The sequence below is a fragment of the Thrips palmi genome, unplaced genomic scaffold, assembly GCF_012932325.1.
Source record: "Thrips palmi isolate BJ-2018 unplaced genomic scaffold, TpBJ-2018v1 HiC_scaffold_19, whole genome shotgun sequence".
In the NCBI taxonomy this organism is placed as follows: Eukaryota; Metazoa; Arthropoda; class Insecta; order Thysanoptera; family Thripidae; genus Thrips; species Thrips palmi.
The window spans coordinates 5644119-5702869 of NW_023144628.1; the positions used below are offsets into that span (position 1 = coordinate 5644119).

Here is a 58751-nt window from a genome sequence, read left to right on the forward strand (position 1 = left end):
GTCCCCCTGTCTCTCGGTCTCTCCCCGCCCATGCAGGCCCCCATTATCCGCCTCACCCCGCCCCGCCTCACCCCGCCCCGCCCCGCCCCGCCCCGCCCCTTCGGCCGATGTTTCGCCGTGCTCTACGATTCACGCGCCGCTGGCCGAGATAAGCATTTTCTTTTTCATTCGCCTGCCGTTCGCTGGTTCTGCCGTTGGCCGGGCCGCCGCTCTGGGCCTCTCAGCCCCCGCCCCGCCCCGCCCCGCCCCGCCCGCCCCGCCCCGCCCGCCCCCCCCGCCCCGCCCTTTGATACAGGCCCGCGATACGGACCAAATCGGCACGTCAAGTGCTTTGTAGCCGCGCGCGCAGCAGCCGCACCGCACGCCCAGAAATTCGCGCTCCATTGTTGTTGTTTGCTTTACTTTTCAAAAACAAAAACAAAAGAGCAACCGAAAGTTGAATTTTTTCGTACGTGAATAGAGAGCAGTGCCCGGCCGGCTGAACCACCCTTTCCCTTTCTCTCAGGTGACCCTTCCTCTCCTCCGATGCGATAATTTATTCCTCACTGGCGGGGGCGGCGGGGCGGTGTGGGCGTCCCAAAAAGTCATATTTACTGCGTCGCCTTCAATAAGGCCCTGCCGCCGGCCCGCCGCCCCCGGTGTGGTTTATGGCGCCATCCCGTGTGAAGCTGCACGCCGTCCGTCATGTCCGCCAAGACACCCTCCCCGCCGGCCGGCCGGCCGCACTCCGCACCGGAGCACCCCGACGAGCACCTGGACGACACAGCTCATTTCGCGACGACGAGCAGGCCGTCGAGCACGCCGTCAAGGAAGCCGTCGAGCACGCCGTCGAGGACGCCGTCAAGCACAACGACGAGGACGGCAATGGAATAAACAGGGAGGCGCGGCGCGACTAATGAATCCTGATGAAAGTTGCTTGTTCGCCGCTAACCAGATGAAATGGGGTGTTGTTGTCCTGGCGCCTCCGCCGCTCGCTCGGCCTCGACGACACGTTTTTTTTTAATTTTTAATTAATTTCTTGTTCTTTACAGTGTAGCTTGACGCGGCGCGTTCGCTCTTGTTGCAGGTCGTCGCGCTGTGTCCGGCATGCTGCCTTCGCTGCCCACTGGCTGCTCGAGGTGAGTCACTCTCTGCGAGTGCGAATCGCGGCGTCCCCGCGGTCAAAATCCTCGCGATTCAACGAAAACAACAACAAAATGGTGGAAAAGAGGAAACGATTAAACCACTGGCTCTGCACTGCTCTCCTCGGCTCTGCTCTCTGCGCCGCAAAAGCCCTAGAGCAGCTCGCTCGCCCCCGAAAAAAAAAACAAAGAAGAAAGGGTCCCGGCGATAATCAGAGCGAGAGAGACAAAACGGGGAGGGCGAAAGGCGTGCCGCATGTTGTCATGACAACGGAGTGGCGCAGCGCAGCGCGCAGCCTCCACGGCCCCACGGCCAGACGGCTGTAATTGGTCCAATCTCGCGTCTTCTCCGGAGACGGCACAAGGAAAGCAGCTCGCGTCCGATCGATGCGGACACGTCGCGGAACGTTATATTCTCGCAGTTTTCCGCTTTTCCGCTGCGCCGCGTGACCCTCCGCCTCAATAAGTTGGCCCGATTGACGTCCTGAGAGAGACAGAGAAAGCGCCCCGCCCCTCGCTGCAGTGTCCCCCGCCGTTAGAGCTAAGTGCTCTGTAAACTCAAAATCGCCACTCTGGAAAGTTTTGGCGCCCGCCCCGCGCCTCGCCGGTCCCTCGCCGGCCGTGGTCTCCGCAGTGCTTCGCAGCTTCGCGGCGCGGCAGCAGGCTCCTGTTTTCGACGTCGGCGAGACGGGGCCTGCAGACTGAGAGTCGTTTTCGTCGCTCTGTCTCTCTCGCACCTGCACCGGACGCCCCATGAGAGCGAGAGAGACGGAGCGAAGCAACGACGCTCGGAATCAGGCTGCTGGAACGACGGCCGCCTCTGGAGTGGACGCCCTATTACCACACGCTCATCATTACCGGCACAGCGAGGCACGGCGAGGCACAGCGAGCCGAACAAACAGTCGACAGAGTCGCGACCTGCTCCGCCCGCTCCGCCTCCCCACCCCTCCCTGCCGCCGCCGTCAAGTCCCTCCCGGTCGCCGTCGCCGAGACGGGGAGCCCGACGTCCTCCACGGTCGCGGCGCATCGCGTTTGTCGTCTGACGGGGCGAAATTTCCGCCTAATCCTCTTAGTCGTTGACGGCGACGTCGGGGCGCCCCAACAGACAAAGCGCCGAACCCGCCATTTTCACTTGGCGGCGCGGCTGCCTTTCGAGCTTCCAGCGCCTCCAGCTCCCGACGGAACATCGCCATGGCGAGGCCTCTGGAGCGTTCCTGGAGGCCGCTGGAGTGTTCCTGGAGGCCACTGGAGTGTTCCTGGAGGCTGCTAGAGTGTTCCTGGAGGCCACTGAAGTGTTCCTGAAGGCCACTGGAGTGTTCCTGGAGGCTGCTGGAGTGTTCCTGGAGGCCGCTAGAGTGTTCCTGGAGGCCACTGGAGTGTTCGTGGAGGCCACTGGAGTGTCCCTGGAGGCCGCTGGAGCGCGGTGGCCGCGGCGAGTGCGAAAAAAGGCCTCGGAAACAATGGGCGCGTTGGCGAGCGGCGTGCGGAGCGGCTTGGTTGAAGAGAGCGTTAATCTCCTCGGTCCAAGGAAACCAAGGCAACCGGCACTTGCGACGCGCGCCGTTTCGACAAAAGCCCGGCTCCGGCCCTGCGTCGATGTAGCCGTTACGATTTCGTTGCCGCTGCCAGTGGGGGCGGCGCGGGGGCGGCGCGGGGGCGGTGTGGGGGCGGCCGGGACTAATGATGCCAATTTATAGCAGAATGGCTCCTTCTCGCCCTAGTTGGGCTGATTTCATCATTTGGGACTGATTTCCCTGCCCGGCCTGGCCCGGCCCCTCCTGCTGCTGTGCTGCTGCTGCGACTCCCGCGCCATTGACTCCGGCGGGAAGCACGGCACGGAGGCGTCTCATTCTCGCTTCGTCGCTCTGTCTCTCTCGCACCCCGACGGCACGGCCCACGAGTGCGAGGGAGGCAGCACCCCGACGACGCACCGCGGCCCCCATTCCCCATTCGCCATTATGGACTCCCTCCTTCTGCCCCGACTGTGCGCGACTTGGCGCGCTCGGGCTTAGCGGTCAGTGAGGGCCCCCGGGCCCGGGCCCCGGGGTTTAGCGTCCAGAGAGCCAACCAACCCCCTCTCTCTATCACACAGGCAGACGCACACGCGCACACTCACACACACACATGCACACACACACATGCACACACACAGCGTTAATCGGCCGAGCAGACCGCACCGGCCCACCGAAATGAACTCTTGTAAAGGGGAAAAAAGTTAAACAAAGCCCAAGGGTAGGGCGTCGCCGCGTCGCTCTGTCGAGTCTGCTTGCTGTGCGTTCTCCAACGTTCCCCGCGCGGTTTTGCTGAGGGCGCCTGCACTTTAGGCAGCCACCCAGGGACCGTCACGTCCGCGCGCGAAGGGTGGCCTACCCCGCGACCCGCAGGCGGCGCAGAGCAGCGCAGAGCACGGAGGACTCGCCTCGCCGCCGGCCTGTTCATGTCGCCAGTGTCGTCGCCTGCCGTCCGCCGAGGTCCGCGTCGCTCGCCGGGCCGCAACCACGGCCGAAGCCCAGCCGAACCCCAGCCGAGCCGCGTTGCCCGCGTTGCCCGCGTTCCGACGAGTCGTGTAACAAACACCTCTCTGAGCCGCGGCGGACAAACACAAACAAAAGTGGTGTGCCCTCCAGGCACGGGGCTGTGTGTGTGTGTGTGTGTGTGTAGGTGTACGAAGGTGTGTGTAAGTGTGTGTCTGTGTGAGTGTGGTGTAGAGAAACACCGCATCAACTCCAATATCACTTTCCGCCTACACAGCGCAGGGAGAGGCACGATCCCATCTCCCTTCCCCCTTGGGCGCCCGCGTGTGTGTGCGGGTCAGTGTGTGCGTGCGTACGTATGTGTGTGCGCGTGTGTGTGTCTGCCGGGAGATGGGAAATTCGCTGGCGTGAGTGCTCATAAGTATTGATGGTATACGTGTAGGTAGTTGGATGGAGGAAGTCATCGCCGAGGCGGCGGTTGGCAGGCAGGCAGGCAGGGGGTAGGGAGTCTTGGTGAATCCGTCTATCCGTCCGTCCAGCCACCCTTGTCTGCCGCCGTGCCGTGCCGTGCCGTGCCGTGCCGCGCCGTGCCACTCTCCGATGACGAGACTTGCTCTGCTGCTCAAATTCAACTTGCGGCCGCCGCGCCTGTGGCGGCCTGGCAGCCTGGCAGCCTGGCCCGCTCTCGCGCCCTCTTTTTGTCGCCTCTGGCATGGCGGCCCCCTCCACGACCCGCTCTCCCCCTCTCCCTGGACCCCTTTATGCTGAGCCCCCTTCCTCTCTGTGTGTGTGTGTGTGTCCCCAACGGGCTGCAGCCAGAGACGCGTTATCATCAGCGATAGATAAGCAGTTTCCTCCTGCCTGCCGACAAGCCCACACGCACGCACTCACACTCTTTACCCACTGTGCACTGCCATGGCACTGCACTGGGAGCCTCTCGCTGCATCGCCTGTCATGTGGGGAACTCGTTGGCGCAGCGGCGGCGCGGCGGCCCAGCGCAGTGCGGTCCCGCTGTCGTCACAAAAATTGTGTGTGTGTGCGGGTGTGTGTTTTTTGCCCGCGCGAGGATGTGTATCAAAAGTCACGAGAATGCGTTTGTGGGCGCGGAGCGACGCAGAGCACTGCGGAGAGGCATCTGTTTGAGGAATTAACCCTTTTGCCCCGGCCGGCAATTGGACGGCCGTATGCATGACGATCCACTGAGAAGGGGGAGGGGGGGCACTGGAGCGACTGGCGTGGCCCTCGCGCTCGCGGCATGTGTGTCGTTTGGCGTTTTGTTTTCATGACCCGCTTTTTTTACGCGGCCTGTGTGTTTCCCTCCATAACGCGGCGGGGCGGGACATTCCCCACACGTGTGTGTGTGTGTGTGTGTGTGTGTGTGTGTGTGTGTGTGTGTGAGTTTGAGTCTGTGAGTGTGAGTGTGTGGATGGGCAGGCCAGGCGCGTATGCGGGTCGACCGCGTGAAGCGCGTCGCGGTCGCCTGTGCCGCGGCTCCCGCTTGGCTGGGCCAGTCAGGTGACTACTGCGGGCTGCCTATGGCAGCATATACCATTACCATTACTGACTAGACCACCATCGGGCGAACGGACGGCCAGACAGACAGACAGACAGACAGAAGGCGCTGCTAACAAGCGGGGCACGCAAAACGGCACTGCAGGCTGCAGCATAAGGAGCTAGGCCAAGCCAAGGGACCAAACGCAACACCCGGTGGCGGCGCGGGGGGCGGCGCGCGGGGGCGGAGGCAGGGTGTCAACCCCGGTCTGTAATGAACACAGGGGGCTCATTACCGACGTCGTGTTCCTGCCCCGCGCCGTTGCCCCGCACAAGGCCCCGCCCCCGCCGCCCGCCGCGCCACTCCGGTGCAAGCAAGGGCGCCGGGCCTTATGACGGCTCGCGGCGTCCGCGTCGCAGGGCAGCCATCCGTTCACTCGGCCCGACTAGCCTGACCCCGGGGACCCTTTTCAGGGAGAGGGTTTGAAGGCCCGCGCCGAGCGGCGGGGACTCGGCGGAGGGCGCGTTGACGGTGAGAGGGGCGCCACCCCCGCCCGCCACCCCCGGACTCATCGGCGCGAACCCTTCACCAGCCCTCTTCTCCGCCGAGTCCCTTCAGACGGCTAGGGCCCCGCTAGGGCGCCGCTAGGGCAGCAAGAGTGAAAGACGCCAACAGAAAAGGGAGGGAGGGCTCGGAGAGGGAGGACTTGCTTTTATGTCAAGCCGCCGCGCGGAGGGGGGAGGGGAGGGGCAGTGCGTCCTGTCCGCTGCGAATCTAGAGAAATCCCCCTCGGCCGCCACTAGAGCCCCACCTGCCACGGGCCGGTGGGGCCGGCGGGGCGATATTGAAAACGGCGCCTGTTTGCGCCAGGTTTAGGGAGGACCCCGGCTTGGCGGCTCTGCCGGCAGGGCAGGGCCCCGCGGGGTGTGGACGGGTATTGACGCGGGGCCCGTCCCTGAACGCGGAGCGGGGAGCGGCAAGGGCGTGGCCGGGGTGGCCAAGGCGGGGTGCCCCCTGGGGATTACAGGGGCTGCGGGGCGGGGCGCGGCGGGGCGCGGGGCTGAGCCCACGTACGCAACGTCATCGTGTGTGATCTGGGCCGCGTTACACAGTGGAGGGCACGGCCCTGCAAGAGGGAGGCCACCACGACGACGATCACGACCACGATTGGCCGCTCGATTGCGGCGCGGTGACGTCCTTCTTGTCCTCCACGCCGTGGTGACACCACGTGCGACCCTTCGGTCTTGGCCTCCACGACGGTGACGCCAGTCGGTCGTTTTGTTCCACTCCAAACCGCCATCCCGATCCAGATCTACGGGATCGCCGCAGGGACAGGAGGCGCTCGACAGAAGGCGCTCGGCGCGCCAGTGAGCACACGGAGTAGTGCCCTGCCCGTCCTGCTATCTCCGTCACTATCGCGCGCCCCTCCACGTCGGCGGTCCCCTCCACCTCCTCCACCTCCTCCACCGTGGGCCGCCAAGCCGCCCGTTCCAGTGTGGCCGCCGTGGCCGGCGCGGCCCCGTCCTGCAGGCCGCGGGCCAGGCCGTCCGCCCCGCACCGCCAGTATTCCGCTTCCGTCGCCCACGCGCGCGCGGACCCGGGGCGCCATCAGGCCGCGGGCGCCGTCGGGCCGGCCGCTTGCTGTCGCCCACGTGTGTGCAACGCGCAACAGGTCGCCCGCGTGTCACCCGCGTGTCACCCTCGCGTTGCTAGCGTGTCGCCCACGTGTCTCCTTCGTGTCGCTGCCGTGTCGCCGAGTCACCACGGACGACGTCGATGTCGTCACCGCAGCGAGCAGGTGTGCTTGCGCGCAGTAAATCCCTTTCGGCCAAGTCCAAGGGGGCCTTCACGTCCGCCGGCACGCCGCCGGCACGCCGCCGCAGTCTACAATGTAGCTGCTGCTATATCTCGTTGCCGCAGGGCGGGGCGGGGCGGGGCAGGGTGGCGCTGGCTGGCGCAACGTATGATAACGGATTCTCTGCATCAGCAGTATCAGCCAGCTCGACGGCCTCGACGGCCTCGACGGCCACCAGGACGACGGGGACCGCGACGGGAACATCCCCAGGACGCACGGCCGTTGACGTGACGGGACTGGGGGCCCGCAATCGGGTCTGCGATCTGGCCCGTCTCCCGGACGGCTGTTTTCATTCATACCGACAGAGTAATCGGTACTCGCACGCCGAAAACAACCAGATTAGGCCGTTTCTTGAATGGGGCGGCGGTCCCCGTTCCTCGGAAAGTGAGAGTGAAAGGAAAATAGCAGGACAAAACCAGCTTGTGGAAGGGGGGAAAGAAACCAGGGCGGAAAATGGAGGGGCCGGGACGGAGGGGCGTTGCGCACGCCGCTTGTCCTTTCAGTGTCCGGGCCATCGAGGCCATCGAGGCCGAGACGCCAGTCAGCAGATCCCCGGCGAAGGCTGGACCCGTGTGAGGCAATAAGGGGCCCCGTTGAGCGCCAGTGTGCGTGCGCGGGTTGTTGCGCGGAGAAAGGCACCCGCTGCCCCAGTGGCTGCCCCAGTGGCTGCCCGGTGGAGGCGGCGGAGGCAATGACACACTGCACTGTAAGGACATCGCTCTATTATATGGCGTCGACTGCACTGCACGCCCTCGTCCTCCACTATCCTCCGCCCCCTTCCCTCCAGGGCGCCACTCTCTACCCCTTCTTCCTCCTTCACACGATGCACCCCCTCGAGCACACCCTTGCGGTTTTGCACACGGGCCCTTGTCTCACCACTAGTGTGTGTGTGTGTGTGTGTGTGTGTGTGTGTGTGTGAGAGAGAGAGAGAGGGGGGGGGAGGGGGGATGCACCCCCACCCGCAATGCTGCGGCCATCATTTATAGCCACAGGCTGGCCAAAAATTTATTATGCTTTTCCCGGAATTTTATTGCCAGTCCCTGCCGCCGCCATCGCCATGCTGCCATGCCGCCATGCTGGCGTACGCTCTGCACGCACGGCGCGCGGGGCGTTGGGGGCGTTGGGGCGTTCGGCGAGACAGACGGCGCGGCGCGGTGCGGCAACTACTTGTAGCGTGGGCGGCAGGGCGGCAGGGCGGCGGCGTCTTGGCTTGGCGCGGACCTCGGCGGCTCGGCGGCCGCGGCCAACCCTCGGCCACCCCCCACCCCCTCTCGGGGCAGCGGCCTCCTGGCGGGGCGGCCCGCAGTGTAGCAGTGAGTGGCCGCCGCGGACCTACGGCGCTGCGCCGGCACGCCGGCACTCACGTAGATTAGCTTTGCGATCCCTTGCGGAGCACTGGGAGCACTGGCGGAGCGTGAGGCCGTCCCATGCCGTCCCCGCACGCACACACACGCCCACACACACACACACACAAGCACACAGCGCCGCGCTCACTTCACTTCGCTCGGTTTTGATTTCGGATGTAGCGTAGAGCCCGTGTGCACTCACAATCCCGCGTGCCGACTCCGCTCCTGTCCCTTCGCCCCCTCGCCCTCGGCGCTACCCCGCCCCGCCCCGCCCCGCCCCGCCCCACTCTGCGCGCGACCGGGGAGTGTAAGTGAAATAGCAAAAAGAAAGTAGTCGGGGCGCCCGGTCGGCCTTGGAACGCTAAGGGGATTCGCCTTCGCCTTCTTCTCGCGAGCGAAAATGCCGCGGCACAGCGGCAGCGGCGCACAGTGGGCCAGAAGACCGGTGGAGGCGGCCAAAATTCTAGACGCGTTTTGAGCTCCAGAGTCGCTTAGCAGGACCCAAACGGAACGTGTGACACCACCAATGGATTCCTCTTTCGGAGAGCAATCCATTGGTGGGGTCACACGTTCAGTTCGAGTGCCATTCAGCGACTCTGGAGCTCATAAAACGCGTCTTGAGTTCTGGCCGCCTCCACCGGTCTTCTGGCCCACTGCGCGGCGGCAGCCCGGAGCGGTTTCCGCGCTGAAAAATGGATTAAAACACAGCGGGGAAAGGGAGAGGGCAACGGGGGAAGGAATCTGTGTCTCCTCGCCGTCCGCGTGGCTGGCGTGGCCCGGGCCGCGCGGCCATATATTTCCATTCATCGGCGGAATAACAAGACCGCCGCGATTAGCAAGCCCCCTCCCCCCTTTTTCCTCGGAAAGTAATCAGGGCCGCCAACCCGAGTGTCAGCCTGCTGATAGCGTGGAGCGGAGGCGGTGGCGGCGAGGCGCGGCGAGGCGCGGCGAGGCGGGCCGGGGGAGCGGCTTGACGTTTTTACCAAGTTGGCCGGCCCGTCTTTTCAAAAAGTTGGCCCAGCAGACTGATTCCGAGAGTCCTTCTCGTCGATCTGCGTCTCTCGCACTCATGGGGCGCCCCGCAAGGTGCGGAAGGGACAGAGCGACGAAAACGACTTTCGGAATCAGTCTGCTGGCTGGATTACGCCCCCCAGAGAACACGGTCAGCGCTCTGTAAAGCACACTCACACTGTAAAGCGTGGTTTTTGCGTAGCCCGGCATGATTCTTGCGTCTTTTCAGCTCGTACAGGATCTAGTTTCTAGAAACTCCCCTCTAGCAGTCGGGTTTGACCATGTGGACGCGGAGCAGACAGCGAGGTGAACCCCCTTAGTGCGGCGACCTCGACTCGCCCCCTCCCCCTGCTCCTCCCCCGCCGCCTGCCCGTCTGTATCGCGCCATTAAGTCCCGGAGTGTGCCCCTGGGAGTCTGCGAGGCGGGCAACACGGTGTGCACTGGAAAAGTGGGCTTAAGGGGGCGGGGCGGGGTGCGGCGCCGGGGCAGGTGGCAAGCGTCCCGGCCAAAGCCAGTTACGGCCCAATGTGTACCAACTTCCCCTTTCGTTATTCGGTTATGGAGGCGGCCGACGTGGGGAGTGGGGACCGAGGTGGGGACTCCGCGGCGCCGCGGCGGCGGCAGGACCTAGACTAGGGGGAACACTTAGGCCTTTCCCCGGGTTGCCATTTATTAACCTCAAATTGCTGGGAGTTGCGCTGCATATTTGGGGGAAGCTTGTTCCCGGCCGCCGCCAAGCCGCCACGCCGCCGTCGCTGTTGTCCGTCCAGGGAGGTTTATAAACTTGGGCTGGCCTAACAGTGTAAATTCCCCGGCATTAATATTCATTTGAACGACTGTGCGTCGTCTTCCGGCGGTGCTCCTCGACCTCCACGGCCTCCACGGCCTCCACGGCCAACACCCCCCTCGGCCAGCATCCTCGAGCCATATTACGTGCGCTTGCCTCTCCCAATGATGACTTCGGCCCGCCGTGCAAAATGGGAACGGAGGGCCATTGCGTCGGACGCGGACTGCGCTTGGTCGCTCTGTCTCTCTGGCGCCCTTGCGGACCACCCCATAAGTGCGAGGGAGACCCGAGATAGCGCTATTCGGAGGCAGCCCGGACCCTGGACCCGCTGGACGGCAGAGCGGCGCCACCCTCTGGTCATTAATAGTTTGAAAGGGTCGCGCCGAAAGCCGAAAGGCGGCAGCGCGGCAACGCGGCAACGCGGCCAAAGGGGTTTTCGTTTTCATCACAGCGCCGCTGCTTTAGACTCGGAAACCGGAGAGTGCGGCGAGTAGCACCACGAGCAGGGGGTAATTACGGACCGGGTTCGCTCCTTTGCACCCGGAGGCAGCGGCAGCAGCAGCTCCAAGTCCAAAAAGTGTCGCGTCTAGAGTTTTGGCCACCTCCACCGGTCTTCTGGCCCACTGTGCGGTGTACGGCCGCGTCGGTCGAGATTAACCGGCATCTTGGCGCCGCGCTGCCGCACCGCGCCGCGCACCTGTGCGAGGCCAGACTGCCAGCTCCGCCGGGGCTCAGGTGGGCCGCGGTAATGCGGTGCCGCCCGGCAGGCAGGCAGGCAGGCAGCCCGCATTAGCTGATTACTTAGCCGGAATGAGGGTGGGCCGCGGGCCGTGGAGCCGCGCAGCCAGCCGCGGAAAATAATATTGGAACTCGCCCCGTCGGCCGCAATGTCGCCGAGCAGCCAGTGTGGTGCAAAGTGGGGGGCATTGCGGTGCGTCCTCCAGGACGCGCGTTTTGGCAAGTTCCGCAGGGGGTGTGCAGGGAGGGCCCCCAGCGCGGCCTGTCCGTCTCCTGGCCGCAGTTCGCACCTCGGCAGTGGCGTGGCGTGCCGGAATGCAGGACGACCGCCTGGAGTAATGCCTGACATTTGTATGAAGCGCTGCTGGGCCGCCAGCGGGGCGCGGCGGGGCGTTGGCGGGGCGTTGGCGGGGCGTTGGCGGGGCGTTGGCGGGGTGGGGCGCGGCGAGGCGCGGTCGCTCCCCAGCTCCCCGAAGCTCGCCGCCGTCCTGCAGCGTGATTAAATTGCACTGGAATCGCAGCGCCTAGACAGACGTGTTGGCTGCCGAATCAAAGCACCACTTGAGTTTGTTATCATTTGGCGCCGGCGGGGCGGGGCGGGGCAGGGCGGGGCGGGGTGGGGCGGGTGGGGCGCTCCGGGGCGGGGTGGGAGAGTTCTAAATGGCAGCATGTGCCCGACCCTCCCGCTGCCGTTGTAATGCACAGCGAAAATGTCAGCCCTTGGCAATTAGAAGAGCCTCCGCCGGAGCCCACCCACCGCCGCCACCGCCGCCGCCACCACCCCCGCCAGGCAGGACTCGGTCGCGCCGGAGGAGGGATGGAAAAATAGAAGAAAATAGTCGGGCGTCTCGTCTCAAGAACTGGAGAGAAGCATTGGTTCGGATAAAAAGCGGCGACTGCGGCAAAAGTTAATTGGTGGCCGAGTCTGGTCCGGACAGCGCCTTCTCGGTTCGGTGGCCAACATCCAGTCAACGTCCAGTCAACATCCAATCAACATCCAGTCAACATTCTCACGTCGCGCCGTTTCTGCTTGCAGGCTTGCTGAAGGCTAGCTGACGACGACGACGGCCTTCCTGGGGATCGACCGGCCGATGACGTCACGGTGAGTGCCGCAGTCGTGCCAACTGTCGAGGAAGAATTTCGGCAGAGCCCTACACTCTCGGAAGAAAGGCAGGGCATTCCGATTTCAGTCAAACTGACCAGAAATCTAGGTGCCCGAACTTTTAATTAAAATTGAAATCTTACAGGAAAATTACAGTAAAATGTACTTAATTCAAATCGAAATCATCCTATTTTTCTGGCTGTGTGGTCGGCAAGGCATAATTTTCGCTTGGTTTTTCCAGCCTGTTATACTTTTTTTTGACGATTTTTTTTTAAGCGGCATATAAAAGACATTGGATTGGAAACCACGCAGGTCATAAAGAAGCATTTACTGTTCGACCGACGGCGCGATTCGTTTTTATTTGTACTGTCGTTTTCGTTTTTTCGTTTGAAGTTGGTGGTGTAGCGGATGGGGTTGGGGAGAACATTGGCTGGGGGAGGAATGCTGGCCGGGCGGCGAAATGGTGCTTGCTGAGGTTTGGCGGAAGGGACACCACAGCCCTGCGAGCCCTGCCGACTCCGCCTATATTGTTTTTCAATACCTACATCCGCTGTTTCGCCCCCGGCACCCCTTTGCGGGCTGTACTGCTACACTCCGCGGGAGAAAGCAGATGACGGCGGGGCGGGGCGGGGCGGGGCGGGGCGGGGCGGGGCGGGGCGGGGTGGCTATCGGCCAAATGTTTTCGGAAAGGCGCGGTGGCGCTGCTCGCAGACTTGTCCCATCGCACTGCGCGCGGAATGAGAGGTTTCCGAGAGTAGTTCTCCAACGTTCCTCCAGCTAGAGCGTCGAGCGAGTCTCCGTATGAAGTGGCCCTTTCTTGCCCTTTTCATTACTTTCTGACTGGCCTATTTTTCATTTGCGCCGAGAGTGAGGCCGAACAGAGATGAGGAATGTCTCCCCCCCCCCCCTCCGCCAATCCGAGTGCGGAATGGCAGATGCGCCCGCCTCCTATTTAACACGGCGGCTGCTTGAGGACTCGAGGCCCCAGGCTGAAGCGCTTTCGTCGCTCTGTCTCTCTCGCTCTGCAGGGGACAGATAGGGGTGCGAGAGAGAGCGAGAGAGCGACGAGGGCACCGTTCAGCCCGCCCGGCGGCGGGGCGCGAGCGGCGCGCGCGGAGAGTGCTGGAAAATTTGCAGACGAGGAAATATGCCAAGTAGCTACACATTTGAGGGGCCGTGCGCGCCGAGCGCCGCGCCGGGGCGCCGAGGGTGCGGCTTGGCAGAGAGGCTGCTCGATGAGGCGGCCCTTGTAGGACAGGGGGCGGGGCGGGGCGGACGATTCGCGTGCTCCGAATGCCCGATGGGTGAAAATCCCGGGCGTCTTTGCTCGATCCGCAAGCATAGAGCGTTGGAGTCATCTCGCCGGCTTACTTGGCCTCCTCCAGTGCCAGCCCCAGTGCCTTCGGCCCCGCTGCCTCGCCACCGCCGTTTCTCATCCGAGCGGCCTGTCGCGCAAACGCCGTGCCGCCGGCCCTGCCATCGGCCATGCCGTGCCGACCCCCAAATATATTCCTCTCCCCCGGGCAGCCTCGCCCCGCCACCGCCCCGCGGCCGCCCCGCCGGATCCAGGCCCGCTCGGATATTCCTGATGAGGCCCCGAAGAAGTGGAAAACCACCGCGAAATTCCGCTCTTCCCCGTTCTGCCCGTTCGTGCGTGCGACTTGAGCTTTACTTCCTCTCCGCTAGGTAGCGCTCTGAGCGCACGAGCGCACCCATGCCGCGCGGTGCGGTGTAGCGGCAGCAGCGGCGGGGGCGGCTTCCCTCGTGTTTCCCGCATGCCAAGGGATCTGCGTGCGTCACCACAGTGGGCCGCAGGCGGCCCGAATTCTAGACGCGTTTGAGCTCCAGAGTCGCTAGACGGGTCTGGAACCGAACGTGGGGTGGGGTGGGGTGGGGTGGGGTCACACGTCGAAGTGGAAACAGTGAAAAATCTGTAGCACCGCTGCTAAAAATTAGCATAGCAGAGCATCTGATTACTTTTGTTGCGTGTACAGTCGGCCAACGGTGCTCAGGTCTTGTATCAGTTTACTGCAGTCCTCGGCGGTATCCGATAACCAATTAGATTCCTCGTTTGCCGGGTGATTCCCCGCAGTGAGTGAGGCTCGGCGTGTCCGGCGAGGCAGGGTGCCAGACGCGTTCCGAGCGTGTTCATCGAGTAGGTCGCCCTCCCGGACCGCATTCCCTTCCCCCAGGAAGAAGAGATGATTGTTGACGAGCGCGGGGCTCAAGTTGACTGGCGCTGCGTTTGGGGCGGTGCTGGCCGTGCTCGTGGACAAACGGGCGGCCATCCAGGGCCGCCGCCACCGCCGCCCATCCTTTATGTTTATGGCGTCGCGTGAGCGTCCGTGCCGTCCGTCCGCTGTGTCGCTTTCGCATATTTCACTTTTTTCGAAACTTTTTTTTCCCTTTTCCGCCGGCCTTTTGATGGCTGTGTCGGCCGCGCCTTGGGGGTGGCTTGACGCTTGGCAGCTTTGCGGCCATGACGGCGTCCTGGCGGCCCGGCGGACTCGGGGCAGGTGCGCGGGGTTGCGGGGCCATGCGGGCCGCGCGCCGGGCAGGGCGGCCGCGCAGCGCTCGAAAGCCAACACCGGCCGGAAAACGGCGCCGAGAAGGGCGAGGGGAGGGGAGCGCCCGGCGGCGGCGGGGGTAGGCAACCCTTCGTGCGCGTGCGTCGCGCGGGCGGCAGCGGGCAGCGAGTCGGGGGCTCCACAGTCCGCTCCGCAGTCCGCTCCGCAGTCCTCGAAGCAGGGCGAGAAGAAGAGAGAAGCGAGGGCAGTGCCGGGGTTCTCGTTTCCACCAGTAGGGGGCGATTGAGGTATATCGGCTCTGCCGGATCGTTTTCTTCCGCTGGACCTAATGGCTCACCCCTTGCCGGCTGGCTGCCTGGCTGGCTGGGGGGCTGGCTGGCTGCTCGGTCTGGCCGGGCGACGATATTCCCGTCCCTGGAGCCCCGCCACGCCCTGCCCTGGCTCTGCCCGCTCTGCCCCACGGCGTGCTGGCCGCCCCCTCTCGAATATCGCATTTCCACTCGCTCTTCTACATGGCCGGCTCCACGCTCCGCGCCGCTCCGCGCGCCACGCCGGCAACGCGAGACGCCGAGGTGGCGTGTTACTTTCAAAACGGCCTCCAAGTGGTCCTCGTCGCGGTCCTGAGGCGGCGTGGCGGGCCGTGGCGGGCCGTGGCGGGTCGGGGCGTTGAGTCAGAGATAAGGACTCGGGCTGAGCGACTGGAGAGCGACGAATAAGAAAACTGGAATCAGTGTGACGCCTTCGCCTTCCTCCATTGCGTTGTATGCATAAGTCTGACTGCATCCAGACGAGCTGCCCGCCCCGCCCCGCCGCACCGCTCGGGGCGCCCCGTTCAGGAGGAGCACCTCCGCGGCGAGGGCGCGGCTCAGCCGGGGAGGAAATGGGGGCCTGGGGCACGACGGGCAGGACGGGGACGGCGCGCGTAAAGAGGCTGCTGCTGCACAGGATGCACCCAGGGGTACACCGCGGTGCGCAGGGGAGGCTTCGGTCGATCCAGGTCGCTCCAGGTACGCGGCGATGCGAATTAGTTCGAAGTGCGTTCGGCAGTTCGGCGACATGCAGCCGGCTGGCTGTGGCTGGCGGGCAGCTGGCCGCGCCGCCGCGTCGGCAGTGTAGGGCGAGCAGTGAGCAGCGCGCGGAGTGCGTTGACCCACTCGATCATGCGGCCCAGGCCCAGGCGGCCCGGGAGGAGAGGACGCGAACGCGAATCAGCGTCCCCTCGGCGCTCTGTTCGTCGCGCTGGGCCGCGCTGGGCCGCGCCGCGCTCCCTGCTGGGCTCGGCCAGCTCGACCTCGCCCCGCGCCACATTCTTGGCCTCTTTATCAGCCCAGTATCGTACGACTCGCTGCTACACTCTCAAATTTCCACCAAAACGAAATCACTTTGGCAGGAAATGGCGCCGCGTGGTCACCCTATGATTCGGGCGTCGTCGGTATATCCTCGTCGTCGGCGACCTCCCTGAACGGGAAGAGAGCGCTGCGTGCCGCCGCCATGGACGCAGCGCTGCCGCAAGCGAGAGAGAGAGAGAGAGAGAGAGAGAGAGAGAGAGAGAGAGAGAGAGAGAGAGAGAGAGAGAGAGGAGGAGGAGGAGAGCGGCGGAGACGCGGAGACCGGAGGGGCGCCGAGGGGGCACCCCTTGCTCTCCGAGCCGCGAGCTCCCTGCTTGCTCGGCTCCAGCTCCAGCTGTCCCTGCTCGGAGAGGAGGGGGAGAGGGGCGATTCTCGCATTGTTTTGCTTTGCCCCACAATGGGGAAGAGGGCCACGCAACGAAGCGGGGGTTGGACAGAGAGACGGAGGTGGAGAGAGAGGAGAGAGAGTGTAAGGCCCGCGAGGAAGGGGGTGGGGGAGCGCGCGGAGAAGATGGAGAGCGCGGCGGCGTCGGGACGGCACGGCCGCGGGAATGACGGCCGGCTCGACAATGCAGGGATGCTGGGGGATTTCGGGGGGCGGCGGGGTGGTAATACCTGGAGGACACAAAGAAGGCGCGCGAGGCCAGCCCGCGCAGCCCGCGCAGCCCGCACAGTGGGCCAGAAGACCGGTGGAGGCGGCCAAACCTCTGGACGCGTTTTGAGCTCCAGAGTCGCCTCACAGGACTCGAACCGAGCGCGTGACCCCACCAACAGATTCCGACAAACCCCTTGCAGTGGCGCAGAGGGCTCGGCAAAAAGCGCGCCCCCGGAACCAAATTGGCAACCGGCGGAAAGAACAGCACGTGTGAAGCGCGGCGCGCATCGCCACGGCCCGGCCCGGCCGGCGTAATTAGCAAGCAAATAGCGAAAAAGGGAAAAAATCAAGGCGGGGTGGCGCGGCCGGGGGGAAGGCGGGGTGGGGGTGAAAAGTGTTTGTGCGCCACACTTGTGTGTGCGCGTGTGTGCGACGAGTCAATAATGAGGGTGCAGCGGGAGGGGGGAGGGGGAGGAGGGCGGCGCCCAGGGCGTTAACGATCTCTGCCTGACTGACTGCTGCGCGCTGTGCTCCTCCTCGCCGTGGTGCCGCGCACCGAGGAAGCGGAAACCGAATAAAATAATCAGCGGCGCTCCTGCAGTGATTTGCCGCTCCATCGGGCTGCTGCTGCGTCGCTGCCGCGCTCGGCGTTTCCTATTCCGGCCCGGCGGAGGCGAAGCAGTCGAAGCAGGCCTGCAGTTTGCCGAGCAGGGCTGCAGGCGCTGCAGGCATGGCGGGGCAGGCGGGGCAGGCGGGGCATGGCGGGGCGACCCTCGGCCGCTGCACCGCGCCGCGCGGGGCTGCAGAACAAACAAGGAACACGGGGCGGGGCGGGGCGCGGCGGGGGGCGGCGGGGTGGTTGGATAGGTGCAGCTGCGGAGGCCTACATCCCTGCGGCCGCCCCGCCGCCCCGCCGCCCCGGGTCAGATCCATCTCGCAGCGCGCTTGTGCCTCCCCCTGCCCCGGAGGAAGAGGAAGGTACTCGATCCGATCTGCCTGCAGAATGCCCGGGGACTGGCTGCCGCTGGCTCGGCGACGGAACTGCACTGCAGAGTGGAACTGGCTCGCGGTTCCGCAGTTCGGTACCCTACCGTAGGGGGTGGGGGCGCGCGGCGGGGTGGCGGCTGAGCTGGCGTGTGGACCGGGAGTCTGCGGCCCGTGCGCCGGGACAATGCCTGCCGAGCTAGGCCGAGCACACCTGGCCGGCCAGGCACGCCGGCCCCAGGGTCCCAGAGTCCCTGGCCCTGCCCTGGCCCTGGCCCTGGCCATGCAGACCGCCACTGCCGAGCACCTGGGCCGCCCGGCTCGGGCCGTAGTCTCGTCGACCACACAAAGCATTGCAGCACCGGTCGGCACCGGTCGGCACGCGACCAACGACCGACGCGACCAACGGCCAGCCCCTTGGCCAGCCCGACGCACTACACGCACCACCCGCATCGCGCCGCCCGCCCGAAAAACAAACGAAATGGGTCGCCGGCGGTGGGATTCGAACCCGCGACCCTTGCCCTCGCGCGATCGTTTGATGGCGGACATTGGGCGGATGTTGTCGCGAGGACACGTGCACGGCGGCCGCCGCGGGCCGCCAGGGCCGCGCAGGTGTGGCGTCGCGTAACCCCCACGTGGAGACACGTGTGTCTGTGTGTGTAGGTGTCCGTGTGTGTGAGAGTGAGTGTGTGCACGGCCGTAGGCCGTAGGCGGGCGGGCTTGATTTGTGTGTCATTTGCGTTTCAATATCCTGCGGCATAACGGCCTGCCCGGCTCGCCACGGCCCGGGCCCCGGGACGCCCCGGGCACGACTCCCATCGGGCCATCGGGCCATCGGGCACGGCGCATGCTAAGCGGCCCATCCGGTGGCCGAGCCAGAACTCTAGCCGGGCGAGGAAGTGGAGGCAGACACCCCGAACACAAACGAGTATTAACCGAGAAGTTTGAAAGGGAAAATAAAAAATTTGAGCTCTACACCCCCTCCCCAGTCTTAATGGGGAGGCCTCCTGCTTTACTTCGGTGTTCGGGATGGGAACCGGTGCTATCAGGTACCTGGGGTTAATCCCGTCAGCGACTCTAAGCGTTCGCCGGGGGACCCAGTAGGACCCCAAAGCTCAGGCAGCTGGGTGAGAGCACCCAGTACGAAGCTCTTTGAGGGGCGGGACGTAGAGTGAGACGACAGAGAGACAGAGAGAGACTCAGACAGAGAAGAGGTTTGGTGGGAGCTTCTTGTTTTCGTAGGGTTGGTTGTGTACCCCATGGTACCCCCACTGTCCGGCGCTCCCGTACCGAACATACAGCGTTTTAGGCCAGCTTCAAAGGACTTATCATCGCCTCCCCGACAAGTCAAGGAGGCACCACCCGCAACCACACACCGGGTGGTCTGGATTGATGGATCAAATACGCCATCGCTCCAGTGCCGAGGCCAACCCGCCGAAGCGGATTGCTTTTTAGACACCCACAGCGGAGTGGCCAGGTGAATGTGACTCTGACCACTACGCTATCACGCTTGTACGTCTGGCAGCGTGTTGGACGACGGGTTTGAGTTGCACTGGGAGGAAGGCGGTCGAAAAATGTAATGAAATGATGGGATTCGATCCCCGGACCCCGCCATCGGGAACACACGACTTTACGCTCTCGGCCACCACGGCCCATGATGAAGGGATCGGCGTGAGGTGGGTTCTTGAAGCAACAGGACTCGACCGACCCGGTCAAAATTTCGCAAGAAGTTGGGGGAGTCGAACCGCCGACCCTGGCACTGAGAACCGACGCCTCTACTCCCTAGACCACCACGTCCCATGCTCAGAGTGGGCTCACGTTTACGGGTTTGAACCGCACTGGGTGAGGCAGTAAAATAAAATGGAAATATTTGTTAGGAGTCGAACCTCCGTCATGTGGGCCTGTTGCACACGGCTCCGCTCTCATGGCCTCGAACCACCACCCTTAGGATAGCAAGTCGAAAAAAACTCTTGTGACGCTGGTATTCGAACGCCGGCCTGCGGTAACTCGACCCCACGTCTCTAACCTCTCGGCTATCACAGCAGTTGTGAAACGCGATGGATCATCTGCTTTCATTAACGTTCGTTGAATGAGATTTTTCGTCTGTTTTAGTGTTTCCCTCGCTGCCTTTTAGCCCCACCTCTCGAGCACCCCGACGACTGGCGTAGGGCCTAGAGGACGTCGACACGGCGTGTTTCCCGTCCGGCCACCGCGAGCACGGCGATGACCGCCCTCCGCGTCCCCGTCCCCGCAGGCCATTCACACGTCGCGCTGCGTCGCGCTGCGTAGGTGTGCCCAGTGTGCCCCCACCAGGACGGTGGCCTGCTCGGCCTGCTTGGCCGCGCGGGGCGCCCCGACCGGGAGACTGACGCACTCCTTGCAGGAGGTCGCGCACGCCGCGCTTACGTCCTTCCCTGTCTGTCTGTCTGTCCGTCCGTCCGCCCGGCGGTGCGCGTACACTGCCCACGTACGGCGGAAACGGCACGTCTTCGCAGCGCAGCACCGCGCTACGCGGCAACAAGTGACCGGAAACGAAGGAGGCGGCAATGAAGGGTCGTGGGTGGCGACCAAGTCCCGGCCTTCTTTCGCTTTTGATGTCCTTTTTGGCACCTGGCCGTCGACGGCCTAGCGCGCTCGTGTGTGCTCGGAGTGAAGCCCTTGGCCGAGCCGGCCGAGCCCCTGCCTGCCGCCCTTCGCCCTTCGCTCCAGCAGGCTGCTTCCGACACTGCTTTCGTCGCTCTTTCTCGCTCGCACTCGTCGGCCGTCCCCCTAAGGGCGTCCCTTAGGGGCGCGAGAAGGACAGCGACGGGGCTCTGTTCGCAACCCGCCTGCAGGCCTATCCCTAATCCGGCAGCCCTTCAATTACGGCCCCGCTGCTTGCGGACGGCCTCTGCCTCTCTCGCACCGACACGAGGCGCCCCGGGCGTGCGAGGGAGACAGAGCGACGAAAACGACTCGGAATCAGTCTGCGAGCGGAGCAGCGGAGCGCCGGGGATACTATTATAGGGCGTTGGCTGTCCGCTGGGCCTCTATTCCAGACTAGACGTCCCCCCCCCCTTTCAGCCGGCTAATTCGGCACTGCCATTCAAGCCATCTTAGGGCATTCGCTAATCTCGCACTAAAGAGTTTTAATTACAAACGGCCGAGGCTGGCCGGCGACGTCAGCGTGGACTCCCGCAGGACGGCCCACTAATTGGCAAAGCCGCTGTGCGACATCCGACATCCCCCGCCTCAAAAAAATAAATGTATGAGTCAAAATAAACCATGAATTTTATTGGTGTTTTCTCTTTACAGGTGGCGGTGCGTGCTGAGCGCGGTGTGACGAGGTAAGGAGGGCGATTAGAACCCTCGCCTCCCCGGCCCGTTTGAGGAGCCCGCCGCGCCGACGCGATGTATGTGACAGCGACCCCGCGACGCGGCCGCCGCGCCGCCGCCACGGAGTGGCCGACGGGCCTGCGAACTGGTTCCGAGGGTCGTCGCTCTGTCTCTCTCGCACCCACACGGAGCGCCCCACGAGTGCGAGAGAGACAGAGCGACGACTCTGGGAATGAGTCTGCTGCAAACGGCCGGGCCGTGTCCCCGGCCGCCCTGTCCGCCCTCGCGGGGGACCTGTTGCTCGGCATGCATTCGGGCGAGGCCGCCGCGCGCCTCGCCGTCCAGGATGGCGTGCCGCGTGCAGCGTGCAGCGAATGCAGCACCCCTCCGAGCGTGGCTCTGGGTCCGGGTTCGAATACCGGCCCCGTTTTCCATTTGCCTCCAATTCTGCCCCCGGGACTCGGAATGTGGAGCGTGCGTTCCGCCAGCTCGTCCTCCGTCTTCGAGTCCGTCTTCCTCTAAGGCGGTGGATCAGCCCAACCGCCTTTTTCGGGCGGCTGGCCTGCGCCGCAGACTGACTCCGAGAGTCGCTTTCGTCGCGCTGTCTCTCCCGCACTCACAGGGCGCGAGAGAGACAGAGCGACGAAAACGGCTCTCGGAATCAGTCTGGCGGGTCGCACGGCTCCGCGGGTCAGCGTGCGGATCCATCCTCCGGTCGACAGAGGGTGCGGGGTACACGCCGCGCGGGGCGGGCCGTGCCGCCGTGCCGGGTAGGGGTCACGGCGTCGGCCTCAAGCGGCCTCCCCTCGCCGTGTACCGAACGTCGCAACCCGAATTTAAAGCGTCCTTTGTCCCCCCTCCCCCCTTTTCTCCGTCTTGCCTCGGTCTTGCCGCCCCTCCTTATCCTCCCCTTCCACGCCTTTCATGCCGTCTTGCGGAGCGCGGGGTCTTTGTGTGCATGTGTGTGTGTGTGTGTGTGTGTGTGTGTGTGTGTGTGTGTGAATGTGTGCGCGGCGCTGCTACTCGGTCGGGTAGTGCCGCGCCTCGGCCGCGCGTAGACCCGATTTCCAAAGTTAGGCGGGACGAGCTTCACACTCGCCGCCAACCTGCCGCACGCCCCGCGCTGCCCCGCACTGCCCCGCACGCATTGTTGCTATACCCCATTTGGTTTATGCATGCGCCGCGCCGCCGCGCCGATGGCTTCGGGAGAGCGGAACTCGCGACCCCGCGGTGGCCCGGGTCTCGGGTCACCCCCGCGGCCCCCGCCTGTCGCGTCGCCGCGGAGCCGCGGAGCTACGCGGAGCCCCTCTTGGGGACGGCCGTCGTTCCGTCGCCCTGTCTCCGTCGCACCCACGGGGCGTGCCCTGCAGGGCTGAGAGAGACAGCGACGACGCGATCCTTCGGCATCGCCCGGTTGTCGGCCCGGTCGCGCACGCGGTGGTCAACCCGAAAGCCGAGCGCGGACACCGCGATGAACCTTCCGAACCGCGCGCCGCCGTCGCCGTCCTGCTCGCACGCAGGGCGCTCCGCAGGGGCGCGACAGAGACAGCGCGACGACACAGCCCGCGCCGCCCGCGGCCATCGGCGACCCCGTCGTAGTATCTCATCTCGCGGTGGCGTGGAGACGTGGCCACGCGTGGTGCGAGTTAAGTCGCACTCGATCCTGACCTTCCCTTCTCGTGAGCCAACAGCAAGGCGGCGGTTGCGTCACGCGGTCACGCTCCGCGTCTCTCCGCGTCGCTCGCCGAGTTTCGGCGTTCGGCGAGGCCTTCGAGATGGGACGCAGCGCGATGCCGATAACTGTTCGTTCGGCCGCGCCGAGCCCTGCCGTGCCCTGCCCTGCCCTGCCTGGTGGTGCCGAACAAGGGCGCGGGCCCAGATAAGGGTGTGTGTGTGAGTCTGTCTGTCCGTGCGCGCGCGCGTGTGTGTGCACGTCCAATATGGAGGAATGAGAGGGAAAAAGTAAACCTCGAGGGGATGGAAGGAGCCGAGGGTCTGCTTTGCCTGCTTGCTGCACACAGGACGGCGGCGGCGCGCGGGGAGGTGCGGGGAGGGGAGGAAAGAGGAGGGAGGGGAGGGGGGGGCGGGGCGGCCGGCTGCAGCGGTGGCGGGCGGCGTGCATTGCCATTGCCGGTTGCCGTTGCCGGCTCGGCTCGACTCGCTCGGCTCGACTCAGCTCAGTCCTCATTCAGTCGCCGTCGCCGCGGGCCGCGTCCGCGTTTACTTCAACTTCGGTTCAGTCGCGCTCCACAGCTCAGGGACAACGCACCACGCCGTCGCGTCCTGCCCCGCGGCTCCCGCGGCCTGAGTGGCCCACGCGTTTCAAACCGCCCTGCCCTGCCGCGCTGGACCCAAGGGGCGCTGTTGGGAAAGTGACGGGCCGGGTTCAGGGCCATCATGGTGCCGGGCAGCACGGCCACACCGAAAAGTAGCCCCCGTTCCCCCTCCGCGGAGGGACCGCGCGGCTCGCGGGAGGGGACGGCGGCGGTGGCAGAGTTCGCGCCTCGCCGCCACGCCACGCCCGGCCGCCAGTCAACTGTTGCAGTGGCGGCTAGTTTAGTTGCTCGTGGCTGGCGGCACGGCCGCGCTCCGTGTGCCCGCGAGGCCCTCGTCGACGGCGTGCTCGAGCAGTGACAGTGTCCGGGACTTGTTCGGAGTGCCCCGCCACGCGGCGAGCACATGGCGGGCTCCAGCTACGCCCCTCGTCCCCGGCAAGGCGGCCAAGGCTCCCAGGGCAGCGCAGCGGCGCAGCGCTCCCAGAACGGATAGTCCTGCTATTTTGGGCCCGGGTGGCTGGAAGACCGACGTTCCCGCCGTTGCCGATGGTAAGTCGAGCCACGCCGCCGCGCTCTCGCCTCCTTCGGATCGGCCCATCAACCATCTCGTCCTTATCTTATCTGCATGGCTTTCTTTGGCTGCGTCGCGTACCTCGTCGCGTACCGTGCGGCCTGCGGGGACCAACGGGCAGGACTGCCGAGTGATTCCGCCGCCCGCACTCCTCGCTCGTCTCTCTCGCACTCATGGGGGGTGTCGGAGCAGTGCGAGGGAGACAGAGCAAAGGAATGCGGACGGCGGAATACAGGCGTCTAGCGTGTCCTCGCGGCCACGGCCCACGTGGGGGCCGAGGCTCTGCCGAGCCCGCAAAGTCCCTGGAGGACGAAGGGCAGGCCACGCTCACCACGTGGTTGTCCATCGCCGTGCCCGTGTCCCTGCTCGTGAATCTTCGCGCGGGAAACGTCCTGGCTGGCGGTGCTGGCGGTGCTGGCGGTGCGGCGTGCGGTGCGGGCCCCAGGCCCCACGTGTTGGCCCGCCTAGCCACTCGCACGCAGCCCGCCACGCCGGGGCCCGGGCTGGGGCTGCGGGGGCCTCCGGCCTCCGCCATTCAGTACGCAGCCCAGAAGGCCCAGAAGGCCCAGATGTCCCCGGCAGCCCCGGGCCGCCCGAGCCCGCCACAAGAGAGACCCAGATGTTTGGCCCGACGAGGACGAGCCGAACACAACGAACCGAACGCCGAACCACGCGTAGCGTAGCGTTCCGAACAAGAGCTGTGAGGACGCCGTCGTGCCCCCCACCACCGCGACGGCCGCCCGCCCCGCCCCGCCCTGCCCCGCCACCGCCTGCACCAGCACAATGCGTCCACGATTCGCACTGATTTGTTTCTGAAAGGGTCTCCAAGACCAGAAAATGAGAGAGGGAGAATGGGGAGAGTGTAGTGTAAGGAAAACAAAGCCGCGCCGGAGATCAACTTGGGGGAGGGGGCGAGGCGCGCGGGGCGGCGCGGGGCGGCGCGGGGCGAGGACCTGAGGAGGGCTCGGCGACACAAGTTTTACTTTTATTTGGAAGTGAACCGGAGAGGGCCAAGTTGGGGGCGCTTCGCGCTCCGCCCCGGCGACGCTTGCTCCGCCTGCTAGGCTGCGCGATGAGGGATGAGCCAGATGAACCTTGCTGCGGAGATTACACTTGCAAAGCGCGGCCTAAATCGCAATTCATTTGCTTTCTTTCTCCTACTTCTGCGACGCCGCGCGCTAACGCCGTGCTCAGTTGGTTTCGTCGCTGTCTCTCTCGCACTCGGCAGAGAGAGAGCGAAGCAGTCTGCCGAAGGAGGGGGAGGATCACCGCGCGGGGCGGGTGGTTGAGGAGGGTGTGGTTGATGGCCCTCGAAGCCCTCCTCCTCCTCCTCCTCGCGGCCTTTGCCAATCAAATCAAGAAGTGGCTCTATATCGCGTGGCGTCGTCGCGGAACGCCACTTGACCGGGCCGGGACGGCCGACTCCATTCCCCGAGTGTGGCTGGCGGGGCTGGCGTGGCCGGGGACCGCTCGGGGGACTCGGCGCGGTCCAGTGGACTTTGTGGCGGTGTAGAGGGGCACGAGGAGAGCGGGCCGCATGGGGACGCGACACAAGTGCCTCTTCCTCTCGTGACGCTGTGCGCGGCTACGCGGCGGGCCAGGCCCTAGGCCAGGCGGCGAGGCTCAGCGGCCAAAAGGCGGCCAGGCCAGAAAGGCTCATTGCGAGCAGTGCTTTCGTCGCTCCGTCCCTCTCGCTCTCGCGGGCCGGTCTGGAGGGGTGCGAGGGAGACAGCGTCGAACGCGCTGCAGGCAGCGGCAGCCAACGGGCACAGCGGCGGCGGTTCGAACCGACCGGCCGGCCGACCGGGCGGGGGGCGGCGCTCGCATAGGGGCGTTCTTAGTCATACGGGCGCGGCGCTCTCGTTCTCGTTTTTGAAGCCGCTGCCCCTTTGCCGCCCTCGGCGCGAAGGCGCGACCCAGGTGGCCGGGGAGGGCGGGCAGGCCGAGCAGGGCTTTGTCACGGTCGGCTTCGATTGGAATTGCTGCAGTGCAGCTGTCCCGGCCTGGCTGTGGCCTGGCCGCCCCGCCATGTGCATGTGGACTGTGACTGTGGAGTGGAGTGGCTTTGATGGCGCTGCGCCCGCTGCGGTGCCGGCATCTGCATCCTGCTGATGACCGCGGTGGCCCAAATGGTGCAGCACCGCCGCTAGTTAGGCAGCCCGCCGTCGTGGGTAGAGCCACTAGCGCCGCCCCTCCCGTTCCAGAGGTTCCAGAACGAGGGGGCGGCGTTTTGGCAAGAATGTCGGTATAATCGCCAAACTCGTCTACAATGCGCATCGCTCTGCATACACTTGGAACCTTTTAGATTTACATAACAATGTGCCTGGCCGTGGCCCGCCGTTCGCGCGCTCAATTTCGAAGAATTTCGCGCGGGAAAACAAAACGGCCAAAGCTGCCACAGGGATGTTTTTTTTTAAATCCGACCAGCGGCGTTTGGGAATCGAACCCGGGGAAGGGCGGCGACCTTATTTGTCCCCGGCCCCTCGACGCGCACGGTCCACGACAGCCCCCCGGGCGTCGCGCCGGCACGCCGGGCACGCCACTGTAGGCACGCCCCCACGCCCCCTCCTTCCCGACTCTGTCCGGCAGCCGCAGGCTCGTTGCGTCCTCACGGTCCAAATGCATTTTGTGTTAATAAAGGAGCGGATAATGCAACACTTCCTGCATGCCATGGGCCGTGCATGGCTGTGCCCCCCCCCCCCTCCCCCAGCCCAGCTTCACCCTCCTTTCGCTGGCTGGAGCTTTAGCTGGAGCGAGAGCGAGCGAGCCTTTGCTCTGTGAGGATTGGCCGAGCCTGTCCGTGGCTGGAACAGCGAAGTAGCGTGGCGTTGTAGCGTGCCGCCATCGTCGCGGTTCGCTCGTTGCGTTCGGCAATGACCCTCCGCAAGTCTTTCGGCGGGCAAACTTTCCGCTGGCGCGCCGCCGCGCTGCCGCCGCCCGTCCCGGCGGCCCGGACAGACTTCGAAAAATCGGGGAAATCTGCTTGCAGGAGATAAGCGAGGCCGTCACGCCCCGGCCGTACAGATAAATGACTAAAGTCGCACCGTTCTCGACGTTGCGATAGGTCGGGTCCGCTCACACTGTGGACACACTGCGGGTCTGGCGACCAGGCCGTCTCTCTGGAGCAGCGCCCCGCCGCCCCCAAGTCGAGCCCTGAAGCAGCCCGTCCGGTTGGGCCAACTCGCTGCACCGTCTTAATTTGGTTGAATTGAACCCTCGGCGGCCACCCGGAACTCCAGCCACCGCGGGCAAGGAGCGGCAAGACGACGGAGACCCCCGTCTTCCTGTCCGTTTTCGCGGTTTTCGCACTGCGCCCTGCGGTCCGCTGCCGCCAAGGGGAGCGACGCGGCCGGAGTGGCGGCGACCGCGGCGCCTTTCCGGTCCCGGGGGAGGCGGAGCCTAGCGGAGCCTAGCCGTTAGCGACTCGAATTTTGTGTAAATATTTAAGTGACTCCGGGAGGGTGCGGCGGCCTGGAACTCTGTCTCCTCACGCTGAGGGCTGGGGCGCGGGCCTGTGCTTCGGCTTTGTGCTTCGGCCCGGAGCTTCGGCCCGGAGCTTCGGCTTGGTGCTTCTGCCCTGTTCTTCGGCCCTGTGCTTCGGCCCTGTGCTTCGGCCCGGTCTTCGGCCCTGTGCTTCGGCCCTGCGCTTCGGCCCTGTGCTTCGGCCCCGCACTTCGGCCCGCTGCGGACCTGTTTTTTCGCCCCCGTGCTTCGTGCTTCGGCGCGGCCCCGCGCCACTCCGTGCACTCTGTGATTGAGGACAGGCGGGCGCCACTAAATCTCCAGGACGCCGCATCCATCTTGTTAATTGCTCCGGGGGAAAAATTACAAAGTGCTGCTGCACTGGGCTCGGCCCTCCACCGCCTTGCCAGGCTTGCCGCCCACGCCTTGGGAGGGGCGCACCTGGAGGCGTCCGATCCCATCCCCCGGGCCGCGCCGCCGCGCTGGAACGGCTGGAGCCTGGAGCACGGCTGCGGCCAAACTTTCTTTCCAAGTGGGTGCGGCGTGATGGTCGCGGCTCGCCACCCCTATTTCTACCGGCCGAAAAATGGTTGAGGAGGCCGCGGCGTGGCGTGGTGCGGGGCCGTCCTACGGGGCCGTCCAGCGGGGCGACGGCCTCGAAGAGGAGGAGGAGGAACGTCTCAGAGCTTTATTAATTGGCCGTGCCATCACTCCCCTCTGCCCCATCTGGCCGCTTCCTTTTTACTTTCGCTGGAGCCGCAGCGCCGCAGCACGGCGATGTGCATCCTATTGGCGGCCAAAAGTGGCCTGGAAATCGTTCGCCCCTGCACCAGAAAATCGGTGGAGGCGGTAAAAATCCTACACACGTTTCGAGCTCCAGGGCGCTAAGTGTGACCCCACCAATGGATTGCTCTTCGAACAAGGAATCCATTGATGAGATCACACGATCGGTTCGAGTCCTGTTTAGAGACTCTGGAGCGTTTTGGGCGCCTCCACCGGTCTTCCGGCCCACTGTGCGCCCCTCCGACTTGACGCGCCCGTCCGTCACCTGCCCGTCGACCAGAACCTCGGGCCAGGCTCGCGGAATCTCGCGCCGCCGCAGCGAGGCGCCATCCGAAAGCACTAAAACTGCCCTGAATTTATTGCGCCCGGCCCGGCACGACACGGCACGGCGCGGCACGCCGGGGCTTAATTCACTTGCCACCGAGTATGTCTCCATCAAAGCCCTAATTAAGTTGGCTGCCGCTGCTGCCGGTCTCGTGGTCTCATCCCCGGCGCCCCGGAGGACCGGGGACGGCCAGTGGCGGGGGTGCGGCTTGTTGGGAACTTGCTCCCGAACGAGGCGATCCAGTCCGAGAGGATATCGGCATGTGATTGATAGGGGGATTTGGGAGGCGGCGCGGCGCCGCGCGGGGGCTGGCGGGGGCTGGCTGGCCGGGGGACCGTCCCTGAGCGACACCGCTCCGCTGACGGCGTGGTCCGGGTGGTCCGTCGTCCGTACCGACGCCGCCCCGCCAAGTCCGCCGCAACGACGGGGCAACTTTAGGCCGGGGCTTAGGCCTCGCTGCGACGTGCTTCCGCCACGCTTACGCGCCGCCCCCTGACGCCATTCGTCTTGCCACCGTCACACTTTATTTATCTATTTTCGAGGATGACGTGTCTCCATCAGGGCCCAGCCCTCCGCGATGTAGATCCGGGTGGGTTTATCTGCGAGACGTACGACAGTGACACACTCCGCGGCTCGGCGTGCGGCGGGCTCATTGCGAACAACGCGTAGCTCTTTCTCTCTCGCACAGGTGCGAGGGAGAAAGAGGGACCTACGCGTATAGTGGGCCAGAAGACCGGTGGACTCTGGCGCTAGAAACGCGTCTGGCGTTTCGGCCGCCTCTACCGATCTTCTGGCACACTGTGTACTGTTCGGACTGTGTTCGGAATGATTCTGCAGTGGCGTGGGCATGCACCTTGCTCGCCTCGCCCCACGCCGGCCCCTCCAGCCCCTCCACTGGGCCCAGCCAATGGGCTTCGCCCGGCGCCGCGCTGCCTGGTCCAATCACAGACGAGTCGAGAGAGGAAGAGAGAGAGGGAGAAAGGTACCGACCGCGCACCGCGTCCATGGTAATGAGAAGCCGTGTTTTGGGCTTCATTTCACATATACATTTTTCAGTCGACTGCGCTGGTCCAGCCTTATGGATCCGGTCATGCATTATGGCCGCGATAATCCCCGCGAGGGCGGCCCCCTCGCGCCACGCCGTGGTGTTCGTGTAAGTGTGAGTCTGTGTGTGTGTGTGTGTGTGTGTGTGTGTGTGTGTGTGTGTGTGTTGTGTGTGTGTAAAGGGGAGAGGGGGGGGTTGAAATCACGGTGGGCAGGGCGTGCCGTCATCAGTCGCGAGGAGATTATAAACCCGGGTTGGGTGCCATGCCGCTGCCATTATGCCGCCATACAGTGGCGTGGCTTGTGCGCCCGGCTGCCCTGCGCTGCCCTGCGCTGCCCGCCCCGCTCTATGGCCATTCACTGAGGTGGCCGGCCGGTCACAGTGTTGGGACTGCCGGCCGCCCGGGGCAGCGAACCGGCGAACCCCGGTCGCAGGGCGGAGGGGCCGACGGGGCTTGATGTTGTTCTATCCCCCTACAGTGTCGCGGCGGCGCGCAAACCCGTGCAGAGCGGTGCAGAGTTGTTGTCTCTCTCGTTGCCCGTCCGCCCCGTTTGCGGGGCGGGCCGGGCCGGGCCTTTGGACTTGTATGTGGCGAACACAGTGCCACTTGGGTGCGAGCCTGCAGGGCCTGCAGAGCCTGCAGCAGGGCAGGGCCCCGAGCGACACAAAGCCAAACTAACTAGGTATGAAAAGGGCCGGGCGGGCCGGCCGGCGACGTCACTTATGGCGCCGTGCACACAGCGGCCACTGTGGACACTCCGGCCCTACACTGGTAGGCCCTAAACAGGATGCGGGGCAGGTGACGCTGGTGACGCGCGCGGCCTGCCCCATTCCTCATACTCGACGCGTCGGTGGCGAAAAAGCGGCTCTGCTGCAGTGAGCTCGGCGAGCGCGGAACGGGGCATGTGGTCTTGCCACAGCCATTTGGTGCCCCCCCCCCCTTCCCTCCTTTCCCGGGCGAGGGCCAATGGGAAGATAGATGTGGCGGCGCGCATGTTTGTCAGCGTGATGACGTCACCGCACAATCAAGCGATAAATTGATAATTTCGGTGCTGCTGCTCCGCGCTGCCGACTCGCCCCGTTTCCGGCGCGAGGGGCGGGGCGGGGCGGGGCGGGGCGGGGCGGCGTGACGTCCGACCGGCCGGACGCGTGTGCGGGTTTCGGGGGCAATTTCGGGAAATTGGTGCGACGGAGTTCCCGGGGGATGACCGCCGCGACCGACGAGGTCGGCGAGGGCGGCAAGGGGGCCGCCCATTCCCTGATTCGGGCTAAAGGGATGCGCCGTGCCGCGCCGCGCCGCGCCCTGCAGTGCCCCAGTGCCCCTTGTACCTCGCCATCCCGCAGGGCGTCCCGCCGCGTCCCGCCGGGGCCGTCAAACACATTTCTGTCACCCTGGTCCTGTTTTATTAAAATCAGAAATCTGTTTTTGCTTCCGGCGCGCGCGCGTGCGAAAGTATGTATGTATGTGGGTGTATGTGGGTGTTTGTTTATATGTGTGTATGTGTGACACACACTCTCCGCGCTTAATCCTTTATTTTCCCGACCGGCGAAGTGACCATCCAAAAATAGCCCGGTGTGCTTTTGCGACCGCGCCGCGCCGCGCCCCGCCCCGAGTGGGCCGAGTGGGTCGCGTCCTTGTTCGGTTCTAATTATGGAGGTCGTTGTGCATCCGCAGCATTCGTATTCATCAGGCCGCCTGTAACGTCGCCCCCTTCACGCCCGGACGCCCCCGCGGCCCCGCTCACTTTTTATTTTATTATCATCATTTTTTTGCAACTTTTTTTTCATCATTTCCCTTTCCCCTTTCATTTTACGACCCCCAGAGACGTGTAGTAGCGGCGTCGGGTAAAAGTGCCGTCATCTTTTTATTCCCCCTCCTTCCTCGCTTTTGTCGCGAAATGGCATTAAAAGGGCAGGTAGGAGTGAGGGGTGCTACCGGTAGGTGTGTGGGCCTCGCCCTCGGCCTCGTGGACGACGAGGAGGCGGTGAGCGTGGCGTGGCTCTACTGCCGGGCCACTAGGCCGCCAGGCAGCCAGGGCCGGGGGCTTTGGCTTATCTCGTCACAAGGCCGCAACGCCGCACCCCGCCCCGCCCCGCCCCCACGCGACGCACACCGCGTGCCGCTCGGCCTGGCCGCCGCAAGCACGTCGTCGCCGTGGTCGCGGGGCTCAAGCCGTCCGCCAGCTCGGCGCGGCCACGGCCTCCACCACGGCCTCCACCACGGCGGCCAGAGCCGAACACGTGTCGCCTGCAAGACAAATGAAGCGCGTTGAATCGCCGTGCCTGCACACTGCCTGCATACTGGCCACCCTGCCGGTGCACTGTCGGACGACCAGCTGACGCGCGTCGGCCGCGGCCGCACTGTTAGGGCCGCGCTGGCGCGGAGGCGACGCGGAGGTCGAGGCCGCGGACTATCAATTTCATTATCAATCCATCATCCGGAGGGGAGCGCGTCGCGCGCGTCGCAGTCGAGTGGGTGGTGACGAGACAACTTTGCGGAGCGCGTACTCGCCGGCGATACTCCGCGCCGCGCGTCCACCGCGGGGTATCGCCGTTGCGCGCTGCGCCCCGAGGATGCAGGATGCATGCCTGCAGGGTTGGGTCATCAGCCGTGGCAGCGCTGTCTGTCTCTCCCACACTGGTGGGGCGTTGAGACGGTGGAGTGCCTCCCACTTGGCGGGGGCTCCAGCAGACTGATTCCGAGAGTCGCTTTCGTCGCTCCGTCTCTCTCGCACTCGTGGGGCGCCCCGTTCGGGTGCGAGAGAGACAGAGCGGCGAAAGCGACTCTCGGAATCAGTCTGCTGGGCCACGGTCCAGGGAGCAGGAACAGCAGCCGCAGCGGCACTAGCAGTGCCCTCGCGGTGAGACGCGTGGCACGGCGTGGCACGGCGCGGCACGCCGCACAGGGCGTCTACCATCCGGCCGCGCTGGCTGGCCCCGGCCGGGCAGACGTCACTTTGACTCACTTTACGGCGACTGCGCACATTGTTGTGGCTCTCGTTCCTCCGTGCGAGTTGTGAGTGTGTGCGTGTGGGGCTGCGCTCAGCATTGCTTGTTCTGCCCCTGATCCTGCCGGATCCACTGTCCGTGTGCATGAGTCTGCGGCTGTGTGGGTGCTCCTATCAGCAGACAATGGTCTGTGTCTGCGCGCGCAGCACGCCCCCGACAGCCCCCCGCCCTCACCTAGGGGCGCGCGGGGGCGGGGCTGTCTGATTCTTCCACCCGTCCTATTTTACCCCACTGTATTTGTAATGCCCTCGATCGGCAAATCAGCCGCTCTCTCCCTCCCCCTCTCTCTCTCTCTTTAAGCCACGGGGGACTTGGCGGCGCTCAGGGGCCGAACGCTGCGCGCTTCGAATGTCGCCATACCACGGGGCACTGAATATTCAAACCAGCAGCCCCCCCCCCCCCCCCGGGCTCCGCCTGTCTACTTCCGGCCGGCGTGTGGACTCTGTCCGGCCGCATGTAGTCGATGTAGTCGCAGAGCCACCCCTCCGTTCCATCAAAAAATTGACAGCAGTTCCGCGCCCTGCTCCGGGGGAGGGGGAGGGGGAAGGGTTCTGCCCCGGTCGGTCGCGATAGTCAAGCGCCATTTCCGGCCCCGAGTATGGCTTTGCGGGTGGCGACCGTAATCTGGCCTGCTCAGCGCCGACTGCCCCCCTCCCTTTCCCACGGCTACGGCGCGGTCAGCTAATTAAGTTGGCCAAGTTTGGCGCAAAGCAAACTTGACTATGTTGTCAGTGCGCAAGTTTTGTGCTGGCTTAGGGCTGCGGCGCACGGCGGCACGGCGCACGCAGCGACCGGGATAAAACGGCGCCGGATTCACATTCGCTGTGCTCGCCTTGCGGTCGGCGAGGCTCGGCGAGGCTGGTGTTGTCGGTACTGTTGGCACCCTTGCATCAGCGCCACCGGAACCGTCCCCACGCACAGTGGGCCAGAGGACCAGTGAGGCGGTCTAAGTTCTAGATGCGTTTTGAGCTCCAGAGTCGCGAAATGGGACTCGAACCAGAGGTGGCGGTCTCCTGGGCCACTGTGCCACGCCTGCCAACCTAGGCAACCTGCCCCGTTGGTGATCGCGCGGGCTCCCGCGCTCGGTTCGCAGCCCTCGCAGCACGACGCTATCACGCCGCTCCGTCTCTCTCGCACCCCGTGGGCGTCCCGAGGGGGTGCGAGAGGGACAGAGCGAGGTGCGCTAAGTCATCAGACTTTAATTACGCGCGCGGCCGTCCCGCGGGGCCGCCGCCATGGCCGCCACCGCCGCCCTCTTCCTCCTCGCGTCGTCCGTCGTCCTTGGTCCTCGGCGCCGCCTCTACAAACTCCGCAAACTCGACGCAAATGGAGCTAATTAAGTTAGACAGGACAAGTTCCATAACAGGATCGCTTTCGATGTCCTGCGCGGCCCGGGCCGGGCGGCGGGGGACAGTCGCGCGCCTTTCCCCTTTTCCCGCCAGAAACGGCAATGGCGTCCGATAGCGGCACAGCGTGGCACAGCAGCGCTCAATGGCGCAGTTATCGCGGCCGGTCCCCTTTTTATTCAGAGTGCGTATCGACTGATAAGTGGCGAGCAGCTGTCCTGCAGCAGCGCGCCACCGCCGCCAGGGTCGCCGTCGAAGCACCTTCGACGCTCTGTCTCTCTCGCACTGGCGGGCCGTCCCCCGGGGCCCGCGGGGGTGCGCGGGAGGCAGCGCGTCGACACCGTCCGCGGCGTTGGGAAGCACACTGTCACCACGTCGCGGAAAGTTTCCCGGGCACGCAATGAGTGTTGATCCCGCAGCGCCGCGGAGCCGCGGACGTCACAGGCAGCGGCCGTTGCGCCACAGCCCGCCATGGCCCATGGCCCACGAATGCGTCACCGACATTGAAAAGGCAAAAGGAAAAAGCAGCTCGACCGCGATTCGCAATCTCCCCGAGTTTCCGATTAGTTTTTCCACGCTCTTCAGTGTTTCCGGGGCGGTGGCTTGGCGTGGTGATTCTGTTTTCTGTCCGACTTGCGCGCTGACTGACGTCGTCGCTTTTGTGTTTGCAGGACCCCTAGAGCGTCGCCCTTCGCCCTGGACCAAGACGAGGACCTCGACGTCCTCCAGGACTCACTGCGGCCCCTTCTCTCCGGCAGCAAGTGCGGCCACGCATCTGCCGCTGCTTCGGCCATCTGGCAGAAATACGGAATACACGACATCGGCCGACATCGACCACCGCGCGGCCCTTCATGTTCATGTTGATGGGCCGAGGACGCCGAGGACGCCGAGCACCTCTCGGCCTAACAAGCCGGCCAGGCAGCCGAGGAAGGGCCAAGGACGCCGAAGGACGCCGAAGGGTCGTCCCTCGCCTCCTTGTCATTCTCGTGTCCGGTTGTACATTTCACTTACTGGACGGAGAACTGATAAGGGCGCGTGGGATCCCTGCTTCACCACTACTTCCACAGACTTAACCACGCCTCTCTTCCTGGTGAACCGATGAGGGCGATCCCTGCTTCACCACGCCGCGCGGCCGTTGGCGGCCGCCCCTCCCCGTGACTTCGGCGGCGCCCTAAAATGTAGTCTGGTTAGACCAGTGGTTCTCAACCTTAGGGTCGCGACCCCAAGCGGGGTCGCGAAATTTTTTTAAGGGGTCGCGGCGATGCTGGGGTCGTGTTTTAGGCTGATTTTAAGCAGCCACTGCGTCTGATCCGAGGCGGGCATTTTGCTCCCTCAACGGGCAGTTGGTCTTTGGACCTTCCTTTAGCATGCCTTTGTTACGGAGTGCAATTATCAGTCTTAGTTTGGGAGCAGTATTGTCTCAAAGTTGGCCGAAACGCTCAGAAATGTCTATGAAAAATCGTGTTTTGGGCCGATTTTAAGCAGCCACTGCGTCTGATCCGAGGCGGGCATTTTGCTCCCTCAACGGGCAGTTGGTCTTTGGACCTTCCTTTAGCATGCCTTTGTTACGGAGTGCAATTATCAGTCTTAGTTTGGGAGCAGTATTGTCTCAAAGTTGGCCGAAACGCTCAGAAATGTCTATGAAAAATCGTGTTTTGGGCCGATTTTAAGCAGCCACTGCGTCTGATCCGAGGCGGGCATTTTGCTCCCTCAACGGGCAGTTGGTCTTTGGACCTTCCTTTAGCATGCCTTTGTTACGGAGTGCAATTATCAGTCTTAGTTTGGGAGCAGTACTGTCTCAAAGTTGGCCGAAACGCTCAGAAATGTCTATGAAAAATCGTGTTTTGGGCCGATTTTAAGCAGCCACTGCGTCTGATCCGAGGCGGGCATTTTGCTCCCTCAACGGGCAGTTGGTCTTTGGACCTTCCTTTAGCATGCCTTTGTTACGGAGTGCGATTATCAGTCTTAGTTTGGGAGCAGTATTGTCTCAAAGTTGGCCGAAACGCTCAGAAATGTCTATTAAAAATCGTGTTTTGGGCCGATTTTAAGCAGCCACTGCGTCTGATCCGAGGCGGGCATTTTGCTCCCTCAACGGGCAGTTGGTCTTTGGACCTTCCTTTAGCATGCCTTTGTTACGGAGTGCAATTATCAGTCTTAGTTTGGGAGCAGTACTGTCTCAAAGTTGGCCGAAACGCTCAGAAATGTCTATGAAAAATCGTGTTTTGGGCCGATTTTAAGCAGCCACTGCGTCTGATCCGAGGCGGGCATTTGCTCCCTCAACGGGCAGTTGGTCTTTGGACCTTCCTTTAGCATGCCTTTGTTACGGAGTGCGATTATCAGTCTTAGTTTGGGAGCAGTATTGTCTCAAAGTTGACCAAAATAGTCACAACGGTTTTTCAAAGACACTTGCGACCGTTTTGATCGACTTTGAGACAATACTGCTCCCAAACTAAGACTGATAATCGCACTCCGTAACAAAGGCATGCTAAAGGAAGGTCCAAAGACCAATTGTCCATTGAGGGAGCAAAATGCCCGCCTCGGATCAGACGCAGTGGCTGCTTAAAATCGGCCCAAAACACGATTTTTCATAGACATTTCTGAGCGTTTCGGCCAACTTTGAGACAATACTGCTCCCAAACTAAGACTGATAATTGCACTCCGTAACAAAGGCATGCTAAAGGAAGGTCCAAAGACCAACTGCCCGTTGAGGGAGCAAAATGCCCGCCTCGGATCAGACGCAGTGGCTGCTTAAAATCGGCCCAAAACACGATTTTTCAAAGACACTGCTGACCGTTTCGGCCAACTTTGAGACAATACTGCTCCCTAACTAAGACTGATAATCGCACTCCGTAACAAAGGCATGCTAAAGGAAGGTCCAAAGACCAACTGCCCGTTGAGGGAGCAAAATGCCCGCCTCGGATCAGACGCAGTGGCTGCTTAAAATCGGCCCAAAACACGATTTTTCAAAGACACTGCTGACCGTTTCGGCCAACTTTGAGACAATACTGCTCCCTAACTAAGACTGATAATTGCACTCCGTAACAAAGGCATGCTATAGGAAGGTCCAAAGACCAGTTGCCCGTTGAGGGAGCAAAATGCCCGCCTCGGATCAGACGCCGTGGCATGTTAAAGGAGGGGTCCCGTGGGGTCGCGAAATTTTTCCTGGGGGTCGCGGAAATTTTTGGCTTTAAATTTGGGGTCGCGAGCCGAGAAAGGTTGAGAACCGCTGGGTTAGACTTTGAATGATGGCGGCCGTGTCGCCGAGCCGGGGGTGGCGGTGGGGCGGGGCTGGGGGTCGTATACTTGGATGTACTCGGGGGATGGGCAAGTGTCTCCCCTGAGCCCGTCCGCCGCGCCACGCCGCCACGCCGCCGCCGGGCCCGGCTCTGGGGACGCATTGATGGTCGTGGAGGCTTGTACGGCGGCGGGGGTGGCGGGGCCGAGGACGGGGCGGGGCGGCCGCCGCCACTTTTGAGAACGCATGTCAAATTACACGCGATTTCTTGCTTGGCGGCGCGGTGGCGCGGCGGGCCGGCGGGGCTGCGGGAGGCGAAGGGGTGCGGCAACACGAACCCACTCAGTCCCTGCTCCGCTTGCTCCCACGCCATAAATCGAACCCTGTTCCGCTGATTATGTCGCGAAAAATATGTGTGCTCTGTGGTGGGTGTGCAATAAACTTGTGTTTTCATGTGACGTCGCTGCAGTGTCTCTTTATTCGCCCCTTTCACCTACATCACGCACACAAACAGACAGAGACACAGACCGAGAGAGCGAGAGAGAGAAAAGACAAAGTGAAAGACAGAGACGCGGCACGCGCCTCTGTACTGAACTCCCTTTTCGCGGAGGTCATGAAGGCCCTGGGGCTGGAGGGCTGCAGGGCTGCAGAGGCATCCATCCAGGGATGAAGTCGGCCGACTCGGCGACTCCGCAGGAGATGAGCGCTACGCTGCCGGCGGCCAGGCAGGCCAGGCAGGCGAACGTGCGCGTGGCTTATGATAAATTCACCGAGTTCTTTGTGTCGCTCTCGAGGCGGAGCGCCAAGTCGAGTTGAGTTGGCCTCGCCGTGGAACTGCGGAGAGGAACTCTGCGGGCGAGGCGGCGGGGCGGCTCCGACTCGAGCATCAAGCCCCTGTCCGCCCCACCTGTCGTCACGGCCCCGCTCAGGTCCATTTTTCCATTTTCCGCGCCAAATTAGATCGGGATTCGGACCGCCGCGCCGGCCTCGGGCCTCGAACCTCGGCAGCGCGACTCCCCGCCGGCCTTTGAACTGCAGACTGGACTGATTCCGAGAGTCGTTTCCGCCACCGTGCCTCTTTCGCACCTACAGGGGGACACACCACGAGTGCGAGAGAGAGAGCGACGGAAACGACTCTCTGAGCCCGTCTGCTGCGCGACGCGCCGTCCGTCCATCTCCCATTGCGGTCCGCCTGCAGGGGGCCTCGCCCTGCTCCTGGAGTCCCTGGGGGCGGACGAGGGCCTCGAGTTGTACGGCTGGAACCGCTGGAACCGCAGCCGAGTGAGGCTAGTAAGGCCCCCCGCCCTCCGCCGCCTCCTCCGGGCGCGGCGCGTGGCGCCCTCTCTCCCTCTCTCTCTCTCCCTCTCTCTCTCTCTCTCCCTCTCTCTCTCCCTCTGACGTCCGGCTCCGGAGGTCCGCAGGAAGTCCCCGGGAAGTGCGGCGGGGCGCGCGCCGCCTCCCCGGCCCCGTTTCGGCCGCGCCGCGGCGCTAATTTCTCCTTCCCCCGGCACTCGAAGGAGAGCGTCGTCCCGACGGCGACACGCCCCCGCCGCCCCGCCGCCTCGGCGCGCGGATTGCCACACTGGCTGAAAAACGGCAGTGCGAGTTCCTCGAGTTCCTCATGCCCGTGATGAGCCGCAGTCGTAAAGGCCGCTTGAGCAACAAGGCCGAGGGGTGGGGGTAGTTTGGCAAGCCGCACGGGGTGGACGGGGAGGGTGGGCGTCCGGCACCACTTACAGCACTCCGGAGCCGTAAACCGGTCCCACCTGGACCGCACCCCCCCCCCCTCCCTCCCGGCACAGCACCTTTCCCCGTCTCCTTATATTGCTTGTACGGCGAGTCGTAAAGAGAGCGGCCTGCCCCTCCCCCGCCCCTCCCCCTCGCTCAGCGTCTTACATAGCTCGATATAGGGCGATCATCAATTAGTGGCGACGCACGCCGGCTAGCCAAACACAATCATGGGGCGCCTGGGGCGGGGTGGGGCGGGGCGTGGTGGGGTGGGGCGGGGCGGGGCGGGGCGGGGCGAGTGGCCGGCCGGACACGCCTGCAAAATGCGGACACAGGGCCTTACTGCCCTCGAAGACTTTTAGGACGCCGCGTGGCAGTTGGGCTGCCTACCCGCACGGCGCTCCCCCCCCCCCCCGGCCGGGTCCGAGATTCGTGCGTGGCGGACGGCGTACTGCGTGTCCGGTGTCTTGGCTGTCCGGCACGGCCGACTAGACTCGGGTCGCCGCTGCGCTGCTGCCCGCCTGTATTATTCACGTCATTTGGTCGAGACCGCCGGCCGAGCTGCCCCGGCATGGCGGCGACACTGCCAGACAGCCAGCATGCCAGCGACAGGGCCCACACCGTGTTGCCGCCTTCCCTCTGAAGGCGAGTTCGAATCCCGGCGAGGCTTAGGGTTGTTTTTACTCCCCCGGTGCTTTTCTTTTGCCGCTGGGGCTCCATATATTGGGATGGGAAGCCGGAGCCGGGCCGCAGGTGCGTCGGGCGCGTCGGGCGGCTCGCGGTGTAGTGGCGGTGGCGCACCTTGCGCCGTCTCTCTGTCTCTGTCGCACTCATCGGGCGGCCCGCGCGGCAGGGAGAGAGACAGAGCGACCAAACGAATCGCTCGGCTGGTGGACGGACGACGAACGGTTGGAGGGGAAAGGGTAGTCGGGTCGGGGGTCTCGGCGCCGTCTTGAAGACACAAACACTCGCACTCTACTTCTCTTTCTTGCGCCCCTGCCGTCTGCCCCGGCTCGCTCTGGCCCTCGCTCTCGCCGCCGCCTCCACCCTTGCGCTGCGGGCCGAGTCCGGGAGTCGTTCTCGTCGCTCCGTCTCCCTCGCGCCTCTATGGCACGCCGCACGAGTGCGAGTGAGACAGCGACGAAAACGACTCTCGGAGTCGGTCTGCTGCTGCGCCGCGGCCTCGGCCGGGGTCTCGTCGCGCGGCCCTCCCGCGGGGAGGCCGGCCTCGGCCCGACGGCCCCGGCTCCCCACGACGCCGGGATGGCCGAGGTCTCGGGGAGGGAGGCAGCGGCGCTCGGCCACGCTCGGGCACGTACACACACGGGTACGCCGTGGTACGCCAAAACAAGCCCATAAACCACGAGATGGGTGTAGTGCAGTCCGTCACGCCACGAACAAGGGCGTCTCCTTGATCGAGGCCACGCAACGGCCGCCAGGGCCGCCCCGCTAGGGGAGGAAAGAGCAACAACTTTTGGCCACGAATTTAATACGCGCGCTCTCATGCCGCTCCCTCTCCCCTGCTCCCCCTCCAGGATAGGTAACATTCTTTGCGTTTGCCGGCGCGGCGCGCGCGGCGGGCGAGACGCTGGAAATGGAGACGCTTTTACACGGACGTGCGTCGAATGGGGTGACAGGTTGGCCAGCCCGCCGCGCCGAAAACGCGGTGCGGTTATTCCGAACACAAGACAGCGCCTGCCTGGCAAACTTTCCAACTTTTCCACATAATCCGTGTGTAGTGCGGTATCTGATGAACGGGGCCGCCCGCCAAACTTTGGCCTCACAACTCAATTAGGAGTTTTTCTTGTTTGTTTTCTAGGCTTTTTTTTGTTTTTTAATGACAAGGAAAGTGGCCGCGAATGGCTTGGGGTGGAGCGCTTGGTTGGCCACCCTGCTGCGGCGGCGTGGCGTGGCGTACAGCGGCCCTCGTCACCAAGAAGCGAGACAGGCGTCATCCCCGGGCACGGCCGCCCTCCGCGTTGTGCCCAACGTCGCGTCTCCTCGTTCTGTCTCTCGACCACGACATGAAGAGGCGAGGCCAATTCATGTTATATATTGCGTCCGTCGACGTCCGTCGAAACGAACATCTCCAGCGTCTGTACTCCGAAGCCTGTGATAACGAACGTGGGCATCTGTAGCGACCACCACCATGGCCGCACCGTGACCATGTTTTTTATAAGACCATGGTCTGAGCCAAACGGGGGCGCGCGGAATCCTTTCATCCGATGCCCGATGGTTGTGCGTGCACATTCCGTCAAATAAATACAGCAGGGCAACTTTGTGCGGTCTGGAAATTAAATGAAAATCAAGCCGCAGTGGCGTTTTGATGGCGGCGGGCCGGTGCCGGTCCCGCCGCCCCCATCCCCCACTTGTATTTTATTTTTATCCTTTCCATCCCTCCGGCCGCCGCTCTCCAGCACCGGCTTTCCCGCAACGCGCGGCAACGCCCAGCAACGCGCAGCAACGCGCCACACGGCGTCGCGTGGGCTCTCTATATAATCATTACTCACCGTGAGCCCGCCTGGCGGGGCTGGCGGGGGGAGGCTGTGTCGTGTACCCGTCCGTCACACATGCCGAGTCATCCCGGACGTCCATGTGCGACGACCATCACTCTCACCTGCGCCCCGCGCGCCACACCGCGCCGCCGCCACCGCCGGATCCAATTTTGGGTTACGCCGCGCGCAGTAAACCCTCTGGATGCAAGAGAGCCCGATTGATCCGGGCCGATGGCTGCGGCGGCTCCGGCGGCGCCCCTGTCTCTGTCTTGCCGTGCGTCTGCGGCCTTTTTGTACGGGCGTCGCAACCCCTACCCGGCGCACGGCGGGCCAGAAGACCGGTGGAGGCGGTCAAAGTCCGCGACGCGTTTTGAGCTCCAGAGTCGCTAAATGGGACTCGAACCGAACGTGTGACCCCACCAATGGGTTGCTCTCCAAACGAGGAATCCATAGGTCGAGTCCTGCTTAGCGACTCTGGAGCTCAAAACGCGTGAAGAGTTTCGGCCGCCAGCGCCGGCCTTCTGCGCGGCGCGGGTTCGACTCCCGCTCGCGCCGTTTTTAGTTTTTACCCGATTGTTACCTGGCGCGCGTGCTCTCCTGGTGCTCCGCGTCCCTGAGGCCCGGGGCGCATTGGCGGCCAAATTCATTTCGCGACCGACAACACGGCATGAATCTAGCCGGCCGGGGCGCGCTGGGGGCCGCGCTGCTGCGCTGGCTGGGGCCGCTGAGGTAGGCTCCGCTCCAGCAGTCTGAGCCAGAGGCTCTCCCTCGCGCTCATGGCGCGGCCCGCATGGCAAGCGAGAGAGACAGCCCGCTGTGGGTCCGGTGGGTCCAGGCCTCATGCTGCCTTATTTCCCGTCGGACTCGGCCAGGTCTCCCCAGGGCGGCATTCGGCCGTTCGGCCGGGCGGGCCGCGGCCGGCAGCGCAGCGCAGCGCCGCCGAGGTACAACACCGCCACGGATTCGGAGGGCCGACCGGAGGGGGAGGGCCGAATCAAAAAGCAACGCTCGTGCTGGATGGACGAATGGATGAATAAACAGGGAGCGCCTCAAAACGCGAAACAAGGCCAGCTTACGCTTTATGAACGGGGAGAGTGATTCCACACCTACAGGCGGCTCTCTACCCGCGATGAAATGACGAACTACTCCGTGATGAAACGCCGCGCCCTGCAGCGCTGCAGACGGCGGCCATGTGTCGCTGCACTGTAATCACCCCTAACTCAGCGGCACGGTCTGCAGCCTGCATGCAGCCTGCACTTCACGGCCCCGCCTGCGCCGCGCGCGCCGTGCGAATGCGAGGCAGCGCGACAACGCGAGCGGAGCGCGGAGAGCGGCACGCCACTGCCATGGCACTGCGATCGCACGTGTCGACATTGCTGCTGCCTTGTTGGCCCTGGGGCGCGCCCTTGCGCCCCGCCCCGCCCCGCCCCGCCGGCTCCAGTCATTATTAGAATCAACAGCGTCACTCGGCAGTGCAGCCAGTGCGACACGGCGAGGGGGTAGGGGGTAGAAAGGGGGCGCGCTAGACTCTAGAGCAGCGCGTTCCAGACACACACGGGGCACATGCACGGGGGTGTGTAACGAGTACGTAGTGGAGCGGTACGGCGTTACGGCTGTCACGGCCAGCGGGCGCGCCCATGAAATACGGTGTGTGTGTGTGTGTGCGTGCGTGCGTGTGTGTGTGTGTGTGTGTGTGTGTGTGTGCGCGCGCGGGCGTGTGTGTGGTCCTCCCACGTCAGTGTGGTGTCAGCGTGCGGCGTTTCCGAAGCAAAGTGGCATGTGAGTTCGGGGTGGGGGAGGGAGGGGTTATGGCTGTTCTTTTGGAGGGGTCTGGACATGTGCGCGCTGGGCTCGCGAGCCATGCGGGGTGCGGAGCGGAGTGCCATCGGCCATCGGCCCGAAGGTCGCGGCCTCGGTGTCACCACCGCTCCGCGCCACGCCGCCATCCCCGCGGAGCCCCGCGACCCGCCAGGCGAGAGGCCCCCCGGTCGGCGCGAACCCCGCCAAGTCGGACGCGGCCACGACGAACATCGAGACCAGCCCTGACCGTGCCGCGCTTGTAGTGGACCAGAAGACTTAGTCGACTCTCCGCTTTGCGCTCCAAACGGCGTCGTCTGTTTGGAGTCTCCGCGACGCCTTCCGCCACCCAAGAGTCGCCCCGTTGACCCCGTGCCTCCACAGTGTGCCTCCCTCCCCGCCGCCCTGCGGCCTCGCTCGTCCTCGCTAAAAGGTGCGGGCGTGAGGCTGGATTACTGTAGCATCGCTAAAGTTTTATCCGCCGAGATCATGTCCTGGCGAGGTTGGCCGGCGCTCCGCTAGAGCGCGCCACCGGTGCGGCCGCGGCCGACGACCCGGAGCACTGTGCGGTCTCGTGGGCAGGGGGTATCCGCCGCAATCCGCCGCAGCGCTGCGCGCGGGGTATGGCCGTGGCGCGGGGTAGCGACGCGGCCGCCCGGCAGGCAGGCGCGCGATTAGAAAATCCGATTCTCCTCGCAGCGCCGCGCGACCGCATGACCACTCTAGCTCAGCGGTTCTCAACCTTTCTCGGCTCGCGACCCCAAATTTAAAGCCAAAAATTTCCGCGACCCCCAGGAAAAATTTCGCGACCCCACGGGACCCCTCCTTTAACATGCCACGGCGTCTGATCCGAGGCGGGCATTTTGCTCCCTCAACGGGCAACTGGTCTTTGGACCTTCCTATAGCATGCCTTTGTTACGGAGTGCAATTATCAGTCTTAGTTAGGGAGCAGTATTGTCTCAAAGTTGGCCGAAACGGTCAGCAGTGTCTTTGAAAAATCGTGTTTTGGGCCGATTTTAAGCAGCCACTGCGTCTGATCCGAGGCGGGCATTTTGCTCCCTCAACGGGCAGTTGGTCTTTGGACCTTCCTTTAGCATGCCTTTGTTACGGAGTGCAATTATCAGTCTTAGTTTGGGAGCAGTATTGTCTCAAAGTTGGCCGAAACGCTCAGAAATGTCCATGAAAAATCGTGTTTTGGGCCGATTTTAAGCAGCCACAGCGTCTGATCCAAGGCGGGCATTTTGCTCCCTCAATGGACAATTGGTCTTTGGACCTTCCTTTAGCATGCCTTTGTTACGGAGTGCGATTATCAGTCTTAGTTTGGGAGCAGTATTGTCTCAAAGTCGATCAAAACGGTCGCAAGTGTCTTTGAAAAACCGTTGTGACTATTTTGGTCAACTTTGAGACAATACTGCTCCCAAACTAAGACTGATAATCGCACTCCGTAACAAAGGCATGCTAAAGGAAGGTCCAAAGACCAACTGCCCGTTGAGGGAGCAAAATGCCCGCCTCGGATCAGACGCAGTGGCTGCTTAAAATCGGCCCAAAACACGATTTTTCATAGACATTTCTGAGCGTTTCGGCCAACTTTGAGACAGTACTGCTCCCAAACTAAGACTGATAATTGCACTCCGTAACAAAGGCATGCTAAAGGAAGGTCCAAAGACCAACTGCCCGTTGAGGGAGCAAAATGCCCGCCTCGGATCAGACGCAGTGGCTGCTTAAAATCGGCCCAAAACACGATTTTTAATAGACATTTCTGAGCGTTTCGGCCAACTTTGAGACAATACTGCTCCCAAACTAAGACTGATAATCGCACTCCGTAACAAAGGCATGCTAAAGGAAGGTCCAAAGACCAACTGCCCGTTGAGGGAGCAAAATGCCCGCCTCGGATCAGACGCAGTGGCTGCTTAAAATCGGCCCAAAACACGATTTTTCATAGACATTTCTGAGCGTTTCGGCCAACTTTGAGACAGTACTGCTCCCAAACTAAGACTGATAATTGCACTCCGTAACAAAGGCATGCTAAAGGAAGGTCCAAAGACCAACTGCCCGTTGAGGGAGCAAAATGCCCGCCTCGGATCAGACGCAGTGGCTGCTTAAAATCGGCCCAAAACACGATTTTTCATAGACATTTCTGAGCGTTTCGGCCAACTTTGAGACAATACTGCTCCCAAACTAAGACTGATAATTGCACTCCGTAACAAAGGCATGCTAAAGGAAGGTCCAAAGACCAACTGCCCGTTGAGGGAGCAAAATGCCCGCCTCGGATCAGACGCAGTGGCTGCTTAAAATCAGCCTAAAACACGACCCCAGCATCGCCGCGACCCCTTAAAAAAATTTCGCGACCCCGCTTGGGGTCGCGACCCTAAGGTTGAGAACCACTGCTCTAGCTGCTCGACGTTCTAACCACGCAGCGGCGGCGGCCGGCCGGTCGGAACCGAAACGTCTCCGCGACGCTCGAAATTGAATTTGAATGTGAATCCGCAGCAACACGTGCCAACACGTGCCGGCCGGCAGGGGCGATGAGGCTCCCCGACCGCAAGAAGTGACGATTCACATTCACATGATTAGGGGCACGCACGGGCACTGCGCGGCGCGCTGGCATGCCCCCGGCGTGCCCCGGACACGTACGGGGTGTGTGGGAACGGCGTACGAACGTACAGCGTGCACTCCACGACGTCCTCCGGGAGACGCGAGACGCCGTGGCGGGCCGGGCTACTAATTTGAGAAACGCGGTTCGTGACTGTGGCGTGAGGGCGGCCAGGCCGCCTAGAGGCGGACTTGACATGAGAGGCTTTTGATCTGAGGAGGCTGATTCCGAACTCCCTGTCTCTCTCACTCTCGCGTGGGAGAGAGACAAGCGACAGAGCTCCGCTCGAAGGAATCAGAGAGAACAGACTGCTTCAACGGCCATGGCTGAGGAGGTGTTTGCCACTCTGTTTCGGGCTCCGATAGACGATCTTTCTCAACATAGGAAGCCCCCGCCGCGCCGCCGAGCGCCGAGGCTGTGGGCAATAATTTTCGCCGCCCCTAGTGGGGCTTGAACCCACGACCCCGGCTTGCGTTGATAATGGCTGGGCCGCCTGGGGCCCTAGGCATGTCCGTGCTGGAACCGCTGGAACGGTGTTCGAACGTGCGCTAACTGGCACTGTTGCACGCGGCACGCCGTTGCACACCAAGCTAACTGTGCTTTCGGTTCGGACCCCGGCTGCAGCACGGCGCAGCGCGGCGCGGCGCACCCGGCCACGCGGCCACGCCCGCCTCAAAATGGGCCACTTTTCAGCGTTTCGGTCCGGCCGTTCGGCCGTTCGGGCCAGGGTCTAATACGGCGTTCACACACGGCGACGGTCCGGCTCGGCTCGGCTCGGCTCGGCTCAGCGCGCCCCGGCTCGGCCCGATCCGCGCCCCGATGCAGTCTGGCCGACAAGAAGTATAGCATCACGGTGAAAGTCTGGCGGCGTTACGCCACTGTCGTTGAGCCACGCGTTATGGATCGGTGCGGGCGTCGCCAGGGCGTCGCGTGCGGCTTGCTCGCCGGCCTGCCCACGGCGCGGCTCTCAAACAAAAACCACTCTTGCGCTCCAAAACGGCGGGAAAGTAGTTGCAGCGATTCGAATATCAATCCGGAGGGGGGAGCGGCCGGACTAAACCGCATGTATGATCCGGGTGTGAAACCGAGCCTTGATCTGTGTGCGTGTATGGCCGGACACGGTGCGAGAGTGTGTGAGTGCGCGTGCGAGTGCGAGCGCGTACGCCGCCGAGTCGAGGATTCGCGCCTCGGCGTGGATCAAGGCCGGTCAGAGAGGATTCCCCTCATATCACGTGAGCACCGCCTCGCTCTCGGCATCGCCCCCCTCATGAAATATGACGGGTAGGGGCAGCCGAGGCACTGCAGCGACGCTGCAGCAATGCAGGACAACAGTCATTAGGTCCCGAGGTGTGAGAGGGAAGGATGGGGGAGGGGCCGCCGGACCCGCCCGGACCCGGCCCGACCGCTCTCCTGGTATCCCAACTATGAGCAGAACTGGTTGTTGTCGTCGCTCGGCTCTGCTTGGCCCTGCTTGGCTCCGGGCCGACAGACCGAAAGGCCGCCGCAGTGACCGCCTCCACCGGTCTTCTGGCCCACTGTGCGACGGTGCACTTGGAAATGCAGTCGTCAGATGACGCCCCTTTGTGCGACACCTCCTCGCTGAATGCCTGCAGGGGGTGCTGCTTGGCCTGCTCGGCGTGGCTGGGCGTTGCTCGGCCCGGCAGCTGCAGCACTGTCCGCGCCACCTTTGTGTCAAGTGACGTCTTTTTCCCCGTCCAGCTTCCGCGAAATGGGCCCGGCGGACGGTAACGTGGGCGTGCCCGCGATATCGCCACATTTTTGTTGTCGTTTCTGTTATTATTGGCGCATTTTGTTCGCCGTGTCGAGTCCAGCATAGCCTCGCCTGCCTTGGCGGGCGGTGCGTGTGTGTGTGTACGTCGCGGTCGGTGTTCAGTTTCTCGTCCAGTTACAGTGTGGTGATCGGCGGCGACGCCTGGCCTAGCGGTGACGTGACACCGCCGCCGCGACACCGTGGAGTGACACCCGGTGTGCACGCCTCGCCTCCCAAACCGGCCCACGGCGATCGCCATCATTCAGGGTGAACCCAGATACGGGCTTGAAAAAAAAAAACAACACACAAACAAGAAAAACGCGGCTTAACCTCGACACCTGTTGAAAGCCATGCCCCATTTCGGACGACGCGACACGAGAAAAACTGGACAGGCCGTCGTGAATAATTTGGGCATCTTTTTTTTATTTTTTTGGTGCTTTGTTTAAGACCAGTATGGCTCTGTGTCTGTGCAGATCATCATCATCTTCTTCTTCTTTCTTCTTCTCTTCTTCTTCTTCTTCTTCTTTTCTTCTTCTTCTTCTTCTTCTTCTTCTTCTTCTTCTTCTTCTTCTTCACGTCCTTCGTTCCTCCTTGTTGTTCGGTCCGTGGTTTTGGCTAATGATGACTGCACTGCACAGGTGCCAACCAACAAGCAAGCCAACAACCCCACCGCGCAACAATGGCCGTCCGCGGGGGGCAGGGCCGGCCGGGCATGGCAGTGTGGAAGCACCTCGAGGCACCTCTGCACGGCAGGCATGGATGGCCAGGCGTGGCAGCAGCCAGTAAAGTATTTGGTGACTTTTCCAAGAAGGCGCTCCGCCTGGCTCCAGAAGCAGCACATAAATGTGCAATAAAGTATACGCCCTCCCCCCTCAAGGTGCTGCTGCTGCTGCTGCAGGTTTATAGATATTAGTCGCAGAATTTTTTCCTGAATGGGCCGAAGAGTGATGTCTCGAACGTGGCAGTTTCTCGAGGGGGCCACCACCCCCGTAATCCTGTGTACAAATTGGCTGGTAATCTCTGGTAATCCATGGCGTCATCACGTAATCCTTGACAAAATTCTGTCATTTTTCAACGTTTTCAGTCATTTTTCAATGTTTTTGAGCTTTTTTTCAACGTTTTCGAACCAATTTTCGAAAATTTCACGCGTAATCCCTAGTAAATTTCCCGTAATCCCGTAATCTTGTGTACACCTGAAATGAGAGTGGTGGCCCCCTCGCAGTTTCTGTTGTGATGCTCTGGGGGACGTTACCGTTCAATTGGTAGAGCCGGCAATGCGGGCTAAAAAAAGAAAACAGGACTCAAAATGTAGCACGGAATGTTATTGGCATCATTCAGTATTATTCGCGCGTGTGTGTGTCAGAAAGAGAGAGAGGGGGGGGGGAAGGAGGCAGGTCGGGTGATGTGTGAGTGTCATTCGCCGGGCCCAGAGAGGGGTTCGGGGTCCCTCCTCTTCTTGGCCTGGCCTCGCGCACCTGCCCGGGAGTCATCAGCAGTCCACCGCCCAGCCATGGCCCAGCCACGGCCCGGCAATCACGGGTAAAGATCTCCACTCGGCTGCGAGGCTGCCCCTTCGGACAAAGTTTCTCCCGGGTGACAAAACTGCGGCGGATTCGGCGGTCCGTCGTGCAGGTGTAGGGGAGCAAGCAGGCCGAGCAGTAGACCGACGACGTGGGAGCGTCTCTGCCGCCAAGCGATTCGGAAGAGACGTCGCTCTGTCTCTCTCGCACCCTTAGGGAGATCCCCATGAGTGCGACAGAGACAGAGGGACGCCGGAAGCGCGGCGCACTAAAGACCTTTTAATCGCTGCACTGACCTGGCTCACCTGGCGCACCTCAATCAGAGGCGCGGCGAAAAGCGGCAGACATTGTCTCAACAGTGGCATTCCTGCCCCCGGCTTTTTGGCCCCGGGGAAAAAGAAGAAGAGGCACCGACGAAAAAAGGGAAGTGTTCTTTGAGTCTGTCCGCCGCGCTATCGAAGCGTTATTATACGGGGGGATTATTTGGAGGGGCTCCTCCTGGGCGTTTTATCTTATCCAGCGGAGAATAGCCGTAAAACCACCCCCGGCAAGAGGAGCCGAGAGCCGCCTCAGAATGGAATCTCCGAGGTGACACTTTTTCCGAAATCGATTTCTCGCTAAGCTGAACGTAAAACGGGCGTGCAAGCCCGGCCCGGCGGCCCGGCCTAGGCTACGAAAGTTGTCGGTCTTCGATTTTACAAGCAGTGGTCAAAATCTCCGTCGGGTTCTCTTTCCCTTTTCGCCTCCGCGGCTTTTCCTTGTGTCCAGTGAGACGGAAGGCATGCAAATGAAACTCGAAACACGCGGCGCTGCGCCGCGCTGCACCGATCACAACAGTCCGCCTTCCAGCTTCCAAGCCTTCCCGTCCGTTTTGACAGGGCGGCGCGGCGCGGGGCTGGTCTTGTGATGCCTCTCGTGTCATTTCCATAGTCGCTACCGCTTCCCAGGGCGGGCCGAAGGGGGCCGGCGATCGGAGCCCGCAGCCCCCGACCCCCGACGGTTCGACCTATCGAGAATTCAAATTACCCTCCGGTGGCTTCAGTCATCGATTTCAGATCGAGGAGATAGGCGCGATGGAGCATCACTCTCCCACACGCAGTGGGCGCGAAACGCGTGCGGCAAGTGCTCTGCAGCACTGCAAGTGTGTGAGGCAAGCGATGACGCGTTGCATCGCCGCCGTGAGTGCGAGAGAGACAGATAGCAGTGTTCGGCAGTGGAGGCCCCGAGGCGGGGAAATGCCTTCGAATCTCCCGCGCATGCGATACTCCCGCCGGCCGCGCCTCCGTGTTGCCGTGGGAGCCACACAGAGGTCGGCACAGTGTGGAGGCGGTCAAAACTCCAGACGCGTTTTGAGCTCCAACGTCCTCAAAAGGGACTCGAATCAAACTCACGATGGCACGAATGCATTCCTCGTTTTGAAGGGAACCCCATTTATTCGAGTCCTGTTTGAGGACGCGGGATCCAACTTCGACTTTTAGAGTTATGCCCGCCTGAACGAACGGGTCTTCCGCGCGCTGAACTACCGAGGTGCCGTCCGCACCCACCAAGGGCTTCACACGTGTCAATGCCTCGGAAAACAGGCGATAATTAATAATCGCAGTAAATCATGCGAGCCCCGCCCGAAAAAAAAAATCCATCACATCCGGTTTTCTACGAGCGACCAATCACGGAGTGCGATCGGAAGGGGAGAGAAACTTATCTCGCGGCCGTTTGAGGTTCGAAAGGGCGCGGCGCGTGGCCGCTTTTTCCACGCAGCGCCAACAACAACAACAGGGCGAGATGCGCGTTCTGGGTGGAAATGAGAGTCCACGGCTGAATGATCAGAAGGAGTTTGATGCTGGTCCGTTGGTCCAGAGTCCAGCCCGGCCCGGACAGCACCGAGAAGTGGCCGAGGTTGCCTCCTTCTCCATGTCGGGCTCGTCGGGCTGCTCCACGGCAGACCGATTCCGAGGGCCGTTTTCGTCGCTCTGTCTCTCTCGCACTCGTGGAGCGGCCCGTAAAGGTGCGAGAGAGAGAGACCCTCGGAATGAGAGGAGTGGGCCGAGTGCGGCGTTCCCGCGCTGCCGCTCCAGATTGGTAACACCTCTCGGAAATTAGCGCGCCTCCCCCGCCACGCCACTGTCGGGACGACTGGCAGCGCGACATAATAATGGCCGAAGGGAGCCGAAGGGAGCCGAGCGACTTCGCCGAACCGCGCCGCGCCGCCGGGAAGCGAGAGGGTTAGAGAGTGTATTGGGGGAACTGGCGGTTTGGCGCGCGCAACCCAGACACCACACGCACTCCCCCCCCCCCCCCCCCACACACACACACACACGAGAGGTGGAGGATAATGACAAATGGTGTACCCGGGGCAGTGATAATTGAGCCCCAATCACGGAACCCTGAGCTCGTTACCGGAGTGCTAGAAGAGGGCCCTCCAAGGAAGGCATCTTTTAATTTGGACTGCCCTGACTGCTGCTGCTGCTGCTGCGAGTGAATATGGGCCACTACTCGTCTCACAGTGGGCCAGAAGACCGGTGGAAGCGGCTAAAATCCCCTCGCGCGCGGACGAGGTTCCGCGAGTCGCCGCGAGATGGCGCTGCGCGCGCCGAGCCGCCGCACGCTCGCGGTGGCGACCTAGGTTAGCGTAGTAACTAGTTAGTAAGTGATCTCTCCAATGACGACTTTCGATGGTTTTTGACGAGCTGTGTATCCCTTCGCTTCCCGCGATGCACTGACTGGAAACTCAGATCTGTACTACTCGCATTCCAGCTCACTGTACGGCGTCCCAGAGGTCAACATCAGCACCGTCGCTCTGCAACCCATGCGCGTCCCCCGGGAACTAGAGGAGTGTGAAATGAGAGGAAAAATAACAGCTGGCGTACAGGGGGCGGGGGTTGGTCTGAATGCAGAGCAACGCGCGTGGATGCGTCCAGAAGGAGTAAATCACTATGCTGGCGGGGTCAGGACGTCAGGACGTCGGGTCAGGCCGTCAGGACGGGTGGGCGGGGCCAGGCGTGCCACCTGACGGGCTGGCGGGCCGACGGGGGCCGGCCCAGAAGACCCAGGCGAGGAACCGCTCATAATGAACCCTCCGGATTGCGTGAAAATGTAGCACTTTGTCTGGGGCATCCGAAAAACCGATACTACTTTGTCATTACGGGCTGGGCTAAGCCCCTGGCTGCCCCTGGCCCTCTGGGCCGATCGGCGGCAGAGGGACTTCCGTGAGCGGCCACCAGGAAGCGTTCCCTTCCCGCCGCGCCCCGCCACGCCATGGACGGCATGGCGGTGCGCCAGGCATTGCCGCCAGCCGCCAGGTACCAAGAGGTAATTCGTTGAGGGCCGAGGGCAGGCTAGGGGCAGGGCGGAGCGGGCTGCGGTGTTGCCACTGACGGCGTCGGGTAGTCGATCAGAATCTGTAACAACAAGTGTGGCGGCCGAGTGGCCCTCTCTCATTCAGCGCGGTTCGGAAAGTGATTTTCACGAGGCAGCGAGGCAGCGCTGCACGCAGAGCGCGCGGAGCGACGCCGAGCCAGGTTCGCCGAGAGTGGCCGGAACATCGCTCAGAGGTGGACGACCACGCACAGTGGGCCAGAAGACCGGGAGGGGGCAAAATTCTAGACGCGTTTTGAGCTCCAGAGTCGCTAAATAGGATTCGAATCGAACGTGTGACCCCACCAATGGATTGCTCTCCGAACGAGAAATCCATTGGCGGGGGCAGTGCGGTTCGAATCCCATGTAGCGAGTAGCGACTCTGAAGCTGCGCCACCACCGGTCTCCTGCCCACTGTGCGCCGCCCAGGAGCTCTGGCGGCGTCCTGCGCGTATCGCCGGTAGCCCCGCGCGCCGCGGTGACAGACGACATGGAGGCGACGGAGACCGACTGGCCGGCCGACGGCCGAACCGAACGAGTTCATCACGGCTCAGATAGACACAGGCGATACGGACTGCCCCGTGGAGCGGCGACCCAAATAAAAGGAATCGTGATGGCGTCGCTGTAATCCCAGCAGGGCTCGAGGACGTCAAGGACACCGTGAAAGGGACCAGCAGCGACGCTGCATCGCGGCGAGCTCAAAATGCCAGCGGAAAAAGTTTGCGATCCCGCGGGGACGAGCCGTGTTGTTGTGTTCCTCTGGCGCGCGTTCGAATACCCGCTGGGTCACGTTTTTGCCTCCCCGCGCTTCGTCGCTCTGTCTCTCTCTCTCTCGCATACGGGACGTCCCATGGGTGCGAGAGAGACAGAGTGACGAGACGAGGGCGCTGTTGGACCATCCGAAGCTGGAGGATGTTGGGCAGGGCAGGGATGCTGGATCACCGCGGACAAAGGCGCAGCCAGGAACCTGGTGGCGTCCACAAAGAGGGCAGCCATTGTCGATGACCGCATCAAGGCCCGATTCATTGATCCACAATGTGTCGGCGGTGCGGCCGGCATTCCGAGAGTCTCTCTCTCTGTCTCTCTCGCACCTATACGGAACGCCCCGTGAGTGCGAGAGAGGCAGAGCGACGAAAACGGACTCTCGGAATCAGCCTGCAGGCAGGCAAGCCGTAGGTGCACTCAGGTGAGGTTCGCCCGGCGTACCCTCTCAAAAATTTTTCTTCTGTGTCCCCTTTCGTACCGTAGTTCGAAACCTAGAGCAGTGTGAAATTTGCCGCTTCCGAGACGTGCAGGAATAAAATGTGCAAATATGAAGGAGACTTTTGGACACCCACGTCCTCCTAGACAGAAGACAGGAAACGCGCTGTCTAATCCGCCTTTTTATTCGCAGTAATGACGCGATAATGGTGCGATAAAGCCGCGGCCGGGCTGTCGCTCCGTCTCTCTCGCACTCGCGGGCCGACCCGTCGGGGTGCGAGAGAGACGGAGACAAACCTTGGCGGCTCGCCAGCCGCGCGGCTGGACCGCCACTGGACCGCCACTGGAGCGAGCGCTGAATTAGATTCATAGCTTCTTCATCATCATTCGAGGCGCGCATGTTCTACAACGCGAAGGTACCGTTTTCAATATTTATTTATTTTTTCCTGCTCCCCGCTCCTCTTGGCCGCGCTCCTCAAACACGCCGCGCCGCTCGGATGATCGGTTCATCTATCTTGCCAGCAGCAGACTGATTCCGAGAGTCGTTTTGGTCGCTCTGTCTCTCTCGCGCCTATAACGGACGACTCATGACTGGGAGAGAGACAGAACGACTCTCGGAGTCAGGCCGCAGGAGCTTGAATAATAAGCCGGGGAATTTAGCGCCACGCTCCCGTCTCGCGTCGGAGCGACGTCGGAGAGGAAACTCTACCGCGTCGCTGGGAAGAAGTTTTGTGACGTCTAAATACGATACATCGTAGACAAGTCTATTTTGTGTTCTACCAAAGACACGACTCGAGTACAATAAGTACCCTTCGTGCAATGCTGAAATATTGTACTAGTTTTTGTTGAAAACAGGAAAGGAGGGTGCGTTCCGTGCAGGTCTCTACCGACATGTCAATAGGACAGTCCACTGGGTGGTGCGAAGTGAGGGGGCTGCCCGGGGCACCCCGCTGCCTCCGCTGGCGTTCGCAGGAACTGTTTGTGGTGTTTGTATTGAAAGTGGTCGGTGGCGCCCCTCGGAGGAGAGGAGCCACTTCTCCGGGGGACCACACTCGGACTGTCGCGCAGCACCTGGAGGCAGTCCTGCAGACTGAGAAGAAATGATTCCAGGCTGAAGAGATGCTTTCGGGTCTTTTGGGCTGCGGAAATGCTCTTGGCCTGTGGAAGCATGCAAGCGCGACTTGCTGCCCGTTGCCCTTGCGTCTGAATGAGGAGGGCTTTTGGTGCGCCGCGTGCGTTGAAGTCTCGGGCCGTCCTCCTCGTCGTGCAGGCGCCCCGCCGCCGGCCCGCCCGTCCAACTCGTCCGCGCCTTATCACGTCCAAGAAAATAATCGTAACTTGTGTCGACTCGCCGGTATTTGAGCTGCTGGAGGCCGGTCCTCATCGACGGGCCCGTCGCGATCCTTATCGGCTGGGGGACTCTGGAGGGACTCTGGAGGGACTCTGGAGCTCAAAACGCGTGTAGAGTTGCGGCCGCCTCCACCGGTCCTCTGGCCCACTGTGCGAGCGGACCCACACCGAGGGCCACACCCACACCGGCGTGGCCCATCGCGCTCTCCATCTAGAGGCCCAGCGCGCGGCGCGCAGAGAAAGCGCCAACAAGGGCGCCGTAACAAGCCGTTGTCCGCCTGCACTGCTAATTTTGTAAAGCGGAGCCAAGCGGAGCAATCGGGGACCTTTCATGCGAGTCGCGTGGTCGGTCGCACGGACGTCGCCGCGCCGCCACGGCCGCCACGCACGCGGTGCAGCCTCGCCGGCCTCGCCCCGCCCGATCCGCGGCCCGGGACTCGGAATTCGGCCGGGCACACTGGCACGCCATCAATTTCTCATCACGCCGAACCACATGCGGCGCGTAAATCTTTCATCGCGGCAGCTTTCTTTCGGCCGTCGTTTGGCGCGCGGCTTCCGGACGGGGCGGGGCGGGGCGGGGCGGGGCGGGGCGGGGCGGTCCCCCGCTGCTGCTACATAAACACAGCAGTGCAGCGCCATGAGCGTGGCAGTGAGGCATCGCGGCCATCCGTCCCGAGAGACAAAAACCAAACTTATCCGCCACATTTTGTTCCATCCGGCAGCCGTTACTCGCAGCGGCCAAGGCTGCAGCGCTCCCTGCCGGCGGTTCGTGTTGCATTCGCCGCTGTTTTGCGGTTCGCGGAGGAATGTCAAAAACTCGCTGCTGTTGTCGTTGGCCGCGATGGGAGGGGGGTCATCAGGGCCTAGCGGAGCCCTGCGCTGCGGCGGCATGGCGGCGCGGCCCTGGCTCGGCCCCCAGGACGACAACCGCACCGTCAAGACGGTGACGGTGACGACAGCGATCGGTGTGTTGGCGGCGGTAGAGCGGCTCACAGTGGGCCAGAAGACCGTCGGTGCAGGCGGCCAAAATTATGGACGCGTTTTGAGCTCCAGAGTCGCTCTAAATGGGCCTCGAACCAAACGTGTGACCCCACCAATGGATTGCTCTCTGAGCGAGGAATCCATTGGTGGGGTCACACCTTTGGTTCGAGTCCTGTTTAGCGACTCTGCAGCTCAAAACGCGTCCAGAGTTTTGGCCGGCTCCACCGGTCTTCTGGCCCACTGTGCGGCGAAGCAGCGCCCCGCGTCGCGACGCCCCGCCCGCCGGGGGCAGTGGGGCGGCCTGAGCGCGCTGGAGCGAACGGAATGGCCCGACGGACGGATGGCTGGGGCGAGATACGTTTTAATCAGTTCGGTTGGTTTTCGGAACGGCCGCCGTCTCGGCTCGGCTAGGCTCGGAGCTGCCCGGCTTTTGATTTGATTTGATTCGGTCCGCCTTTGCCGCGCTATGCGCCTTTTGCTGTCTCATTTCGTTTCCGAATCGTGGACGCTCACTCTCACACTCGCGGCGCACCCACACACACACTACACTAGACGAAGCGTTCACTTTCCCGCCAGTTAATTAAAGCCGCCACGCCCAAACTGACAGTGTGTGAGTGAGTGCGCACGCCTCGCCGTCGGCGTCAGTGTCAGTGGGGCGGGTGCGAGAGAGACAGAAAGAAGCCGCGGCGCACCAAACCAGTATGATGCGGGTCTTGTAGTCGCCTGGGTGCGGCCAGTGCGGCACCGAGCCCTACAGCAGACTGATTCCGAGAGTCGTCGCTCTGTCTCTCTCGCACTCATGGGGCGCCCCGTGAGTGCGAGAGAGACAGAGCGACGAAAGCGACTCTCGGAATCAGCCTGCGGGATGGCTGGGCGCTGCTGGAAGTGGCTTGGACCAGCCAAGACGGCGAGATGGCCCAGCAGTGCACCAGCCAAGCTCCACGCGGGGGTCGCGTCGCCGGCCGCGGTGCTGCGGGGCTGCAGCAGCTAATGGAGGCAATGCAGGCCGTGAGCGACTCATCACGCGCCGCCGCGTTGCGTCACCGCCAAGGTGGCCAAGGGGGAGGCGTTCCGTTCCCCGTATGGCGGTCCCTCCATTTGCGGCCCGCGGCCGCGGCCCCACGGAGATGGACACTCGGACTCCGCCCTCCCAGTCCCTCGGCTCGCCATGCAACCGCGAGAGAAACTATGAGAAATAGCGGCGGCGGAAACAAGGAGGGACAGCGCGGCGGCGAGGAAGCGGAGCAAGCCGAGCGAGTGCATATAAAACACGCGCGGTTGCCGTCGTAAGTTTTTCATCCTCCGCGGAGGCCGGCGGAGCAGGGACACCGCCAGCACACTGTCCGAGAGTCGTCGCTCCGTCTCTCTCGCACTCACGGGGTGTCCCGTATGGGTGCGAGAGAGACAGAGCGACGACTCTCGGAATTAGTTTGCCGCGCGGCCAGCACCGCCCCGGTCACTTTCACTCCATCTCACATTCACGGCCCGACGGCCGGGCTGGACGGAGTGCCGGAGCCGTCCCGACGCCTCGCCAGTTGCAAATCAGCCCCGGAGAAAGGAAATGGTAATAAAAAGCGGTTGGATTGACGGGGGCTCGAACCCGCGCCCTGGCCGGCCAGGTGCGTGGGCGGGCCGCGAGTGTGGTGATAAGGGCCTGCGCTGGTCTGGGACCACGTTGACGACGGCACCGCGCCACGCCTTCGTGCTCCGAAACAAAACGTTGCCTCAAATCCTGAACCTGAATTGGATGACTCACCGTGTCGTGCCGGGGGGGGGGGGGCTGGCGCGCTCCCCAGCGGCAGCAGGCAGCACAGCACAACTTACGCCCTCACTGTCAGCGCTGGCCGTCGCTGCCAACCCAGCAATCTGATTAGCTCACGTCTCGAGACTGTGTGCGCTGCGCTGCACTACAGTTTGGGGGCAATTTGGATCCCAGAAAGACAGAAAATAAAGGAAAATCTAAAAATGATCGCTATTACTCCGACGAATAGCGATCATGTTCAGCCTTCTCCTTGTTTTATTTTTTTCTGTCTCCCTTTCTGGAACGGTGTCAGGTTGTCAGATAAGCGACTCGGCGTGGAAACAGAGCCCGCCGCGCCACCACGGTTCAAATTTCGGCTCCGCGAGTGGCGTTAACTGGCCGCGCGGTCTGACACGCGTATCATTCATGGGAGTGGTCCCGAGGCGGATTCCAGAGATGGCCCCGCCAATGGAGGCCCATGGCGGCCATGGCAGAGCTGCCGGGCCGGGGCGCGCGGAGAGCCATGAGGTGCGCCTAAACGGCCCCTACACCGACGCCTCGGACTCCGAGAGCGCCGCCGCGCCGCCGCGCCGCAGCAGACTGATTCCGAGAGTCGCGGTGTCTCTCCCCCACTCACGGGGCGCTCCATGCAGGTGCGAGGGAGACAGAGCGACGAAGACGACTCTCGGAATCAGTCTGCAGTGTGCCGCGGAGCCGCAGTGCCGCGCCGACGCCGGCCGACGCCCTGTGGCGCCGAAACGTTTCCGACCAACAAGCCTCTTTATGTCCGAATGATTAGTAGGTGGGACGGGCCGGCCCCGCCGAGGGCCCCGCCGAGGGCCCCGCCATTCCCCAAGGGCCGGAGGGACCGCCGCGGCCGCGGAAGCGCGGGGAGGGTAGGGGGGCGGCTCCGCGCCGTTCCACGAAGTGTTGGCTCAAACTCTTCGCGCCCCCCGCACACTCCACTCCGCCATCATCATATTTTGTTGTAGTCGTCGCTGTCGGTATCGAGGAGCACGCAGAGCGCGCAACACGCACGCCAGCGCGCGCACGCGAGGCTCGGCGGCGCGGCACAGTGGGCCAGAGGACCGGTGGAGGCGGTCACAACCCTAGACGCGTTTTGAGCTTCAGAGTCGCTAAATAGACCTCGAACCGAACGTGTGACCCCACCAATGGATTGCTCCTCGAACGAGGAATCCATTGGTGGGGTCACACGTTTGGTTCGAGTACTGTTTGGCGACGCTGGAGCTCAAAACGCATCTGGAGTTTTGGCCGCCTCCACCGGTCTTCTGGCCCACTGTAGCAGCGGCGCTGCCACGCCAAGCTGCTGGCAAAGTGATTCCCCGACATGGCGTAAGTGGAAGGGACACACTAGAGTCGCCGCTGCGCCGAACCGCTGGGCTGGGCTCGGCACGCCGCGGGCCTTCGTCTGTATCGGACACGGCCGGAGTGCCGGAATCGGAGAGAAAAGAGG

General features: G+C 63.1%; 1 protein-coding gene across 1 annotated transcript; it reads left to right on the forward strand.

Annotated features, from left to right (window-relative positions):
* The first annotated feature begins 1086 nt into the window (after nt 1–1086).
* Nucleotides 1087–34767, forward strand: LOC117646263 (proteoglycan 4-like). The gene is made up of 4 exons (XM_034387101.1): nt 1087–1118; nt 2278–2518; nt 23259–23523; nt 34187–34767. Exons 1-4 carry the CDS (start codon nt 1087–1089, stop codon nt 34615–34617), a joined length of 969 nt encoding a protein of 322 aa, XP_034242992.1. The 3' UTR covers nt 34618–34767.
* Nucleotides 34768–58751: the final 23984 nt, after the last annotated feature.

What these genes read in the sequence shown, in the direction of transcription:
- LOC117646263 (XM_034387101.1), top strand. Translation starts at nt 1,087, where the DNA reads ATGCTGCCTTCGCTGCCCACTGGCTGCTCGAG. An exon ending in CTGCCCACTGGCTGCTCGAG is followed by an intron (nt 1,119 to 2,277) that starts GTGAGTCACTCT and finishes CTGCCTTTCGAG; the next exon opens with CTTCCAGCGCCTCCAGCTCC. An exon ending in CGTTCCCGCCGTTGCCGATG is followed by an intron (nt 23,524 to 34,186) that starts GTAAGTCGAGCC and finishes TTGTGTTTGCAG; the next exon opens with GACCCCTAGAGCGTCGCCCT.